The sequence below is a fragment of the Phoenix dactylifera genome, chromosome 10, assembly GCF_051530095.1.
Source record: "Phoenix dactylifera cultivar Ajwa chromosome 10, Ajwa_hap1_PhDact_Kaust_v1.1, whole genome shotgun sequence".
In the NCBI taxonomy this organism is placed as follows: Eukaryota; Viridiplantae; Streptophyta; class Magnoliopsida; order Arecales; family Arecaceae; genus Phoenix; species Phoenix dactylifera.
This window is the reverse complement of record NC_143199.1, coordinates 23,394,245-23,457,284: the sequence shown is the minus strand read 5'-3', so window position 1 is coordinate 23,457,284 and position 63,040 is coordinate 23,394,245. Positions and strand designations below refer to the sequence as shown.

Below are 63,040 nucleotides of genomic sequence, written 5' to 3'. Positions count from 1 at the left end.
ATTACTTTCATGTTTTTGGATGTAGGTGTTTTGTTCATAATAATGGAAAAGATAATCTAGGTAAATTTGACTCTAAATCGGATGAAGGAATATTCTTAGGTTACTCTACAACTAGTAAAGCCTATAGAGTCTTTAATAAAAGAACCTTAGTTATAGAAGAATCTATACATGTTGTATTTGATGACTCTAGTGACATCTCCTCTAGTAAGAAAGTTAATTTTGATGATGATGTTGAAATTCTTGAAGAAAAGATAGATGAGATGGCATTACAAGATGATAATCAAAAGTTGAGTGAAGGAGCACCATCAAGCCAAGAGGCTATTGTGGATCATGGGCTAACTAAAGCTTGGAGGTATGCTCACGGGCATCCTAAGGAACTAATTCTAGATGATCCATCTCAACCGGTTAGGACTAGAGCATCCCTTAGAAATTTAAATAACCATCTAGCTTTTGTCTCACACTTTGAGCCCAAACACATAGAAGAGGCCGAAAATGATGTAAATTGGATAAATGCAATGCAAGAAGAATTAAACCAATTTACTAGAAACAAGGTATGGAATCTAATAGAGAGACCTTCTGAATATCCTATTATAGGCACGAAATGGATTTATAAAAATAAACTTGATGAAAATGGAATTGTTATAAGGAATAAGGCTAGACTAGTAGCAAAGGGTTATAATCAAGAAGAAGGTATAGATTTTGATGAAACCTTTGCTCCTGTAGCTAGACTTGAGGCTATTAGACTATTATTAGCATATGCATGCTCTAAGGACTTCAAACTTTTTCAAATGGATGTAAAAAGTGCATTTTTAAATGGGTATATTAATGAGGAGGTATATGTAGAACAACCTCCTGGTTTTGAAAATCATCAATACCCTAATCATGTATATAAACTGAACAAAGCACTTTATGGTTTAAAACAAGCACCTAGAGCATGGTATGAGAGACTTAGCAAATTCCTATTAGAACATGAATTCTCTAGGGGAAATGTAGATACAACCCTATTTCTGAAAAAGCAAAACAAAGATATGTTATTAGTACAGATTTATGTTAATGATATCATTTTCGGTGCTACTAACAATCGCCTCTGCGAAGAATTTGCTGATTTGATGCAGAGTGAGTTTGAGATGAGCATGATGGGAGAGCTGAACTACTTCCTCGGGCTTCAAATCAAACAGTCTGAAGGAGGCATCTTCATCAATCAAGCCAAGTATATCAAAGAGATGCTCAAGAAGTTTGATATGGAGGGAAACAAGTCAATCAGCACCCCCATGAGCTCATCATGCAAATTAGATCAAGATGAATCAGGTAAATCTGTAGATCAAAAACTTTATAGAGGTATGATAGGATCCTTATTGTATCTTACTGCAAGTAGACCTGATATTATGTTTAGTGTTTGCATGTGTGCTATATATCAGGCTAATCCTAAAGAATCACATCTAGCTGCAGTTAAGAGAATTTTTAAATACTTAATAGGAACTAAGAACATAGGGCTATGGTACTCTAAAGAATCTAGCCTAAACTTAATAGGATACACAGATTCAGACTTCGCTGGATGTAAGCTTGATAGAAAAAGTACCAGTGGATCGTGTCAATTTCTAGGAGAAAATCTTATCTCATGGTTTAGCAAGAAACAAAACTCGGTTGCATTATCTACTGCTGAAGCTGAATATGTTGCAGCCGGGAGTTGTTGTGCTCAAATCTTGTGGATTAAACAACAATTAGAAGATTATGGCATTAAACAAGATAAAATTCTCATTAATTGTGATAATACAAGTGCCATTAATCTAACTAAAAATCCAATTCAACATTCAAGAACTAAACACATTGAGATAAGACATCACTTCATAAGAGATCATGTATTGAATGGTGATGTGACACTCCAATTTGTTTGTACTGATAATCAATTAGCAGACATTTTTACAAAACCCCTAAGTGAAGAGAGGTTTAGTGTGCTTAGGAGGGGATTAGGAGTGATTGATCCATCCTAGTGGTGGTTTCCACTAGATTCATTGATTTTGATGACTAGATTGTGGTTAAAATAGAGTTTCTTTTCAATAATCATCAAATCAGATCATACTTTAGTGTTTTTCCCTCATTTGGCATGATTATAGCATGATTTTTAGGTGCGTGCCAAGGTTAGAGACGACTCGAGTAAGTTTCAGAGTCGGCTCCTAAGGGGGAGTCGACTCGCGCATTTGCGGGAGTCGACTCGCAAAGATGGCAGCAGAGGGGGAGTCGACTCGCATATAGTCGGGAGTCGACTCGAAGTCTACAGGCGCATAAGGAGAGTCGACTCGCGCATATTCTGGAGTCGACTCGAGGTCGAGTCGACTCGCGACTCAGTGGAGTCGACTCGCAGTCGGGATCCGACTTTTTAACCCTAGATTTGTCGTTTCGAAAACACTTTTCTCTCAAGCCGCCACTGTTCAAAAGCCCTAGAGCCGACTCCTAGGTCGTCCCCGATCGTCTCCAACCCCTTTTCCGTCGATCTTTCACCGGTTCTTCGGTTTTTCATCCCTTCCTAGGTCGCCCCCGGTCGGTCCCAAGCCTCCTCCGTCGACCTTTCTCCGTCCTTTAGGTTTTTCATTCCGTCTAGGTCATAATGCCGCGTAAGACCGTTGTCCGGAAGAGGTCCCGACCCGAGGCCGGTCCCGAGCGGCGCTCCAAGGCACGGCACGATCCCGCGAGGCAACCACCTCCGGCTCGTTCTCCGCCTAGGGCGGTTCCCGCGAGGCCATTGGCCGGGAAGGCCGTCACCACCGGGAGATATGTCGACTTTGACTATCTCTCCCGGGAAGGGTTCACCATAGGTGATAGGCTTAGGACACAGGGATTAGAGTACTTCCTCACTTTAGATCTCCCCACTTACCCTGGCCTTGTTAGAGAGTTCTATGGTACCGTCCATCGGGGAGATGGGGGTATCGAGGGCACAATAGCCGGTGTCCCTCTATTTGTTACGGAGGATCTTATTGCCCACATCCTCCACCTTCCATTAGTAGGGGTGGCTCCCACACACCCTGAGGACAGGGTTGAGGCCCTTACGGCCGTTCTAGGGCATCCACCCCAGTCACCTCTAGACGAGGTTTCTGCTAGCTCACTTCCGATTGAGGTGAGAATCCTTTTGAGTATACTGTCTAGGTCCATCTTCCCTAAGACAGGGAGATTTGATTTTGTAAATGAGAGAGACCTAGCTCTTATGTTTTATATTCTTCAGGACACCCCGATCAACTTCCCCAAACTCATCTATAGGTATATGTGTGAGCCCCTAGATAGACCTAGGCTCACCCTCCCATACGGCATAATATTCACCCTTCTGTTTAGGGAGTACGAGATTCCCATTCCTGAGGGGGAGCCCTTTCGCGCATTGCGATGGACTGATCGCACGCGTGCAGGGACCCTACACAGGATGGGGTTTCGGAAGAGAGAGGGGATCTGGGTTAGAAAGTCGTCCCTCACCTCACAGACCACCAGACCTTCCCCCAGTCCTGAGCCCGATTCAGACTACGCAGACCTTCCAGACCATCCAGACCTTCCATCCACTCCTCCTGCTCCTACCACCTCCGCCGGACCCTCCTCCTCAGCTCCACCCACTCAGCCTATGGAGGTCCGGATCTCGTCTGAGCAGCTCCGGGAGCTGCGGCAGGAGATAGTCCGAGATCTGCTCCAGGAGCTCCGAGGTTCGGTGCCTGCTCCCACTCCTGCACCCGTATCTTCTCAGTTGGTCCCTTCCTTGACAGCCGTGACTGACATGACGGCTCATGTACGGGAAGAGATCTACAATGTCCGGAGTTTGGTCCAGGGTCAGTCCTCCAGTATGAGTGAGGTCACGGGCATCACTCGGAAGATGCGCGATGACATCCAGAAGGACATGAGCACCACCACCCAGGGGGCCGAGCGCTTGTCGAATGTGCTCATCGACAAGCTGGATACACTTCAGACGTCGGTGACTGAGCTCTCCACTACACACAGCAGGGCCACCTCATCCATCATCACTCAGCTCGGGCATCTTACAGATGCGGTCACCCTCCTCATGGAGGAGAACAGATTGAGAGGAGGAGACACATCCTCGAGAGGAGGAGCTACATCCTCGAGAAGACCGTAGCTACTTTTTGTATTTTGCTTTGACATGTATTGCTTTACGTTACTTATTGTATTCTGAAATGTACTTACATACAAATTAATACAATGAGTAGCCGCATTTTTCTTCAATACTGTGTCTTTTGATTTATGTTTGATTGTGTGTTTTGATTACCTCCTTTTTGATATGATGACAAAAAGGGGGAGAAATATGTATAAAATATGTAAAAGGGGGAGAAATATGCATAAAATATGTAAAAGGAATCAATGGAAATCAATAAAAAGATAAACTCTTAAAACACACAAATTTGTTCTTAGTGGATTCGGTACCTCGAGGCTCATTATCTCTCTTTTGGGGCTCCTAATGGAGTAATCTCCAGAATCTATTCAACGGATATTCGGAGATTAGCTGAATCCTACTCAAGAACAAATTGACAGATTTTCCCTCTAAAAACTAAAAATTTCAGTTCATAAACTTCAAAGCATTAAAAGAAAATTCAGAGAATCAAAACATAGTAGAATGCATATGTTGAGGGGGAGAATCTGAATTTTAAGCAAGCTAAATTATTAAACATATATAAGCCAAACAATTGATTGCATGATATGAAGGCTTATATAATTCCAAATGAAAGGGGGAGCTTTGACTCCGAAATTTATTGTTTCACTCCTTTCAAGCTTGGATAAATTGAATTACCAGACATTTGAATTCATTTATGGATTTTATTTCATTGTTTATTGTGCAATTCACTTTACATATACTCAATGTTTTGTCATCATCAAAAAGGGGGAGATTGTGGAGTGATTGATTAAAACCCCATTTGATTTTGATGAGCTCAAAGCATTTGAGTATAATTCTTGTTTACTAATGAATTCAATTAAGTGTTTCAGTGAAAATACTGTCTACGTGTCTCTAGACTTGGTTCATAGTATTTTGGATAAGTTAAGAAATCAGTCTGAACCAAAGTTTGAGACTCGAGTCGACTCCAGAGTATCACGAGTCGACTCCAAGCGTATCAAGTTCACTGGCACGAGCTCGAGTCGACTCCAGATCAGTACGAGTCGACTCCGACTGAGAACAGACAGAAGAACAGAAAGCTTCAACTCAGAACCTGTCAACGAGTCGACTCCCAAAGTGCGCGAGTCGACTCCGATGTTCACCGAGTCGACTCCAGGGTAGTAAGAGTCGACTCCAAGAGGAACACAAAGAAAAAGTCAGAGAGCAGTTTTCGGGTCTGAGATTCGAGTCGACTCCAGTGGAACGCGAGTCGACTCCGATGGTTGGCAGGTCGACTCCAAAGAAAGCAAGAGTCGACTCTCAGCGGTACACAAAGAAAAAGTCAGAGAGCATTTTATTGACTCTGAGATTCGAGTCGACTCCCGCAATACGCGAGTCGACTCCAAGACTCCGCGACCATCAACAGACAGAAGACCAAGTTACTGCCTCTGAGATTCGAGTCGACTCCCAGACAGCTCGAGTCGACTCCAAGACAGCTTCACATCAAAAAGGCAGAAGACCAAGTTTCGGAAACTGAGAGCCGAGTCGACTCCGAGGAAGCTCGAGTCGACTCCAAGACTGGACGAGCCAAAAGACAGAGGATCGGGAGTTCGGGCTCTGAGATTCAAGTCGACTCCCAGGACAGTCGAGTCGACTCGAGTGGATCAAATTCAAAATTGGATCCACGGACTTCAGTGGATGAGCCGACTCCGAAATTGCCAAGTCAGCTCCAGAAGTTGGCGAGTCGACTCCAGGTCAAGACGAGTCGACTCCCAGTCGTGAAGGCAACTTTAATTCAAATTTGGAACAGTTGCCGAGTCGACTCCGGAAAAGCTTGAGTCGACTCCCGCTACCGCCGAGTCGACTCCTGATCGCGCGAGTCGACTCTAACCCACCAACGGACACATTGTCAGGGTGCGCAGAGTGTGCAGAACGGGCAGAAAAAGCTCTCTAACGGCTAGTTTCCGTGGGGGTTGGTTTAAATAACCACAAAAGACTGTAGCAAGGCAGAGAAGAACTATTCCACTCCAACAAATCAAGCATTCAAGCTCTGCAACGTGTTCTTCAACGAAAAAGAGGAAGATCTGCATTTACTGCATCCACCTACATCTTCCCAGCAATTAAAGCCTTCTCCTCCTGCATTCAAGTCGACTACTCACTCAAGAGGAGACCAGAAGTTTAAGAAGCCATTCCTCTTCTCCAACCTAAAAGCGTTTGAGGCTTCTTAACTTCATTTATTGTTCATATTGTCTTTTATCTGCTTTTGAGAAGCTGTATTTTTCTGTTTCTTCTTTTTATTTACACATTGTATTTGCTTGGTTCAATCGGGGGACTGAATCAAGGGGTTTGAGGTTGGTTGGTGAGCCGAGTGTAAAACCAACGTGTGTAAGGGTTCGATTGTGATCCCGAGAAAACAATCGGGGTGGTTCTAGTCGGTGAGCCTGGAAAAACCGACCGAGTTCGTTGTGAGCTCGTAAAACAACAAGTTTGGTTGTGAGCTTGGAAAACAACCGGTTGTAATCCAAGCGGGTTATAGTGAATTCCCAAGTGAGACTTGGGGAGTGGACGTAGGAGCAAGGGTTAGCTCCGAACCACTATAAAACTTGGTGTTTGTGATTGCGTGTCTCTATTCTTCTTCCTTTCATATCACTCACAGCACATAGTAATTAATTAAATAACTTACACTAGTTTTAATTACTTATCCACATCGTTTTAAATACCCAAATTATTTTAAAACCCAATTCACCCCCCCTCTTGGGTTGTCTATCTGGGCAACACTATGTAATATCATGATAATTATTGTTTCATCATGTAAGAACTATTATTATAAGGATTATAATAATATCATGATATTTTTGAATTATTGTAATCATAGCAATGTTATTATCATATGAGTATTGGGAAGAAAAGGAGGTGATGGTTTAATGACTCTTGCAAAGAACCAAACACCTGCATCTGTCTACCTGCAACCGGAATGTAACATCGGAGGCCCAGATGCAGGTAACCAAACAACCTCTTAATTCTTTGATATCAGATATTACGCTGATAGTTAACGTATTAGTTGCTTCTATTTCAAGAATGAAACTTGGGGAAGCCTTTATGGTCATTGATTGTGAATATAATGGTAGGAACTCTTTTATTGGAAAGATGAGAGGCTATGAAATGGGAATTTTATGCATTTGCCATGTCACAACATAAACTTTTAGTTGGCTTATCAAATTTGTTTCCTGCAATATCTTAAGTAGATCTCATGGAGTTCTAGATATTTATGATTTCAATCTAATTAGATCTTATTAGGTCATTTGTATAATCTGAAAAATTTTATTGACTAACATATATTCTGGAAGTCTAACCTATCCTTTCTCAAAACATGCCGGTTTGTTTTCGATGTGTTGCTTAGCCTGCTTTTCATCATAAGTTAAACTTGTGATCGCAAATTCAAGCTAATTTCTTTTTTCATGACATATATTTGAAGTGTTTGAGATGGATTCTTCAGATACTTCAGCCATTAATGTCATCCGATTGCCTAAATACATATTGCCATACTATGAGATTTTGAAGTTATGAGCTATTTATTTAGTATATATCAACTTATTTGAGGCTATATGTCAGTTAATTTATGACTTATGTTGGTATCTTTAATTTCTTTCATTGAAGCTGGTTTATTCTATTGCTCTTATATTTGCTTCTTCAGTTGGTATCAACATTGTATTTGCCTTTTATGATCACTGTGTCAAAGCCTCTTCTATAACCAATTATACATGTTAAGGTCTCCTCTTATAGCTTCTATTTTGCACCAAGGTCTACTCTCAATTTTTCACAATATTAATCACAAAGAAACTCTCTTGCTCTTTTACAGCCCACCACCCCACCAAGTTGGGTTCCAAAAAGCATGATATTCTAGTTTCTTGCCATTTTTAGATGTGTAGATCATGATCCGTTGTGTGAAAATGAAAATTCAAACTATTGAATGTAATCAACTATCTCTAAGCTATCTATCAAACAAGAAAGCATTTACTGAGACTTGTTTTCTTAACAGATAATTCAAATAACAAATATACTGTTTTAATTTGATTTATGTCTTGAAAACATCCAAAATAGTTAAAATTTTCTAGCATTCAATCAAATACATGCAGATTGAGATTATTGATTTGGATCTTTGGGAACCTTATCTTCAAATTTGCTCTAATCAGATTCAACCTCAAAATTTGATTTTTGCTGCAACCTCTTTCTAATACATTTGCAAGCTCACCAAGTAGGATGTTAACATTTATCCCTCATATGGAGACATGTAAGGGCTTTTCATTTTACATAATTTAGCATATTAATAGGGTTTTACCTGGAATTCAATGTTTCACAATCTATTCTTTTTCCAACAATGTTTATCAGTCTAAATTTTATCCCTTGCATTGAAATGTCTGTATTGAGAATGAAAGCTTAAACCCTTGACAGCAGCAAGGGATACGTTCATCATCCTGCTTTAACCTGTTTCAATAATTCAATCATGCTTTCAACAAATGGCTTGTTATGCTTTTAAGTAAACTATCCGCAACTTGTACTGCACTAATTTTGTGGTCGTGCTGCTGAGATTGGGACACAAGTTTGAGGTGATTGGATGCATTCGGCCAATGTCATCGGAAGGGTAGATCAGAGTCTGCACATCATGTTCCTACATTTGCTTTGTCACGTTCTTCGCCCCCCCTGATCTTGCCTTATGTCGTCCACAGCGAAAGGGCTACCTGATATCCTCCATGGCTATCTGAATAAGGTCTGCTCAAGAAGGTTGCAGTTATGTTTCATTTTCCCTGGGTTACAAACGGAGGATGACAACCATACAGAGCATTGTTCCTGCTAACTCGCAAACAAAGGATGACAGCATAAAGAGGATTCTGATTGCTGACGTTGATTGCATCTATGTTGATGCGTCCAAGGAAACAAATCAGCAAGGAAGAAAGGATTCACAAGGGACCATTGAATCTGATCTACAGCCCCATCTTGCTGTGGCAGGCTGTTTGCAGCTTCACAGGCAGCGCACTGCAAACTAAACCACACATCTGCATACCCATACAAAACCTTATTCATGAAACTATATGGAATCTCATACCTTTGTATTCCAACAAAACCCTTCTACAATAATTTTAGAACATTAACCATTGGCAATCCAATTAAATAATAACAGTAAGGAATTGTTTAAAAAGCAAAACAAAAAGATGCCTAAAGCCTAATCTTAAACCAATTCTATGGAATGAATCTCTCCAAGGACAGTAGAATTCCTCCATGGAAAAGCTCTCAAAATTTTCAATCATACAAACTAAGATTATCCTTTTCAGAATGTCTTGCCAACAAAAACTGCATTACCACCTCTTGTTAAACCTGTTTCTGCCACCACCATTTCCCTTCCCATGAAGACCTCCATTTCTTCTGCCTGAGTTGCCATTGCCACCTCTCCCACCAGAGAATCTGCCACCACCAAACCTACCTCGTCTTGTGTCACCACCTCTGGACTGATCATTACCGTGCAAAGGAGGCAAGCTTTTCAAGACCTCAATGGTCACCATGTTAGCATTTTCTTGACCTAAAGTTCAAAAAAATTGATATTAGAAATTTTGTCTAGCATATTTTATTATTTTGGTATAGAACCACGTATAAAAAATGCTATGCATTGCCAATATCTTGCACTAGCCATATCCAAGCTCCAGATGTAGACAGTATCTTTATTAACAATGACAAAATCTGAATTGTAAATTGTCTTAGCATCCTAATAATTCATTTGTTGAGGTCTACTAGTTGAACAACATAATTCTTTGCCAGTTTACCAGAACAATGTATATACTGGGATTGACATTTCTGACAATCACCAACACCGAACTTAGACAATAGTTCATGTATTGGCACCCGAATACAGAAACACTAAATAAACTAAGGCACAATTAAAACACAGACCGGATAATTTCTAAATGGTATAATTCAACATACCTTCAACGAATGCATTCACATCATCAGCAGGCACATCAAACACCGCTCCCATTCCATCAGCGGTAAGAGAAAGGCCCTTCACCCCGCCAATATTTTCATTAGGCAAGACTCTTCTCAAGATACTAAAAGCAAACCTGAGATTGATATCAGAGAAACCAGAATCAGATAAGGATCACTATAAGACTAATTTTCTGGAAAAATGATTATGGGTCCACCATTCAATACAGAATGTCATCATGCCCTTTGTTAACGAGCAATTGATGTTTTTAGCAAGCATGGAAAAGAATGTTGTGTATTTTTTTCGAATGGTTATTTTAGAAAAAAAGTAAACTGCAATTGGTGGGAATCAAGTTCTATACTTACGCTGGTGAGTCGATTGTCTTTCCTGCCTGAAGAAGTAGGGTTACATAGTTCTCAATAGAAGAGAGCAGGGATCTTTGTTTTATGTCAGTGTATCCCTGCAAAAGGAAAAGGAACTTATCATAATGGTTGGAGGATTTTTAGCAATATTAAGAGCTCCGGAGAGAATAACAGTATTTCTTACTGCAGCCTTTGCCAGTGCTTTTGCAAGTAAATCCACAGCTGATAAACCAGAGGAACTCAAAAGTTGCTCTGCTTGTGACTGAAAAACTGGAATCACGCTGCATTATAAACCAAAATTTATGCACTGAGCTAACAATCAACATATATTTATTAAAGGCAATTCTACTTTTTCAAGTAACAGAAGCATTACCTGTCAGAGATGTTTGAGATAGCTTTAGCCGCATCAGAACCAGCAGATTCAGCAACATCAGCAGGTTGCGGAGGAGAGATGTGCTCAAATTTGACACCTGATTCTCTTTCTAATCTAGAAATGCTATATGAATATCTGGGCTCGTATAGCAATATAGCAACTCCAGTATTGCCTGAGAGTAACTTCGATCTGTTAGCAACTCATCAAACTCCAAAATCATTATTGAAATCAAAAGTGATAAAATACCAGCCCTCCCAGTTCGCCCTGAACGATGGATGTAGGCTTCAACATCACGTGGGGGCTCACACTGGGAAATGTAAACATAGTTATTACCACCCAAATACTTAATAAACCAACCTTTTATTACGAAGTCTGAAACTTATAGATCAATAACTAACATGACACAGTCCAGGATTTACATGAATACCTGAATAATCAATTGCACATCCTGGATGTCTAAGCCACGTGCAGCCACATTTGTGGCCACCAAAACCAAAAACCTGCCTGACCTAAATCCAGCAAGTATAACCTGCATAAAATCAACTCCTACAAATTATGAAGGATTATATTGCTGAAAAGTCACTGAGGCAGGTGGTAAAATTTATTAGGTGCCTCATGTGCATTCAGCGTAATTCCAGGTGAAGCATAATTTTAATATCATCATTACTACTTACTTCCCGTTGAGCTTGCACTATATCTCCATGCAAAGCCCTCGACCCAGGTAATGATCCAGCAAGTTCAGATGCAGATTCTTTTGTCTCAGTAAAAATAATGGTACGGCCTCCACTGAGCAAGGAAATTTTGACATAGAAAACATTTAGAAAATTTAGTGCAGAAAAGGAAAACAATAAAAATATGACCGATAAAAGCTACAAACCGGCTATAACAGTGAATAATATCTGGAATAAGTTGCACTCTTGCTTGACGCGTACAGGGAAGAACAAGATGTCTAACACTGGCACTAGCCTTCAGCTTCTCATTACCAACAAGATCGGCAGTTTTCTTATCATGTTTCAGAAACCTTGCAGAGATCTGGCAAAATTTGGTAACATATTAAATAGGCAGAATGAGACATAAATGCTTGTATGCCCTTAATTGGATATATCTGAAGCAACAGATTAAAATACCTTCTTCACCCAGTCAGGCAGGGTAGCACTAAAGAGAAGTGTTTGGACTTTACTGACATCCTCAACCTTACCTGCAAAATCAAGGATAGAAGGGGAAACCCTTCATTAATACTAGCTGTATATACATGTAATTTTACTCATGCAGTTACTTATCACCCACACCCAAGCTTCCCAAATTATAAGCAGGCACAAGCTATACTTATTATTAGAGGCATACAACTTATTGTAAGATACACAAACAATCCAACAAAGCAGGGCTTTAATTTAAACATCATCTTGAAGTGCAGAAAGCCTATCTTAGCATTAATTTATTAAATTTTATAGCATGCATATGGATAGGATCTATATGCGCAAAGTGACACTTTTCCACCAGATCCAATACATCATTTGCATTAAATTGTTTAGATGTACATAAGTTATGATGATATTTCATTTTACCATACAACAAGATGAATTTGAAGCAGGGCTTCAGTGCTTTAAAAACAAGGGAAGAAAAGAAAAATCAAATCATCCATCAACATTTCCTGTTCAATGCAGTACAGAGATTTCATGTTGCAGTAAGATAAATGTTAATAATACTTTACACATCTTATATACACTGGTAAATAAAAACATTCAAATGCACATAACCAGCAGCAAAAATGAAATTAGCGAACTCAAATTGCAAATCAAAATGTATAAGATAGTGAAAATGGTGAAAATTCTAGCGATTAACTCTTTTGTTTATAACCTGCGCAGTCTCAATAAAAAATACAAAAGGATCTTATGGACTAATGCCAATAAAATACACGGAACTGGAGTCTACTTGACAATCTGCTGTATCCATTGCAGTTACCTAATTTTTTGCTATGTCTCTCTCCCTATCCCCCTTCTACCTGTGTTTGCAGCAGAAACCTTATTTGTAGCACAGATCATCAAGGACTTTGAGAATCAGGTGTAGAAAATGATCCCATCTGACTTGTGCACCATTAAAGCCTCAGAGAATATATAATGTTTCGAGCACTATTCTCAAAGTTTTGTGTAAATTTTGTGCTTTGTCACGAGGGACGAAAAGCCCCCAGGCAATGCTAAGAGTGAATCCTATCACCTAGTGTTCTCACACTGTTTGATGTGGACATGTATTGATTTTTGTTGAGTCAGAAAATAGCAATAGAATTTGTTAAGGAAAATATTATATTGTTTCCACTTGGACTCAGCTCCTTTTGTAGCATACCCCTTTTGTAGCAAGGACAAAATAAATCCTAAGAAATATTAAAAAATTCAAATTCTATAAAAGAATCAGGGCAAGTATATGAAAGGGGCATTCAACAATTTATGATTAGAACCAATTTAGATTGCAATGTTGTGATAAGATCCAATTCCCTCTGTGTATTGCACCAATTTCCTGAACCATACCCAGAAGAGGCAGTTCATGAGGGCATTGGATCTTATTAGCACACCCTTATTAAGATAGATATTTGCAATTATACAATACTTGGTGATCTAAAATGTTTTCTTTGTCATTGCCTTCAGCATAAGCACATGAAATATATGACAAAAGAAGTATATTACTGTATAGGGGGAAAAAACTTACTCAGAAATGCTATAGGGCCTCCTTTTCAACTTTTCTGTCCTTTCCCCCCTCCTAAGTTTGTTTTGCTGTAATTGAATTTTTTAATGCAAATATCAAATTTCTTTTGTTTGTCCAGATTTTCTTTTCATGATGTTTTCATATTGGCTATTATGCAAACATGTATGGCCTATTTTCTATCTAATTTTACGTGGGACTATGATCGATAATACATGTCTATAGAAGGATAATTGTTTCCATCTTCAAGTTTTATCATAGATTGCATCAAAGGTAAAGGGTATTCATGGACTAGATGGATCATTAAGGACTTTAGTTGGTTAGAGTAAGCTAAGTCTCACCAATACCCAAAACCGAAGGAGAAATATACAAAAAATATAAGGGAGGGAAGAGAATCCTCAGGCCTCATAACTAAACAACTTGATTAGGTTAGGAACTTAGGGCTAGTCTAAAACTGACTTATTTTGAATTCAATGTATCATAGTTAGATGGAACTTAGAGACCGTTTTTAGGAAACTTACATAGGACCCTCTCGCTTTTGGATCATTGGAGTAAACCAGTGGTTAGGATGAACTGAAGCAAGTATAATGGCCACAAATGCTTCTGTACAGATATACTACATGTGATCTTATCTATAGTGCGGATCAACGATCAACAACATACCAGTCTTATTGATTCACTAGCATCTTCTATAATATTTTGGCAGCAATAGCTCAATTGTTAAGTATGATCAAGTCAGATTAACTTAACATAAATAAATTGAACTACAAGCAGAAAAGCAGAGACCTAAATAACAATTATACAAGCTTCAAAGAGAGAATTCATACCAAGAATTAGCTCAACATCATCAACAAAGCCCATATTCAACATTTCATCAGCTTCATCAAGGATGCGGAATTTCACAAATTTTAGATCAAGAGTTCCCCTCTCTATATGATCCTGCAACCAGTAAGCATTAAATACATGTACATGTTATTACTACTCAAAAAGTAGTTAGTGTTACAAGATAAATCATAGACCTAAAGGAGCCAAAGAAATCTATGAAAGAATGAAATAGATTACTTTAATCCGCCCAGGTGTTCCAACAACTATATCAATCCCCCGCTTCAGAGCAAGCTCTTGAGCACGGTAAGGAGATCCTCCATATAAACAGCATGCAGATAACCCCACTGCACCACCATAAACCTCAAAGTCTGCATACACCTGAAAATATAATAGTGTCAAATAATGCCTGACACTAAGAAAGACAATATGTTTGCAGTTTCAACAAAAATCTCTAAATTTGGTATCATTTTACCTGATTTGCAAGCTCTCTAGTGGGCAGAAGTACCAACACACTCGGAGGCCTTCCATAGCCAGTTTTCCTGGCTGCTTTGTACTTCCCATTTGTCAAAGATTCCAAAATTGGAAGCACAAAGGCCAAGGTTTTACCCTATCAAAATTAAATGAATATGTACAGCATCAGTATCAAGGATAGAGGAAACACAACGATAAATAAGAAAATTGAGACTACCAAAAAGAGAAATACATCAAAATGTGATAATAATTCACCACTGAACAATCAATCAACAAGCAACAGCAAGTCAGACAATAATTCAATGTAACAAAAACTCATTAACTTACACGATAGGCATCCAACCAGACAACTATACAAGCAACCTAGCAACCTGGGTGTCCAACCAGACAACTACACAAACAACCTTGCAAGTTCAGATTCAAAGATAAACATCATGTGAGATGTCCAAAGACAAATAATGGACTGACAATTGGATGATACTAAAGTAGATATAAAGCTGTGAAACCAATTCACGCATTGCCTAAAACAGAAGTTACAAGATAAAATATGAATGCGATCTAATTATTGACACAGGTAAGCAAATCTCATTTCATTAATTTCCAGATATGAATTAAGTAATGACAGCTTGCATTCAAAAACAGCAGAGATGAAATTCATAGCATTATAATGATAACAAGAAAATAGAGAGGGTTAGGAAGCAAGGGGCAAGTATCAGAATGACAGAATTCAGGTGAAGAACATAAAAAAGTTAAAGACCAGTTTGGCAGGAAAAACATATGGGTTTGACCAACAAGTTGAATAGTAGAAACTGAGTGTTATGAAGCATGAGTATTAAAAAAAGTTAAAAACTGATGCTAATATGACTGTGACAAATTTCAGACAGAAAGAATAGTAATTTTGGGTACAATCCTGTAAAGGGAGAAAATTTATAAGATAGCAAGGTTTAAATGAAAAGATTGAAGAAAGGGGGTCACAGTTTTGGATTAGAATATAACACATAAAGGGGGAACCTCTGGATTGGCTCATAAATGAGTAAACCGAGGACTGAAGATTGGAAAGAAATGAAAAGAAAGATGATGCTTAGTTTGCAATAAATAAAGGCATGGCATTAAATACAGATATGTCATGAAATTTTAATACTACCACACCATCAATACTATCCTCTTGAGTCTGTCCAGTCAGTCTCACACAATGCTTGAAAACCATATTTCAGTTCTTGCCTGGCTTGATGAATTTTTGTTTCAATTTGAAGGTTTGAGTGGGTGCCGGCTTTAATGTTAAATAGTTAATTCAATGGGCACAAAAAATAAAATATGTTGGTTAAAATTAGAAACAAAATAAAAAATACCAGAGAAAATTAAACTTAAAAACAAACATCATTTTGAAGAATTTTTGTTTTGAACTCCAGATATATCATTTCAATAGCTCAGTTTGAGATGTCAAAAAAATAATTTGGAAAATATAAAATAAAGAACACACACACACACACACACACATATATTATTTCAATGATTGGTGGTAATCTAGATTTCCACTGAAATTTGAGTTCTTAAATAGCCAAAACTATGTCAAAAAATTCATTTTCTTCTAAATCTCTTTCAAATGTAATGTCTGATAATTTTTAATCTTCTTAAAATGCATAAAATCCAAGTTTATATAAATAAAGTGCATATACAATGTTGGCCTTCTGGGCTTGTTTTGGTCAAAACTCCACAATCAGCCACAATTTTGGATTGTTTTAGGCAAAACCAAAATTTTCAAGTTTTCAACTTTCACACAAAACTCCAGGCCACTGCCTCACGAAATAATGGAGTTATCCCATGAAACATTTGACCGGCAACATCTACAGATGCGAAAATTGAAGCAGATATATGATGCCATGGTCATTTCAGAAAATCAGTATTATATGAATAATCCAATTTAATGTTGATTTAGACAGATTAAACTTTAAACATGTATTAACTATATGATGTTAAAAAATGATATGAATAAACTAATTTCAACTCGATTACTTATCGTATTTTCTTCCAACTATGTTTTTCAATATCCGACATTTTCACTCTTAATTATCTTCGAAAAGTTCCTCACAAATCCCAAGCGAGCAAATTAATTGACTGCTCACTTAAAAACAGGTCAGCATGAGCGTTCTACAACCACAGGCAAGATGTTTCGTAGAAATAACAATTGTCGTCCGGTTGCCTTTTAATATTTCAACAATTTGAGAACGGAAAATATAAAAAGGTGTCGATTTCTACCTGACCAGTCCGGGCCCGGCCGACCAAATCAGACCCATCAAGTACGGAATCGAAGGTCATCGCCTGAATGGGGAACAGCGACTCGATCCCCTTCAACTTCAGCTTCTCCCTCAGGACCTTCGATATCCTGAATTTGGACACCGCATTCGGGCTCGCAGCACCCTCGTCCTCTCCTCTCGCGATCACCTCCCCATCCTCATCCTTCTTCTTCAATTTCAGCTTCTTCAAAGCAGTACCGTTCACCGCCGCCGCGTCGATGATGGTGTTGCTCCCCTCCTCATCAGAAGCCTTTCTCTTCTTCTTGCTAATCTTCTTCTCCGAGCCTTCTCCGTCGCTGTCGTCGATCTCCCCGTCTTCAGCATCGAGGTTCTTGTGCTTCTTTTTCTTCTTGCTCTTCTTCTCGTCTTCTAAGGAGCCGTTCTGGTAGAGCTCGGCGGCCATGGATTCCTCCTTTTTGGACTTCTTTTGCGTCAACTTCTTGAGCTCATCGAGCTCCGAGGGGGAGGAGAGGAGGAGAGAAGGCATCAGGGATGGGGGAGGGATAGAGAGAGAGGAGGACGAGCTCAGTGAAGGCGAGAGGGAAGGGCGCTGTTTCCCCTGCGAAAGGGGGCGGCGCAGGAGGAAAGAGGGGGAAAGAAGGACTAGGGCCTGGCTTTTATAGGTTTGGTGAGATGAGAAACCTTAGGAAAATTGGCACGTGCCCAAGAAGGCAAGAAGGGACGAGACAAATTTCGGCCTTCGACTTGGAATCTGAGGCCCGACAATTTTCGCGCCATGTTTGGGCCCAAATCTGATACCCGGCCCAAAGGTTGATTAGGTGAGAATGAGATGAGTCCAACCCAAATCCCAATCTACTCAAGCCCTAATGGTAGAGCTAGCAAACGAGCAAGCTGTTCGCGAGCTAGCTCGAGATCAGTTGAAAATGGCTTAAAACTAAAATTGTACTTAACTTGCTCAAATTCAAAATATTAAAATAAATAATATATATTGTTTTAATTATTATTATAGAATAATAAATAATTATTTTATAATTATCTATTACAAATTAATATAGATTTGATAGATTTGAACATATTTCAACTATGAGATTAACATATAATTAGAATTATTGTTCCATACTATATAGAAGAAAGTCTTGAATGATCTTAAACTCTTACTAGATATCTTAAAAATACGATAACAGCTCGAGCTTAGCTCGATATAAAACAAACCAAGTTAGAGTTCAGCCCTAGCTAACTATTTTCCGAGACTTCCCAACTCCCCTCGGGCAAATATAACCTAATTTTTTCCTCCCTCTATTTCCCTTCTCCCTGTCGCCATCTAGATCTCAACGCCATCAGTCTTTCTTGTGCCGCCTACAATCTCGGCCGGCCAATCCATCCACGCCGCTTTCATTGTTAAATTTCTTCCATGGTTCTCCTTGAATGTTGCTTATAGTTGCCTTGCCATGATTATTCCATGCTTAGGTGTGAAAACTACATGCTTTGGGTTCAAGCCGTATAATATATGCATGAAACTTGTCAGTTTTTGTTTTATTTTCTATTGCTGGTTTCATGGCTTTCAATTTTATTTGCAAAATTATGTCTTGGCCATGCATCTTGTAGTGAATGATGCGCCATAGGGTTGTGAATTTACCACTTATCCAAGAAATTCATGGCTTTTATTTCTTTTTTTTGCATGTCATTGATCTCGTTTGCAAGCTCCACGAGGTGATGATATGATTTTTTTTTTTTACTAAAGTGGATGTATCATACACGATGGGTACGGATACACCCAAGAAAGTCAAAAGATAATGCATCCCGGAGTGCTCTGGGTAAGTCCTCCTCCCCCAGCCAAAGAGTATCCTAAGAATGATTAGCCACATAAGAGGCTACCCAATCTGCTGCTCTGTTGGCATCACGATACACATGCTTAGCCTGGACGGCCATCCCCCCGCACCATAGCTTGAATGTCCCTAAGCAACGGGTGGCTATCGCCCACACCCCTGCGCTCCTCTAGATCCAACTGATGACTGTCATCGAATTGCCCTCCAGTACCACAATACATGTAGGCAAGGAGCGTCGGATATAACTCAAGTGATGATGTGATTCACCTCCCTCTCAGCTTATCTGCAGGCAATGATTCGAGGGATCCCCTTGGGGTGGTTCTTCAAGATTTCTCCACAACATGGGAACTGGAAGTATTCTTGTCCATGGAGTTATGCATGACTCCGTTGGACTTTGTATCCTCCTGGGTTGCTACAACCGTGGGTCATGAAGTTGGAAGAGTCCAACCTTCTCGATTAGACACATATCCTGCTTTGGAAAAAAATTGAAATTTCATAATAAATCAATAAATAATAATAATAACAATAATAATAATAATAATATATTTTTATAATAATTATTGAAGCAAGAGAATAATTAAAGGTTAATCTAGAATAATTAAGTAGCAAAATCTAAACATGATAACTAAGTGGAGTCTTATTGATTGAATCTCTCCATCCCACAAAAGTTGAATCAATCATCAATCAAGCTACCTATATTTTCATTGATGTTGCACCAACTTTATTTAAAACCATCTAGAGTCACACCAGAAGATGAAAGGCTTTTAAGTCGCACAAAGATTATCATAAAGTTGCACTATAATGACAGTTCACGCTGAAAGCACATAGTTTGTTGAGAGTAAAATACTATAAGAATATTTTAGAAAAAAAGTTATATTTTAGTCATCATATGTGTACTTTACTACAATAAGACCGAAATTGCTACTTGAAAAGACACACATAGATCAGCTCTGATAACAAGTGGTTGTCATCTCTATAATTGTTCAGTACCATTAGCAAAGTTTAAGGGGAGTCTTGGAAGGCTCGGTATATTCTATTTCAATCTTCGGAAGACCTAACTTTATCTTGAAGCAGAATTCCGAAGCATTCATTACTTGGATTTTAAAACTATCAATGGCACGGGATGACATCAGAATAACCAATATCTATAGGAAAGCAAACAATGCTGCTGATCGGATAGCTTTACCTGTAGCGAACTACACCGGCTCAAAATAGGTCATGCAGCAAACTACTCATTTTTACACGACTTTACCCTGCTTTTGACACTCTTGGCGTGTTCTTTACTCGCATATCAACAAAAGAAAAACAGTGGCAGTAGGTCATGCTAATAGGAGGGAGGGAACAACCAACACCCAGAGTTGTTGCTGGTCATGCCAAAAAGACTATTTTAACAACAATTTGTTCTCTTTTGGAGACAATGGCACATGCTAAGCGGGCCTAATCCACTACCTTCTCTTTCACATACACATGCACCCCAATGTACATTATTGCATATTAGTGAAAGAAAACTATCCAAAATGCTGATTCTCATGAATATATTTACGCTCGATTGGTTTAATTTATCCAAATTACTGGGGAAAAAAAAGTCCAATTTGGAAGGACCACAGGCTTAGGAATCATGACTGATTTCTTATCACACAACCATGCATGTTATCTGAGAAAGTTTCTTATCAAACAACCAGGAAGATGTGAGTGGACTGAAACACTAAATATTTATGCTGAGTTTAAAACCGCAATAGGTTTTATAGTCTCCATCAGCAATGCAGTTAGGAAGTCCTCTGGCTACTAATTTACATGGACTAGTCATTTTGTCCCATTGTCATGGCTTCAAGTAGTACAAAGCCACAAATTTCCTTGTGCCTGTTCATCCCTATGCTCTGATTTACATCGTTAATGAAATCAGCATCTCAAGTATCCAAACATCTTTAGTTATGTGTTGTCTGTTGAAGATCTCACTACCATTGTTGAGCATGTTATGTTGCTGCATCTTCAATTTATGCAATATAGAAACTTTTATGAATCCATACCTGCAATACTTTATTGCACCCAAAACACATTATATATTCATCATGACATTATACAAGGCATTGCCTCTCCCTGGACATGACACTCCTATCAGATGCATACAAATTTTCATGTATTTTGATGATAGAATTACTCTTTTGTCATCAGATAGAAAAAGCTACAAAGGAAAACACTTGTTCTTCTTCAAAGCGCACAAATATTCCCCCACCCATAAGATCACGCACCAAGTCAAAGCCTCGATAGATACTCTTTTAAATCTACATTCTACAAAAGCGTTTCAAAGAATAGCTTGAAACAGTGTGAATATCTGCTAAAACAAGTTACAAAATATTCCCCATTGCTCAGAACTCCAGTAATTTGGTCAGGAGACATGGTACAGAGAGTTTTCATTATTTGATTAACCCATTAATATATACCATAAAAATATAGTTCAGATGTCAAGTAAATACATATTTCACAGCCATGGTAGATGCTCCAAGCAGTAAGTCCTCATGATTAGAGCTCCATATTTTAGAAATTAGTCTTTTAAAAGATTAAAGTACTTTAACTTTTGAAGTTAGCCTTTTAAATGGCATTTTTAATTCTTGTATTACCCATTGCACAGAAAGCTGCATCTTTGCCAAACTAGTCTGAGCATTAAAGCCAATGTTGAAATCTCCTAAATAAAAATGAACCGGATAATATCCATCTACATACATTCTTATATTCAAATCTATTCGGATATGAATACAAATTCTAATATCCATATTCATATTTATATCCATAAAAAAAATAGATATGATAACTATGTAATGTATGTCCAAATAGCTGATTTCATTTATAATCTTATTTAATCTTATATAGCAAATAAATGACTATATTAACATATTACTTAATTTACCTACTATGTAATGATATCTTTGATTTCATGATAACAAAGTGTAACCATCTGACTTACATCTGTATTTATGTTCATACTTTAAAAATCTCATATGCATCAATATCTGATATGTGTTTGTAATATGTACCATTCTAAAACAAATATGGATATAAACTTTTGCATCGGTTAATCCATATCCGTATCCGTATTTGTCAAATATAAGCAAATACGAATATGGATATACTGATATCCGATTTGTATTTAATCCGTTTTTAGTGCTACTAAATAGCTACACTTGCAAATTGTGGATACTCTTAATGTCAAATAAACATCATTGGAAAAAAAAAAAGACAGCAAGTTAAACATTTTTATTCTCCATACATGAACCAGAGTCCTAACTATGCCAAGGCATGCTCCAAAGCATTTGAATAGCACAAACCCTGCAGAAATTTTATTGAGTGAAACCATTATCATAGAGCCTATCTTCGACTTACATAATCATAGACTTGCTCTATCCTGCAACAATGAAACGGCAGCCTTGTCTGTAAACCAAGAGAATTTACCATCCTTAAGTGAAACCATCTCGACGGGCAGCATATCCGATAAACTTTGCCCACTCCCTAGAGCCTTATGTACTGCACTAGCTTTCCCAGCTCCAGTGACCACAAGTGCAACATATGCCGATGAGTTAATTACTGGGAAAGTGAAGGTTATTCTCTCCGGCGGTGGCTTTGGGGAGTCCTTTATGAAGGTAACCCATCGCTGGTTCTCATTAAGGAGAGGGTGCTCAGGAAAAAGAGAAGCTACATGACCATCAGGGCCCATCCCCAACAACATGAGATCAAATTTCGCAAACCCAGTTGCTGAGGATGCTGCAACCACCCCCGTCTTAACCAGTTGCTTCAGACAGATCTCGTAGTCGTCAGCAGCACCCTCAGCTGATAAGGAGTCATTGATAGCATAAACCTGACCTGGTGGAATTGGGACCTATCATTTGAAAAATAAAACAGTGATCTACAATGCAGTTCTCAACTACCATTACATAGAAACACGAAAAGTGAAAAGCACTAAGAAAAATTTAAAACTTGCAGCTGTGTCAATTGAATGTATCTCTCATCACTTTGGTGTTCTCCACATGATAGAAAACGACTTCAAATCACAACTAAAAAATACAGTAGGAAAAATGGAATTAAGAAGTTGAAACTATGTAAGCTAACTCAACTAAATTTTCACTAATAACCTACAAATAAGTTCCTGCAACTGGCTTGACTTAGGGTGAAACACCAAAAAGAAGGGATGGATATGGTGTCTGGGAGAGGAAGCATGAATTCTTGCACCCTAATCATTGACTTAATAACCTACTATGCCATCTCTCTCCTTCCCTTCTTCCTGGAAGGCTGATGAAAATCTTACATCTTCTTGATTACATTGGTGATTGTGAAACACACAAAGCCATTGGCCCTTGTCCAACAGCCGCACATTCCTCCTCTCCCATCTTTTAATGCCTCCACTACTCCTCACAGTGTATCCAACCCTGGTTGGAAGTAACTTAAGCAAGCACAAGCACAGTTTAACATGAAAGTTTGAGCATAAGAAAGCGAGCTTGAGTTGGCTCAGGATCAAATGAGCATAGTTCAAGCCAAGTATTTCTAGCTTGTCTCAATCTCAATCTGTGTATAGTTAAATTTTGAGCCAAACAGACCTAGGCCAACTAAAGGACTCGGGGACCTTTTTTGGGAGTTGATTCCCAATGGCCAAGGATGAGATCGAGAATGGGAAAAAGGGCTATAAATCTCTTGCTTGTCCAGAATGCCATAAGTTATTAGGCTACTAAAATGCTACAAGGAGAACAAGTTGACATGTTGGCAAAGACATAAAGTTGGGCCCTTCATACCTACAGTGTCAAGTGTAATTGCCACCAAATCTTCATATGAGGCCAATATATCAACAATATAGTAGTTGACACAAACAGTGATGATGCAATAACACAATCAGGTTATTTGCTACTACAGTCACTTGGAGCCTACACATTTGGTCATCATTGTAAGGAAGCAAGAGATCTTCAAGTTTGATGCTAAGTTGATGAAGCCTGAAAACATTGCCCTCTGGAAATGGAGAATTGTTCAAAGCCTATGCACTAAAATCTGTTCAAGATTTGATTGTATTGAAGAAATCAAGGATATGCTACACACGGGCTTGTGATTTCTTGACAGATTCAAAATGGATAGTCCAGTAGTAGCTAAAAGATCAAGATACATAATTTGCAGCCAAATGACATGGCAAGTCACACAGGACAAATGGTGCCAAGGTTATGATGAGGGCTACAGTATGTAGAGACCTCCATTGGCATTACTTTAGGACACCATTAAGGGCCTGTTAGGATGTCTAGAAATCTTATCTGGTGGTACGATCTCCTTCCAGCTGACTAAAGCTGATAAAGGAGGGCTGGCCCATTTGATGACAAGCCCAGACTGGGCTAAGTAGAACTGGTAGTTTCCCATAGGATATAGGCTGATGTGATGCAACGGTTCCCTAAAAAACAAGGATGTAATAGTTAGAGGAGGACAAAAACGGTCATTAGTTTTTGGTTTGAAAAGATATGACATTTGGTCAAACGGAGACCTATAAAGGGACTTAACAATGATAGAGGTGGTGAATACATGGAAACAAAGTTTAAAATTTGGCAAAGAAAATTGGATTCGCTATTTTAATACTATGCCATATGCTCGAGGACAAAATGGAGTGGCGGAAAGAAGAAATAGGACACTCAGGGATATGACTAGATCTATGATGGCTTATATGGATTTATCTCTTAATATTTGGGGAGAGGTTTTAAGTACTGCAAATTACTTCCTAAATAGGGTAATCACAAAAAGGTTTGAAGGGGTTGCTATTACTTTTGTCTTGTTTGACAAAAGTGATGGGCGGAATCTTTTGGAATGGAATACACCTGTGGCCCCATGCATGCTTTATATACGCAAGCATGCACCCCTTTGACCAAAGGTTATGTCTTTTCAAACCAAAAACTAATGACCATTCTTAGTATCAGAGATGCTATCTTTATAGAATATGTGCATCAAGTCACACCTTTGGAAAAGTTGATACCATCGAAGGAACAAGAATTGTCTAAAGGCACGACAAGTAATGGTGTTCCGAGAGTTACACTTCTTGAAAATTCAAAGGAAGGTGATGAAAATGCAAGAAATAGTGGGAGAAAAAGGAAAAGAGAGCCATCATGTATATTTAAAGATTATTATGTTCTCAATACTAATTGCATGGTTAACCAAGAGGACCTATGTACCTATGAAGAAGCTATGTCCTCAAGTGAATCAACTCATTGAAAGAATGTCATGGTTGAAGAGTTGGATTTATTTAAGAAAATAAGATCTAGGAGTTGGTGGAACTACCCCAAGGAAGAAAATCCACAGGATGCAAATGGGTTTTCAAGAAAAAAATTAAACCTGATAGAACTCTTGACTAGTATAAGGCCAGATTGTTGTAAAGGGGTATACTCAAAACCTGGAATAGATTATGAAGATATCTATTCCCCTGTTGCAAAATTTGTGTCCATCCGAAATATAATGGCCTTGGTTGCTAAGTTAGATCTTGAATTATTTCAACTTGATGTAAAGACAGCTTTCTTGAATGGGGAACTAAAGGAAAATATCTATATGGAACAACCAAAGAGTTTCAAAGAAAAAAGTTTAGAGGATAAAGTTTATAAGTTAAGTAAGCCTTTCTATGGTTTAAAACAATCCTCTAAATAGTCATACTTGACTTTCCACAAGGTTATGATGAAAATTAGATATGAGGTCAATCCTATGGATAATTGCATATATGTGTGGAAAGGTCAAAGTAGTTTGGTGATACTATCATTGTGTGACGGTGATGTGCTATCGACAGGCAATAATATGGAAGTAATAGAGAGAACAAAGTCATATCTTAAAGAGAAACTTGAAATGAAAGACATAGATCCAGCATCATGTGCTAGGCATCAGAATAACCAGGGATCGAAAATCCAAATTATTATATTTGGATCAAGAAAAATATTTAGAAGAGATATTAAAAAAATTCCACATTAATACAAGCCAATATCTATACAAATTTGTAAAGGTTTGATACTTAGAAAATCACAATATTCCAAAACAGAAAGTGCAATTAAGGTAATGAAAATGGTTCCTTATACACAAGCTATAGACAGCTTAATGTACGCTATAATTTGTATCAGGCCAAACATATGCTATGTTGTTGGAACAGTTAGTTACTATCAAGCTAATCCTAATAAAAAGCATTGGCAAGCAGTTAAAAAAAAAAATTAGACATATCCAAGATATTAGAAAAATGAAACTATGTTTTGGACATGGTGATTTAAAAATTTATGGTTATTCAAATGTGGATTTTGCCGGGGATCACGATGATCAAAACTCTGCTAGTGGTAATATATTTTTATTTGGAGGAGGTGCAGTCTCATAGTCAAGTAAAAAAGCAAACTTGTGTTGCTAGACATACAATCGAAGCTGAATATGTTGCCGGCAGCATGACAGCCACTCAAGTAGTTTGGATAAGTGCTTTTGAAAATTTGAAAATTAAAGAATCGATTGGGCCAATGAAAGTGTTTTGTGATAATAAGGTTGCAATATTACTAATAAGGAATGGTGCAATGAGTTCAAAAGGCCAACACATTGATGTAAGCTACCATTTTATATGAGATATGGTAGAGAAGAGGAAGATTAAAGTCAACTATATACCCACTGAAGAAATGACAGCAAATCCTATGACTAAAGCACTGTCATTGGAAGATTTTAGAAGCATGTTGAGAAAATGGGATTAATCTATAGCTATATAGGTTTTCGGGGACACCTGAAAGAAAGTAATGGTGGGTTAGCATGGTCACACTTAATTTAAGGGAATCAGAATAAAATAAGGGTTCGCATTGAACTATATAGTGTGACCAAACTCAGCATTATCCTTTGGAAACGGAATAATGTTATACATGTCTAAACATGATCAGGTGGGAGATGATAGAATAAACAATCATATTTAGACATTGGGTTGGCCCATTGGATGACAAATCCAAAATGGGCCAAGTAAAACCAGTAGTTTCCTGTAGGATATAGGCTGGTGTGAGGCAATGGCTCCCTCAAAAAACAAGGATGCAATGGTTAGAGGAAGCCAAGAAAAGTCATTAGTTTTTGGTTTATGATCAAAGGGGTGAATGCTTGCATGCATGGAGCCAGGGGTGTGTTCCGTTCAAAAGAAATAACAAACCCTTCAAACATTTTTTTCTGCTTCCTTGGTTACCATAAATTATTCAGAAAAAATTCCTTGTCATTTTGGCACCAGCCATAAACATATCCTACGTGATCACCAGCCTCACGGCGAGGTTTACTTCAAATACAACTGGGACCAACAAATTTTCCAAACACCAAGAACTACATTTATCACAGCAATTCAAAATACAGCCTTTGAAAAGAATAGAAAAGAAAATTAAAATTTAGGGTTTTATGTACCTTAGAAAGAAACCCATCGTAAGCTAGTTTATAGTTGCTATCAGCATGGTCCTTCGGAACCACCCTCTCATCCACCCAGAAGACATGCCACTTTGTCCAATCCACCGACTCCAGATACGGAGGCTCAACCAATTTCCTATAATTTCAGAGGCTTTTTCAAATACCTGATCGAAGAAAACTCCAAAAATTCCAAAGAAAACGATGGTCCAAGCTCGATACCTGAGGGATTTGATGAGAGACCCGCCGGAGAGGACGACGGTGAAGGCCCCCCTCTCCTGGGCGAACTTCTCCGACAGCTCCGCCGTGTACTTCGCCAGAGAGACGGAGAGCTCTTCCTCGCTCTCGAATACCAGAAGCTCCTTCTTCCCCTTCGCCGCCGCGGTGGAGGAGATCGCTTCGGAAGCCATGGCGGAGATCGGTCTCCGGCCGGATCGGACGGGGTTCCGAGCAACGCCGAGAGAAATCTTTCTCTCCGCAAGCAGGAAATTTGTCCGAACCGGCGACCCGGGGATCGCCGGAAGGCTACGGGCTGGCAGCGGGCGCAGCCGGCGGTGGGAGGGGACGACAGCGGGAGAGTGGGAGACGGCGTAAAAACGCATGTTGTAGGGTGCCTTCGGGTAGTGCGTTATTTATATCCGTTGAGATCTAGATCGACGGCAGATGACGTGGCTCTGACAGGAAATTGGCTGCCGATTTATTCGAACAGAGAATCTGAGGCATCAAAATCTCAGCTAATATAATAAAAAAAATAAAAACATCATTTAATTTTTAATATTTATTAATTAAAAATAATTTAAAATTCTTAAGTAATGACAGGAAAACCTTAGCAAGTAAATTGGGTTGTACCGATCAATATCCAAGGGTATATCATTTATTTAGGCCCCATTTGGCGGATTTTTGGGGGAACACTTTTAAATGAAATAAAAATTTTTGGTAAAAATTTTAAAAAATTGTGTTAGCTTTTTCGAGAAAGCTAAAAATAGCTTTTTAGAATAAGCTTCAATTTGGAATTTTCCAAAAGAACACTTTTAAGGCCTAGTCGGAAAATTTTTTTTTACGAAAATACCCGTGATAAAATATAACAATTACACAAAATGTCCCTTCAATAATTTTTTAACTAATTTTATCACATAGCTGCGAAATTTCTTATATTATATAAAATTAATTTACGTAAATAATTATAATATTTTATATCTTTATTATTATATTATACTATTAAATATAATATTATATTACATTATATCATAATATATTGATATATTATGTTAAATAATTTAATATTTTATTAAATTATTATGCTATAGTATACAATATTATATTACTATGTTATAATGATATAATATTATATTACAATAATACTATACTGTATCATATAATTATGTATTAATACATATTATATTTTATTATGCTCCGTTGTCCTTTATAATCATTTTCCCATACTAAAAGTACCTTGTTAGTTAGTTTACCGAGCATATGTTAAAGTGGCACAATACTTTAATAACTATAACTATACCTTGTCTCAACCAGCTAAAAAATTGGGCAGCCCACCCAACATGCTCAAGTCCATGTCGACCTAAAATTCAAGACCGGGCTCCGTTTTACATTGATGCGACCCAAGCTTGATATTTATATAACATATATACAATATCCATTAATTCCCCTTATAACACAAATAATATAAAATATATTATAAAAATATAATATAAAAAATATTTTTTATTTTTTTCTTCATCTCTGTCAGTCTCTCTCTCCCTTCCCTCCTCCTCGTCCTGCTCCTCCTCACCCTCTCCCTCCCCACCCGTCCGGCTACTCTCTGTCCCACCTCCCACTCCTCCTCCTCTTCTCCCCGCTTGTCTGACTATCCTCCATCCCACATCCTCCTCCTCCTCCTCCACATCCATTTGGCTGCTTCTCGTCCCACCTTTCCTTTCTCCTCCTCCTCCTCCTCCTCTTCCCTATCAGTTTCCTTTTTTTCAAATACATTTTTATTTTTTTTAAAGAGAGAATTTTGGGCAATGCTCAGTGCTTGCATCGGAAGCCAAAACCGATAAGTAGCAAGCTCGGGCCTGAAAAGTAAGCCCGAAAATCAAAGCCAGATTGGATCTGGGCCTGATAAAATTAAGGGGTATCTTAGGCTGAGCCCGGTCCAAACCCAACCCGGCCTGTTTGTTAGGCAAGTCTAACACTGTCATAGGAGAACCATCAAGGAAATACAAAATAGAAAAGAAACCCCCATGCAAAAGCTTCTGCTAACCTTTTAACTCCTCCTTGTCGCCACCTCAAGATGAAAAAGTAAAAGGAAAGGAAAAGGTTCATTTAAACATTAGCAGGCAATATGTCTCGTTATCCTTGTAACAAGTTTAGGGCGGTCAATGCTTTGAGCTGACCCGAACCGCCAACTTGAAAGCCCGATAAAATTGGAAAGGCCGTGCTTGGACTAGCTTGGACTGAGTCCTAATGAAGTTCCATAAATAGTGATCAATCAAAATTAAGTCCACTTTAAGACCACTTTTTGGATGCTGATCACCTTTCTCGTGCAAGCATTCCTGTCCATCGTAGAAAGACCTATTCTCCTTCTTCCCCTCATACTTTGCTTGTCCTGGATCAAGACCATAGACATTCAAAAGCATTTGAATGGTAACTAAGGAACAATACACTGCATAAGTTCTGAAAGGACCTATGGACCCAATCATGTAAATAGGTTGCTGTACCAAGCTAAACCAAGGTTTCCAACCAATCTTAGATGAGATAATAAAAAAAAATTAGAAAGAATCGACATGAACTGCAATCTTAATTGATACATAGAAACCCTTATCAAAATACCTGCTGAAATACTTCCATGAATTAATTTTTTTTTCATATCAATAATATTTAGCAATGTTTTCAAAATTACGAATGAAAGATTAATGGTCAATGCCAACTAAGATATCACCAAGGCCAAAGCTGAGCTAGCACCATCATCTACCGACACAAAAGTAATGTAAAATAACACCTTCCATTCCTAACTCTACACCGGAAGCAATCCATCATCCTACCGTTCGAATCCAACGGCGGGCTCTCCCTCATCTCTCCTGCTATCCCCCAGTCCGATCACGTCCGTCCTTTCCTCAGCCAGACAGAGCTACCCCAATCCTCCAGATCCGGTCGCCGACACTCCTCCCCTTTCTCCTCTCTCCTCTCCCCCTCTCCAGTTATAGAGAGAGAGAGAGAGAGAGTGAGAAAAGAGACAGGATGGTGGAAGGGCACGGGACGACGCGGCGCGGGAGCAACCCCCGGCTGGAGGCCGATCCGGTCATCGACATCCCTCCGACCCCTCCCGGCGACGCCCGCCCCGGCGTCAAGCTCCCCGGCGCCGGCCCCTCATCATTCGTCTCCCTCCTCCTCCCATTGTTCTCGCACACCTCCGATGCTGCCACGGCCGCGGCCGTCTCCTCCTCCACCGTTTCCACCGCCCTCATCATCGGCGCCTGGTACCTCTCCAACATCGGCGTCCTTCTCTTAAACAAATACCTCCTCAGCATCTACGGCTACCGCTACCCGATATTCCTCACGACGCTCCACATGCTCGCCTGCTCCGCCTACAGCGCCGCCGCCGTCCGGTGGCTCCGCCTCGTCCCCCTCCAGCCCGTCTCTTCCCGCCGCCAGCTCCTCAAGATCGCCGCCCTCAGCGCCATCTTCTGCTTCTCCGTCGTCTGCGGCAACACCTCCCTCCGCTACCTGCCGGTCTCCTTCAACCAGGCCATCGGCGCTACCACCCCCTTCTTCACCGCCGTCTTCTCCCTGCTCGTCACCTGCCGCCGCGAGTCCGCCACCGTCTACCTCGCCCTCCTCCCTGTCGTCCTCGGCATCGTCCTCGCCAGCAACAGCGAGCCCCTCTTCCACCTCTTCGGCTTCCTCGTCTGCGTCGGCTCCACCGCCGGCCGCGCCCTCAAGTCCGTCGTCCAGGGCCTCCTCCTCACCTCCGACGCCGAGCGCCTCAACTCCATGAACCTCCTCATGTACATGGCCCCCATGGCCGCCGCTATGCTCCTCCCCCTCTCCCTCTGGTCCGAGGGCGACGTCGCCGCCGCCACTGCCGCTAAGGCCGCCGACGACCCCCGCCTCCTCCTCTTCCTCTTCGCCAATGCCACCGTCGCCTACCTTGTCAACCTCACCAACTTCCTCGTCACCAAGCACACCAGCGCCCTTACCCTCCAGGTCCTCGGCAACGCCAAGGCCGCCGTCGCCGCCATCGTCTCCGTCCTCATCTTCCGCAACCCCGTCACCGTGATGGGCATCACCGGCTTCGCCATCACCATCATGGGCGTCGTCCTATACGGCGAGGCGAAGAAGAGGTCCAAGTCTCCTTCTTCCTCCTCGTAATTCTCTCATCCATCAATTACCTCCCATTCCGATCCCCAACAATTTTTTTCTTCCTTCAAATTTTATTTCTTACCCACATAATGCGTTGTTGTCGTTGTTTTCTTGCCAAAAAAAAAATTTAATTGGTCTCCAATTGCAATATATTTGACTGCATTTTTTTCCTTCATATGTTCTCTTCTCTTCTTCCATTGCCATGAGAGGTAGGAGATGAAAGAGAGGATGGAAAGGGACTTCTCCACTGCTTTTGCCCTTTAATTGATAATGTATCCCTTTAAGCCAAAGGTAGGAAAAAATAGACTGGCAATGGGAGCCTACTCAATTATTAGCCCTACCCTTTAGTGCTAGTTTTTTTTTTAGAAATAATATTTCTTTATAGATTTTTTTTTTCTTCTCTAACCCTGAGCTTATCCAGTGGTCTTTCTATTTCCTTTAATTTTTGTGCTACTGGGAGATGAAAGGATAACAAGACCTATACCTACAATCTTCTTGGCCACATGTGTACGCTAGGAGGATATGTGCTTAATTCCGCATCGATTATTTGCTAGGTAGATTTTGAATACTTATATATCAAGAAATTTAAATAATATTTTTCGACTAATTTTTTTGGGAGAGATTTTGGTTGTTACAAATGGTATCAGAACGGACGTGATTCAAAATCTATGTGGATCAGAAGATACTGTAATACAGATTTTAGCCGGACCAGAAAATACTGCAATATAGATTTTAGCCTAACGAAAATATCAGAATTTAAATAGAGGAAGTATGTGAAGATCTATATGGACGTGTGTTTAGTTTCACATCAATTATTCGTTGAATAAATTTTAAATATTTAAACTCAAATAATATTTTTGGTTTAGTTTTTTTTTTTGGATGAAATCATAAATTGGTACTACGATATAAAACTTCACTCCAAGCATCCAATTTCAGATCTACAAACAGATCTCATTATGCGCGGATGTTGGAACGTGTTTTGGATTGCCTTCAAAAAGTAATAATATATATACATATAGAATAATAAAAAAAGTTGAAAGCTGTGACATTTGGATCTAGTGTACTTGAAAGCCAACTCATGATCGAAAGTTTATAAAATATCATTTTATGAGTGGTCTTGCACGCAATTAGCCCTGTTCCCACACAAAAATCTAAGGGCTGTGAAAAAATAGACTGGCAATGGGAGCCTACTCAATTATTAGCCCTACCCTTTAGTGCTAGTTTTTTTTTTAGAAATAATATTTCTTTATAGATTTTTTTTTTCTTCTCTAACCCTGAGCTTATCCAGTGGTCTTTCTATTTCCTTTAATTTTTGTGCTACTGGGAGATGAAAGGATAACAAGACCTATACCTACAATCTTCTTGGCCACATGTGTACGCTAGGAGGATATGTGCTTAATTCCGCATCGATTATTTACTCGGTAGATTTTGAATACTTATATATCAAGAAATTTAAATAATATTTTTCGACTAATCTTTTTGGAAGAGATTTTGGTTGTTACAAATGGTATCAGAACAGCCATGATTCAAAATCTATGTGGATCCGAAGATACTGCAATACAGATTTTAGCCGAATCAGAAGTGTTATGGGGGAATTGAGCCGCCATGCCCCACGTGATCGGCACGCGTATCCAGGAAAGCTACAGCTGCCCTATGATCCAGCACTCCGACCCCGAGTCGGACCTCCTCGGCTCCGCAGCCCGACCCCGGGTCGGCTGCCCTATGATCCAGCACTCCGACCCCGAGTCGGACCTCCTCGGCTCCGCAGCCCGACCCCGGGTCGGCTGCCCTATGATCCAGCACTCCGACCCCGAGTCGGACCTCCTCGGCTCCGCAGCCCGACCCCGGGTCGGCTGCCCTATGATCCAGCACTCCGACCCCGAGTCGGACCTCCTCGGCTTCGCAGCCCGACCCCGGGTCGGCTGCCCTATGATCCAGCATTCCGACCCCGAGTCGGAGATCTTTTGATAACGACAGGCTATTCTCCAGAGGCACGCCGCGGCCTCCTGCTCCACTACTCCCTGCAACGGCTGTACCCGATGCTGCCCACGATCTCCTGTATCAACCGTACAAAGCGGAGCTCCACTACGCCCTGCCATGACCGTACCCAGCGCTGCTCCACGACGCCCCGTAACGGCCATGTCAGTGGCCATTCTATCGTGCCCCACGACGACAAACCCCCCTGAGAGACCTCCCAGCCAGGTATATATGCGGCTGGGGGGAGAAGGGGGGGGTAAGCAATACCTCCCAGAGCACTCTCTCCCACTTGTGATTATCATCTCTCCTCCTCCAATCTCCTCTGACTTGACCGTCGGAGGGCCATCACCACCCTGGTGGTGGTGCAAGGCTTGTTTGCAGGTTCCTTGGCGGAAGGTGGAGCGCAACCAGCACCAACCAAGACAACTCAGGCGGAACCCCGTTCACACCGTCGTGTCAATCGTTCTCGGTTTGGACCACCAGCAACAGTTGGCGCTAGAGGAAGGGACCGAATCTCAGAACGATCGTAATGGCACGGCGAGGTGGTCGCGGAGCTTCCAATGCTTCCGGTCGCGGAGCCTCTCGCGCCTCTGGCCGGGAGGCTGCTGCGTCCCCAACACACTCTCAGCAGCATTCCACCGCTTCTCCTCCCATTCAGACGGTCGAACCTGCTCAGTTCGACCAGCTAGCCCAGCAGGTTCGCACCCTCGCGGAGGCAGTGCAGAATCTGCAGGGTGTGATCTCTCGGGTGCCGCAGCGGGCTCAGGAGCCGCTGCTCCCCGAGCACTCGCCTCTTCCTCACAACCCGCGCTCCTTCCTCTCCCATGGAGAGGAGCGCCGGCGCGGGGAGGATTCTCGAGTGCGGTCCATTCTGCCAGGACCTTCTCATCGGAGCTGCGCGGGGTACGAGAGGCGGACCCGGGCGCGTTCTCAGACACCCCAGTCCTCGAGGGGCCCGCACTCCAGTCGGTCCCCCTCGCGCCGCTCCTTGTCTCCCACCCACCGGTCGCGCTCCCTGGACCGGCGGGTGGACGATCTCCACAGACAGCTCCAGGTCCTGAAGGGCCACTCCAAAGATCCCTTCGCCGACTTGGAAATCTCCTCCCAGCCGGCGCTTGCCTCAAGGATCCTGCGAACCCTAAACCCGCCAGGGTTCAAAATGCCGGCGATCGAACCCTACGACGGGGCGGCGGACCCACGGGACCACGTGGAGAGTTTCAGGACTCTTATGCTCCTCCATGGAGCATCGGATCCTCTCCTCTGCAAGGCCTTCCCGGCGACCCTCCGCGGCCCGGCAAGGGCGTGGTTCGCCGGCCTGGAGGCTAATTCCATCCAGTCCTTCCACCAGTTCACCCGTCTCTTCATCAGCCATTTCGCCGTCAGTAGCCGGCGAAAACTGGTCTCCGACTCCCTCTTCGATGTCCGGCAGAACGAGGGAGAGAGCCTGCGGGATTATCTCACCCGCTTCAACAAGGCAACACTGGAGGTCCGGAATTTGAGCCAGGAGGTGGCTCTCTCAGCCCTGAAGCGAGGCTTCCGGAAGGGCAGACTCACCTTCTCCCTGGACAAACGCCTGCCGCGGAGCTTCCCGGAGCTGTTGTCTCGGGCAAACCAGTATGCAGACGCCGAGGAGGCAGCCTCCCACCGGAACAAGGAGGCCGCCGAGGCCCCTCTAAAGCCCGGGAAGAAAAGGCGAAAAGAGGCACCCCAGAGGAGGAGCCCGACGCCTCAACGCCGGCGCAGAAGCCCGTCACCAGCAAGGAACCACGGCGCCACACGCCCTCGTTCTCCGCACCGACGCTTCAACCGGTACACCCCACTCCTGGCCCCCCGGGCCCAGATCCTCATGGAGGTCAAGGGGCGGGAGGACCTCCCGGTCCCGAGGCAGATGAAGAAGATCCCTGGGAGGAAGCCTTCTCGGGCGTACTGTGAGTACCACCGAGACCACGGCCACGATACCGAAGACTGCTTCCAGCTTCGGGACGAGATCGAGGCTCTCATTCGCCGAGGGCGTCTCGGTCGATATGTAAACGACCGACGTCCCCCCGCAGACCCGCGTCCAGCCGACCCGGCCCCTCAGGAGCCTCAGGAGCAGAATCGACCCGTTGCGGGAGTGATCCACACCATCACTGGGGGCTGCTCTCGGCCCGTGAGGAACGCAGGGGGCTCGGCGGAAGTATCAGGAGTGGCCGTCGCGAAGAGGCAGCGGGTCGGAAATGTAATCACTTTTTGTGATGAAGATGTAAAGGGGGTTCAGACTCCCCACGATGACGCCATGGTGATCTCTCTCACTATGGCGGACTATGATGTAAGGCGTGTTCTTGTGGATAGTGGAAGCTCAGCTGATATTTTGTATTACGAGGCCTTCCAAAAGATGGGCCTTTCCCGACAATTGTTGCACAAAACATCCACCCCCCTCATAGGATTCACTGGAGACGCTATCTCGGCCGAAGGTGTCATCGAGCTGCCTGTGACTGCGGGCATTGCACCCGCAGAAGCCACGGTGCGGCTCGGGTTCTTGGTCGTCCGTGTCCCCTCGGCCTACAACGCTATCCTCGGACGACCCGGACTGAACGCCCTTCGCGCGGTGGTTTCTACCTACCATTTGCTCATGCGGTTCCCCACAGCGGCCGGGATTGGAGAGGTCCGAGGTGACCAGCTGACCGCACGGCAGTGTTTCCTAGCAACTCTCAAAGGGAAGAAGCCCATGGAGGCCCTAAGCGTCGAGTCACTTGACGCCAGAGACGAAGTGGCCTTGCGGCACGGGGAGCCGGCCGAGGGCGTAATCGAAGTTCCCCTCGAAGAAGGCCGCCCGGACCGCACGGTCCGGGTCGGTGCCAACCTCGACTTGGAAGCTCGGCTCCGGTTAGTGGAATTCCTCCGAGCCAATGCAGATGTGTTTGCCTGGTCGGCGGCCGATGTACCCGGGATCGACCCGGAGGTCGTTTCTCACGCCCTCAACGTCGACCCGACCCACCGACCAGTAAAGCAAAAGAAGAGACACTGTGCCCCGGATCGGATCCGGGTGGTCGACCAGGAGGTAGACAAACTCTTGGAGGCAGGTTTCATAAGAGAGGTGAGCTACCCCGAGTGGCTGGCAAACGTCGTACTTGTCCGGAAGGCGAGCGGGAAGTGGAGGATGTGCGTCGACTACACCGACCTGAACAAGGCGTGCCCCAAGGATAGCTTTCCGCTTCCACGGATAGACCAACTGGTCGACGCGACTTCCGGATATCAGCTACTGTCTTTTATGGACGCCTTCTCCGGCTACAACCAAATAATGATGGCTCCACAGGACGAGGAGAAAACTGCCTTCATAACAGACCGGGGGCTGTACTGTTACAAGGTAATGCCCTTCGGTCTGAAGAACGCTGGCGCCACTTACCAGCGCCTCGTCAATAAAATCTTCAAGGAGCAGATCGGCCGGAATATGGAGGTGTACGTGGACGATATGCTGGTAAAAAGCCGCCATGCAGACCAGCACATTGCAGATCTGGAGGAGACTTTCACCACCTTGCGAAAGTTTCGCATGAAGCTAAACCCAGCGAAGTGCGCTTTTGGTGCTTCGGCCGGGAGGTTCCTCGGTTTCATTGTCAACCAGCGCGGGATCGAGGCCAACCCGGACAAGATCAAAGCCATCCAAGATATGTCCCCTCCGACCAAAGTGAAGGAGGTTCAGGAGCTCGCTGGAAGGGTCGCCGCGCTCGGACGATTTGTGGCAAAGTCGGCCGAACGCTGCCAACCATTCTTCAAGGTGTTGAAGCGCCCAAAAGACTTCCTCTGGACGGCCGAATGTCATGCGGCGTTCGACCAGCTCAAGGAGTACATGGCGTCTCCTCCCCTGCTGTCCAAGCCGCAAGAGGGGGAGATGCTCTACCTTTACCTGGCGGTCTCCCCAACCGCAGTCAGCGCAGTACTGGTTCGGGAAGAGGCAAGACTTCAGAAGCCTGTATACTACATCAGCCGAGTCCTCCGGGATGCCGAGACGCGGTACACGAAGGCTGAGAAGATCGCCTTCGCGCTACTGACTGCGACCAGGAGGCTTCGCCCCTATTTCCAGGCTCATTCTGTCACCCTTTTGACCGATCAACCACTGCGGCAGATTCTCAGCAATCCAGAGAATGCGGGACGGCTGGTGAAGTGGGCAGTAGAACTTGGTGAGTTCGACATCCGCTACCAGCCCCGACCAGCCATCAAGGCCCAGGTGCTCGCGGACTTTCTCGCTGAGTGCACTGTGCAGGAGGCGGAACCTAAGCCGCCGGAGACACCCAGCCTCGATCTCCCGATCTGGACGCTCCACATTGACGGGTCGTCGAACCCTGAAGGTGGAGGGGCTGGGCTGGTCCTCACCAATCCCGATGGAGTGATAGCCGAGTATGCCTTGAGGTTCGGATTTCCAGTGACCAACAATGAGGCGGAGTACGAGGCCCTAGTCGCGGGACTCAAACTCGCCAAGGAGCTCGGCATCCGGCGTCTGAAAGTCTTCACCGACTCCCAGCTGGTGGTCGGGCAGGTTCGAGGGGAGTTCGAGGCGCGGAGCCCGACCATGCAGAGCTACGTCCGGAAGGTGCAAACACTCATTCCCGACCTCGGCAGTGTTGACATTCAGCAGGTCCCGAGGAGCGAAAATGCCAGGGCCGACAGGTTGTCCCGCCTAGTGGACGCAGACGCGCACAACTTGTCGAGGGCAATCTACCTGGAGACCCTGGATGCCCCGAGCATTGACGGGGCTGGAGCGGTGATGGCAATTGATCCGGAGCCGTCTTGGATGGACCCGCTCGTCGCCTACCTCGCCGAAGGAATCCTCCCTGAAGACGAAGATCAGGCCCGGCGGCTTGTAAAGAAGTCCGCCCACTACGTACTTTATGAAGGGAGGCTGTATCGGACCTCGTTTACCGCCCCCCTCTTAAGGTGCCTCCGCCCCGCGGAAGCGGCCTACGCCCTCGGCGAAGTCCACGAAGGCATCTGCGGATCGCACTTGGGGGCTAGGTCCTTGGCGCATAAGATCATGAGGCAAGGCTACTATTGGCCGACCTTGTTGGAGGACTCGAAGGACCACGTGCGGAAATGCGACGCCTGCCAGCGCCACGCCAACGTCCAGAGAGTCCCCTCTGTCCCCTTGGCGCCAATCACCGCGCCCTGGCCCTTCGCACAGTGGGGAATGGATATCCTCGAACCATTCCCCGTCGCTTCGGCCCAGCGGAAATTTTTGATTGTCGCCATCGACTACTTCACCAAGTGGGTGGAGGCAGAGCCACTGGCAACCATCACGGAGGCACAAGTCCGGAAGTTCGTGAAGAAGAACATCATTGTCCGATTTGGAGTACCTCGGGTCCTCATCTCGGATAACGGTCGACAGTTTGATAACAAGCACTTCCGGGACTTCTGCGAGGAATTCGGGATCGAGCATCGGTTCACATCCGTGTCGCATCCCCAAACCAACGGCGAGGCCGAGGTCACAAATCGGACAATCCTCCAAGGTATCAAAGCGCGGATCGGCCGGACGGGGCAAGCTTGGGTCGAGGAACTCGAGAATGTCCTTTGGGCGTATCGGACCACACAACGGACTCCTACTGGAGAGACGCCTTTCAGCCTAACCTATGGCACGGAAGCCGTTGCCCCCGTGGAGCTCGGACTCCCCTCGCCTCGGGTGGCCGCGCACCGACCCGAGGCCAATTCAGAGCAACTCCGAGGGAACTTGGATCTCTTGGAAGAGGCAAGGGAAATGGCTCAGGTACGGATGGCAATGTATCAGCAGAGGGCGGCCCGATATTACAACTCCAAAGTCCGACCGAAGCTTTTCAGAATTGGAGATCTGGTGCTGAGGCGAGCTAAGGCATCTCAACCTACGGAAGGTGGGAAGCTAGCGCCAAATTGGGAAGGCCCGTATAAAGTTCGTTGGGTAAACCGACCTGGCTCCTACCAGTTGGAAGCCCTAGATGGCCGAGGAATTCCAAGGGGCTGGAATTCCGCTAACCTGCGGATGTATTACCAGTAGAACAACAAGGCCAGAAAGACAATTTAAAAAGGACGATCCGGGTGACGTATACCCCTAGGTCCACGTGTCTCCGCTCGCGCCCAGGCCGCATCCTCCTCGAAGAACCCGCGTATCGCGGCCGCTCAACTAACACTCCTCACCAGCAGCAACTGGCGATCCGATTTCCCAGGTAACGCATTAATTAGCGTTTAATACCCTTCTCGTGTTCCCCCCAGGCAACGCTTGGAGGAGAGGAGAAACACGGTCGCGGCTGGGCACAGAGAAACCCCGATGGGCGGCGAGCGACAAGTGGCCGACCAACGAGTGGAATGTCCCGAGGCTCGGCCCTCGGATGCCTGGCTAACCCGATGATCATCCCGGGAGCAGACTAGCCGGAAGCCCCGACCGGTCGCCTCGGCTTGCGCCAGCCTTGGCCGACCAACGAGCGGAATTTCCCTGAGGCTTGACAACCCTCAGATGCCTGGCTAACCCGATGATCATCCCGGGAGCAGACTAGCCGGAAGCCCCGACCGGTCGCCTCGGCTTGCGCCAGCCTAGGCCGACCAACGAGTGGAATCTCCCGAGGCTCGGCCCTCGGATGCCTGGCTAACCCGATGATCATCCCGGGAGCAGACTAGCCGGAAGCCCCGACCGGTCGCCTCGGCTTGCGCCAGCCTTGGCCGACCAACGAGCGGAATTTCCCTGAGGCTTGACAACCCTCAGATGCCTGGCTAACCCGATGATCATCCCGGGAGCAGACTAGCCGGAAGCCCCGACCGGTCGCCTCGGCTTGCGCCAGCCTAGGCCGACCAACGAGTGGAATCTCCCGAGGCTCGGCCCTCGGATGCCTGGCTAACCCGATGATCATCCCGGGAGCAGACTAGCCGGAAGCCCCGACCGGTCGCCTCGGCTTGCGCCAGCCTTGGCCGACCAACGAGCGGAATTTCCCTGAGGCTTGACAACCCTCAGATGCCTGGCTAACCCGATGATCATCCCGGGAGCAGACTAGCCGGAAGCCCCGACCGGTCGCCTCGGCTTGCGCCAGCCTTGGCCGACCAACGAGCGGAATTTCCCTGAGGCTTGACAACCCTCAGATGCCTGGCTAACCCGATGATCATCCCGGGAGCAGACTAGCCGGAAGCCCCGACCGGTCGCCTCGGCTTGCGCCAGCCTAGGCCGACCAACGAGTGGAATCTCCCGAGGCTCGGCCCTCGGATGCCTGGCTAACCCGATGATCATCCCGGGAGCAGACTAGCCGGAAGCCCCGACCGGTCGCCTCGGCTTGCGCCAGCCTTGGCCGACCAACGAGCGGAATTTCCCTGAGGCTTGACAACCCTCAGATGCCTGGCTAACCCGATGATCATCCCGGGAGCAGACTAGCCGGAAGCCCCGACCGGTCGCTTCGGCTTGCGCCAGCCTTGGCCGACCAGCGAGCGGAAGAATTTCCTGAGGCCTAACCCTCGGATGCCTGGCTTAGCGCCGGAAGAATTTCCTGAGGCCTAACCCTCGGATGCCTGGCTTAGTGCCGGAAGAATTTCCTGAGGCCTAACCCTCGGATGCCTGGCTTAGCGCCGGAAGAATTTCCTGAGGCCTAACCCTCGGATGCCTGGCCTAGCGCCGGAAGAATTTCCTGAGGCCTAACCCTCGGATGCCTGGCTTAGCGCCGGAAGAATTTCCTGAGGCCTAACCCTCGGATGCCTGGCTTAGCGCCGGAAGAATTTCCTGAGGACTAACCCTCGGATGCCTGGCTTAGCGCCGGAAGAATTTCCTGAGGCCTAACCCTCGGATGCCTGGCCTAGCGCCGGAAGAATTTCCTGAGGCCTAACCCTCGGATGCCTGGCTTAGCGCCGGAAGAATTTCCTGAGGACTAACCCTCGGATGCCTGGCCTAGCGCCGGAAGAGTTTCCTGAGGCCTAACCCTCGGATGCCTGGCTCAGCGCCGGAAGAGTTTCCTGAGGCCTAACCCTCGGATGCCTGGCTTAGCGCCGGAAGAGTTTCCTGAGGCCTAACCCTCGGATGCCTGGCTCAGCGCCGGAAGAGTTTCCTGAGGCCTAACCCTCGGATGCCTGGCTCAGCGCCGGAAGAATTTCCTGAGGCCTAACCCTCGGATGCCTGGCTTAGCGCCGGAAGAATTTCCTGAGGCCTAACCCTCGGATGCCTGGCTTAGCGCCGGAAGAGTTTCCTGAGGTTTAACCCTCGGATGCCTGGCCTAGCGCCGGAAGAACTTCGGGAATCAAAAGTCAGCAAGAAGCAACCAAGAGCTAAAAAAAAAAAAAAAAAAAAAAAAAAAAAAAAAAAAGAGGACGAGGGCGAGATGAAGAAATATTCAACGTGCATTAATTTTCAGGGCCGAGGCCCATACAATTGGGCAAAACGCCGACATACAAAAATAAAAAAGACAATGAAAGGTACAAGAGGTCAGCTTGGAGGAACTCCCGGGTCGGGAACGCCGGGCTCGTCCGCGGGAGGTAGGGAAGCAGCAGGAGAACCAGCAGGCGATGGCGCCGGAGAGGAGTCCAGGAGGGAGATCTCGCTCAGGTCAACTTCGGGATACTTAGCCGACACCCTTGCCAGGCCCTCCTCGAAGCCCAAGGTGAAGGCTTCGGCCCCCGCGTCCGACGCGTCATGGACAAACTCGTCAGACTGGCGATAGGTCCACACTGCCTCCGACATATCATGGGCGAACTCGGCGGACTGGCGATAAGCCTCTACCGCCTGACGCCCGATTTCCGCCCTCTTCTCGGCCAGCTCCGCCTCAGCTCGCTCCATAATCTGAGCCTTGGCCTCCAAGACCTTCGCCACAATCCGGCCTTCGGCCTCAGAGGAGACCCTCAGCAGATCAGCCTGAGCCTCTTTATGCTTCGCCTCGGTAGCAACCCGAGCGGCCTCGGCTTCCTTCAGGCGCGAACGGAGCTCTTGGACGTCCGTGCATGACTTCTCCAGGGCCGACTCCAGTTCGCCTAGTTTGGCTTCAAAAGAGCGGATTCGGTCGCAGGCGTTGTCGGCAGACCGCTGGGCCTTCTCCCACCGCTCTCGATAGTCCGCGATCTTCCGGGACTGCTTTTCAGTCCGTTCCTCCGCCTTCTTGACCCTGCTTTCGAGGCCCGAGGCGGCTTTGAGTTGCTCCCGAGCCTCTGACAGTTGCTCCTCCCGGGCGGCGAAGCCGAGTGCCCGCTCTTCGGCCTCCCGGAGCCTCGCCTCGAGGTCCCCGGTCGTCCTGCCTGCCGCAGCCCGGCCTCCCTCTTCCATTGCTTTCAGCCGGTCCTCGGCCTTCGCCAAAAGCCCCGCCTGTTCCTTGTAGCACTCCTCCAGACGGATCATGTACTGGGCGAGCTAAGAAATAGAAAAAATAAGGGAGTCAGGCGGAGAACAACAGAGCCAATAAATGGTGAAAGACGGCCAGAAGAACACTCACCGACATGAGACAGACGCAGCTGGCGGCCCCAACGTCAGAGACATCCAACTCCCGGACCCGCCGACGGTCCTTCTCCAGCAACACTGTTTCGATGAGATTTCGGGCGCCATCGGTAGTGAAGGCAGACCCCGATTTCTCCCCGGAGCCGGATGGTGGTTCTGCAGCCTTACCCTTATCCATCGCCTGGGGAAGAGTCCGGCTGATCGCGCTCGGGGCGGGGGTCGCCCCAGGAATTGATAGGGTCCCGCTCGGCCGGGGCCTCGGCGCGTCCCTCCTCGAGTCATCAGGAGCCGACCGAGTCGAAGGCCGGGTCGGGGACCGATCACGTCCGACCCGTCCGTCTTGAGCAGGCTCAGGTGGCACCTCCGGAGTAGCGGCAACCTTACCACCGGAGGGCTGATACAGCGTCAGCTGCCGGTCGGTGCCCACGACATCTCCCTGACCGGTGGGCCCGGACTCGTCGGTCGGCATCGGAGGTATCTCCTTACGGGACTTCTTCGCCGGTGGGGCCCCGCTCGGAAGAGCTCGTTTCCTCCTCCGGACTGCTTCCAGCAGGGACGCCCTACCAACAGCCTTCGACTTCACCGACCGCATGACGTCGTCGACCTCTGCAAGAAGGACGGGATGGTCAGGGACTGAGAAACCGAAAGGAAGAAGGAACGAAAGAGAAGAAAAGAGCTAAAGAAACGATGGCGGACTCACGGTCGGTGGGGACCGAGCTCAAACCGACGTTCACCAAGGTATCCTCAGAAATAAGGCGGCCCACCGGGGGAAGCTGGCCCTCGGCGACCAACCCCTTCAAGGCGGCGACGCCCTCGGATTCCTCCCTCGACAACTTCGACAGGCCAATTGGGGACTTCACCGGCGTCCCCCAGATTGCCCTGATTTCCCAGGAGGGGTCTGCATCAACGAAAAAGAAGCGCTCCTTCCAGTGGTGAATGGAGGTAGGACCCTCCTTGACAAGGCCGCACCCTCGCCGCGCTGCGAAGCACCACCACCCTTTGTCCTGGGGGTGGCCGCTCAGGCCGTAGAGCTCCCAGAAAACGTTCAAGGTGGCGGGAATCGCATGCAAGCGACAGAGAACCTGGAAGACCGTCAGAGCACGCCACGAGTTCGGCACCAGTTGCGTCGGTGCCATTCCTAAACCCCGGAGCACCTGTAAGACTAGGTCTGAAGGGGGAAAGCGGAACCCGGCCTGGAGGATGCCCTCATTGATGGCGATCTTCCCTCGAGGAGGATGAGACATCCTCTCCTCAGGCCCTGGGAGCGTGACATTGCAGGCCTCGGGAAGGTGGTACCGAGCCACAAATCCGTCTAAGTCCTCGGCGACCAGTTTTGACTTGATGCTATCTGCTCCCACTTCGCCCATCCCTAATGGCCAATTTACGGTCAGGACGGGGTCAAGAAGGAGGGAAAGGCCGGAACGACTGGGGTGCACTAGTACAAAAAGAAAAAGTATGAAGAGCTCAAAGTAGAAGAGTGGGAAACTCACTTGAAGAGGAGGAAGAACGGCTCCGAGAGCGTCAAAGGAAAAGCAAGCGAACGTTTCGGCGGCAACAATGGTAGCGCAAAGGAGAAACTCGAAAATGTCCGTAAAGAAGAAGACGGACGGGGGAGGGCCCCCGATTAAATAGGCGAAAGGGCAAGTGACACCTCGATGACGCCAGAAGACGCCTGGCCGCCGAAGGGTCGCTCGCACCCCAAAGGCGAATCGACACCATTAAGGAAGGATGTCCGCCGAAATCCTCAGGTTGCCAGGTCAGCAGCAACCGCCATACGCCATAAAGAAGGCGGGAAGCTTGAAGCGCGCGCGCCTCTCCGAAGGATGGCGGCAATCTCGAAACATCACTCCCTTCACCTGTTCCCCTTCTGGTTCCAGGCTCGGAAGCGGGGGGCTACTGTTATGGGGGAATTGAGCCGCCATGCCCCACGTGATCGGCACGCGTATCCAGGAAAGCTACAGCTGCCCTATGATCCAGCACTCCGACCCCGAGTCGGACCTCCTCGGCTCCGCAGCCCGACCCCGGGTCGGCTGCCCTATGATCCAGCACTCCGACCCCGAGTCGGACCTCCTCGGCTCCGCAGCCCGACCCCGGGTCGGCTGCCCTATGATCCAGCACTCCGACCCCGAGTCGGACCTCCTCGGCTTCGCAGCCCGACCCCGGGTCGGCTGCCCTATGATCCAGCATTCCGACCCCGAGTCGGAGATCTTTTGATAACGACAGGCTATTCTCCAGAGGCACGCCGCGGCCTCCTGCTCCACTACTCCCTGCAACGGCTGTACCCGATGCTGCCCACGATCTCCTGTATCAACCGTACAAAGCGGAGCTCCACTACGCCCTGCCATGACCGTACCCAGCGCTGCTCCACGACGCCCCGTAACGGCCATGTCAGTGGCCATTCTATCGTGCCCCACGACGACAAACCCCCCTGAGAGACCTCCCAGCCAGGTATATATGCGGCTGGGGGGAGAAGGGGGGGTAAGCAATACCTCCCAGAGCACTCTCTCCCACTTGTGATTATCATCTCTCCTCCTCCAATCTCCTCTGACTTGACCGTCGGAGGGCCATCACCACCCTGGTGGTGGTGCAAGGCTTGTTTGCAGGTTCCTTGGCGGAAGGTGGAGCGCAACCAGCACCAACCAAGACAACTCAGGCGGAACCCCGTTCACACCGTCGTGTCAATCGTTCTCGGTTTGGACCACCAGCAACAAGAAGGTACTGCAATATAGGTTTTAGCCTGACAAAAATATCAAAATTTAAATAGAGGGAGTATGTGAAGATCTATATGGGGCGTGTGTTTAGTTTCACATCAATTATTCGTTGAATAAATTTTATATATTTAAACTTAAATAATATTTTTGGTTTAGTTTTTTTTTTGGGATGAAATTATAAATTGGTACTACGATATAAAACTTCACTCCAAGCATCCAATTTCAGATCTACAAACAGATCTCATTATGCGCGGATGTTGGAACGTGTTTTGGATTGCCTTCAAAAAGTAATAATATATATACATATAGAATAATAAAAAAAGTTGAAAGCTGTGACATTTGGATCTAGTGTACTTGAAAGCCAACTCATGATCGAAAGTTTATAAAATATCATTTTATCAGTGGTCTTGCACGCAATTAGCCCTGTTCTCACACAAAAATCCAAGGGCTGTGAAAAAAATATCAACCAACGGGGATTAAACATAAAACGATTGTAGATTCAGGGGCTAAGAAAATTTTAGGGAAAGAAAGGGAGGTTAAGGTGGTTCTCCCGTCTCTGTTTGCTTGTTTTCTACCTTCTTCCCCTGTTTCAGTTTAGCTCGTTGGTCATACGTTGCCGTGGCTTTCTTTCTGTAATAGTTGTTTACAAGTAACGCACTGTAGCCATTGCATGTGGGGACGGCTGGATGCAGTGGCCGATGGTACGTGGAGGCCTGAATCGACCCAGTCCTCAATCTTCTGTTACAATGCCCTCTCTCTGCCCTTGGCTGGGTTCTGGCTCCTCGGCTTCTTTCTGGAATTCGGGGCCACCCACTTGAGGGTCTGCAAGCAGATGCCTTTTGTGGCTTTGAGCCCTCGCAGCGCATGCCACGTTGCTTTCGGCGAGCAGTTCACGCTGGTTAGGGTTTGGTAAAGCAGTGTTGGCAGGCCAGAGAGACAAAAAAAAAAAAAAAAAAAAGCGGATAGCTCAGGGCAACCTATATATAATATAGAAAGAGAGAGAGATTGGTTGACAATCTACTTACATTGCGAATTAGGGTTGAAATCAGATCGGATACTAATATATTTATATTTATATTTGTTTTGTCTGATGAATATAAATATAGATACAAATATTAGCTAGATGTAAACGGATACAGAGATAAATAAAAGTTGAAAATACGGATATAAGTTGAATAATTAAATTTTATGATCATAGAATCAAAGATCTTATATTACTAAGCGGATGATACATCAAAGATATATGTTAGTCGTATGCTCAAATTTTTATTTATATTTGGATAGATTTGGATATGAAGGATATTTTTCTGTCTATTTTCATCCCTACTAGATTGGAAAAAAATTTATCGAAGGATTTTGAGGCGAGGATCCTTTTTTTTCCTTAAGATACAAGTACCTAAATGGTCCCCTCTCTTTTCATGAAAAATACAGTCAGCCCTACTTTTTGGTGCAGTTGGTAGAAGAGCTTCAATGCGGACTATGTAATAAATTTTCATTAATACCCTTAAATATGGGGGTTCTGAGCAGCCAAAATTTTCTCATCCTACTTCTCGCCCCACTGATCCCATCAATTGTTGGTGACCTGCCTCCGTCGGCCTCCTCTCCACCTTATCACCTCTGTCGTCCGAGCTCTATGTGGCTTGTATGACTGCTTGGAAAACTTGGGACCAGTGTCTCTATGGTTTTGTTTGATGTGCTTCTCCATGCTAATCTTCTCTATATTATTCCAATGTTATTGAATACCTCCAAAAAGGCGCAACACAAATATCTTACAGTCACACGATCATCATTTAGGCTGATTATAATAAGGAGCGATCCAATATATTTGGAGGCCTAAAGCTGTTTTGTCTTTGAGACCTTTTCTACAGTGACTTTTTTCTTTCCATTTTATTTTGAGACATTTCCTGCTGTAGGAGTTGAACCGACCCTGATTACAAGATAACCATGCATTCATTTGCTTTGATCTCATCCAAATGGATGCAGATGAAGAAGATTGCAAGTTGGCAAATCTATAATATATACATTTCTTAGAAGATTTTACTCAGATGATGTTTTGCCAATGTAGGAATTTATTGCTGCTTTTCTTTTTGGAGTCTAATTCAGTCTTTCTCGTAAGAACTTATATTTTATTGGGCTTTCTCGTAACCCTACCTAGTTTTATGCTCATTGTGAGCTGTGTTCCACGAGATGGTGTTCTTTTGTCATCAAATCTCAAAGAATCCATGTCATAGTCGAAGATGCCACATTGCCATCCAGCTTGAACCGGACATCCTTTATTTCTCCACTTTGCATCCCAACTTCTAAAAGCTCGGAGTCAAGGAGCAGGTACTCTTCCAGGCATTTAATGAACAAATTCATTTCGATCTTGGTTTTAGCACCAAAATTCATGATTGCATTTCGGATAAAGCTATTGAAGGTCATTCATAATTTCCAATCTCCCAAACTCTTAATCTTTTGGAAAAAGAAATTTGGCCGTCTTAACATGGGCATCAATGTAAATGGCAGGGCTACCTAATAATGTGGCTAAAATAGAAAAATGGACGTATCAGGTCTCATGTTTTTTTTTTTTTTTTTGGTGAAAGCTCAAGGCAGCCAGATAATATCAGTTAATAGATTGTTACGGAACAACAAGATTAGTAGGCGACGCTAAGCATAAAGATAGCTACAGCGTAACAAAATGAATATAAAGACATAAGACTCGACATCGGCTGAATCCCATCCTAAGCAACATCAAGAGTAGGATAATAGACTGATGTGCCTCGGAGCCGACCACAGCCCATACAAAATGCCGGAGAAATAAAATGTTTGTTCATTGAAATTTCTTTGGCAGAAATTTAGGTATTTGGAATATTATGGTCAACATAAATTTCTTTTAACCAATCAGTCAGGGCTAATCTATCTACTAAGGGCAGATTGTATTTAATATAAAAATCTCATGAACTATTTTGAGATTTTCTCACAGGATTACTTCCATGTTTTGGGTTTCAATCCGTCCCTTGTAAGGACTCAGAATCCCATCTAAAAAAAAAGAGAGCTAACTAGTAGTTATTAATTGAGAACTTTAGCCTTGTTTGAATACTCAAGACTTTTCTAGTACACATAAATTATAATATGGAACTATACACAAGCTCATGTGGGTCCTCACAAAACCTCCTTCTCAAGATTTTTGAATAATTAATTTTTTTAGAAGCCTCGTTCAGTAATTTATGAAAAATTGATATATTATTAATCCATTTTTATTAATTATTCCTTATCTTTCACCAAAAAATAATTATAATCCCTTGTAATGCATTTAATTTAATTTATATCTCTAGTTTTTTATATCTTGATTGTCTTAGCTAGTTGATAGATTTCTCTCTTACCAGTTCAAGACAGAAAGAAATTTATGGGGATTCATTAATCCTACTCTCTATATGTATGTGTAGTATTGTGAACTCTGAAGGCCTCAGGCGCTATTCGTTGATCATCTACTATAACAAAGAGCTTTCAATTAAAGGATCTTGAAACTAAGGCATGGAAACGCACAGAGCAAAACCATTTTTGTTTAACATTTGTTAACATGGATGCACTCCTTTACGACGGTTATGAGATAAAGTTTTTATTTATTTAGGTAGATGATGGGGTTGTATCTTTTGCACAAAAGCAAGATTCACCTTCCTTCATGAGAATCAACCATTGGGATTATTTATGGTCACTTCGAGAGCTGTGTAGAATAATGAATGATAGAGTTTGGAGTGCTTTCAGATCTGTATGGTGGGCAATCCAATGGTTGATTCGTGAGAAAAAAGGCAAATCATTTTTTCGTGCAAAAGATACAACCCCCTTCCCTAATTTAAGGGATAAAGAATGAATTATTTACAAGTTTTCTCATTAAGTTCAATTATAAACCTTCATCTACATCAAGGTTACGAGGGGAATAACAATCAGATTTTATTTGTCAATCCAATAAATACTAATCAATAACTAAAGATAAAAACAATTAATTATCTTTCTTAATCTAAACTCATATTTCTTCATCTGTTTTTCTTATACTTTATCCACAACAATTGCTTTAACACTTGTTTCTTTGTCTTGAAAGTTGACCACATCAGCTTTAACTGGAGTTATTTTAAGTTCATCTCACACCTGAGTCCAAAAACAGAAATTTGGTCAAATTGCTCAGTGAATTTGAGAAAATGGTCAGGTTTCAAGTTGATTTATGTAACTAGACCAAGTCTTATAATTATATGTAAATTATTCTATAACTATAAAGTAATTGAATTACTTTTAGGTAGTTTTATTTTGTTATATATTTCACTACACCATGTTCTTGGACCCTGTCATCCCTTCATTATTGAGTTGTCAAGTTGATGAAGAAACGAATCAAATTTGTGTTTCCATCCTTGCAAGCAATATTAGGTTAATTACCAATGTTACTGATCTAGGGATGATTCTTCACCACATTTTTCCAATATTAGTTAGGCTCTTGCAGCTAGAATCTGTATTTAATTACTTATTTTTAATCTTGGTAGAATCCAACTAAACCAGTTTTTTTTGTCTGCACATGATTCCTTTTCAACTTGCACTCATCTTGGGGGATAAAATTCTCTATACACATCTTATACTTTTATCTATTGCTTCTTAGGAAGATAGGCTTTTGACATGATGTTCTAATTATCTTACACCTCATGAAACATTTTTAGATCCCTCCAATCCATCCCTTTGCTGAACTGAGTGGGAAAGAAAAAAAATTCAGTGAAGACCTGAAGCTCTACATTGGTGAAATTGCTAATGAACTCTAAATGAGTTATCTATGCTTCTCCTTCTTGCTTTCCACATCTATTTTCTGTACTATCATCTCTTCTGGAAATTTAGATGTTTGATGCTGAAACCAAACAAAAATGAAAACAAGAAAATAACTTTGATGTGAAGGATTACAATGAGCATGAAATACTGATCTTGTAAACCAAGATAATCCTCAATAAACTCTTTAATGGTCCGATCTGAGTTCCCCGGGACATCGGTAAGTTCGACTCTATCACCCATTTGGAAAAGCATTATACCATAAACAGTCCATGCTGCAGGATCAGCCAATAAAACTGTTTCCACCAAACAGGTATCATCTGCAATAACAAAGTCAATTTAGTATTTTTTTTCATCTATTTATGCATATGTTTTACGAAAAAAATATAAGTATTTGAAAGGCTTTTAGATAGCTATGTATTGCCCTCACGAGTGGATATAATAGTTGGTAATGACCCTCGTTAGCGGGTATAATAGTTGGTAATGGCTCTCGCCAGCGGCTATAATAGTTGGTAATGACCCTTGCTAGTGGGTATAATAGCTGGTAATGGCCCCGCAAGCTGGTATAATAGCTGGCAGACCGTGACATATAGTCGATACGGCCCTATCACGAGGATAAAGTAGTCGTAGCATGAATATCTATGAGCAGTGTTTTGATCCATGATAGGATTACATTACATGAAGAATGATTTACGACTTTATTTGTAATATAAACTTGGTACTATGTTTATGAAAGATGAATGATTTGTTCATGCATGATTTGCTTTATGATCTATTTTTAATATACTGTAATATGAAATGTGTATTTTGGAATATCTATTATTTTTCTTAAATGATGCATTGACATGAAAAATTTATGTTTGATCCAGTAAGGTAGTTAAAGGTTTACTTACTAAGCTGTGTCGCTCATATATCTTTATTTTTTTTTTAAGCAAATAGGATCGGTAGAGATAAAGGTTGGTCCGAGCTTGGAGTTCACACTAGCAAACTTGTCGATTTTGTAGAAGAATTTTATTATTGACTACAAATTGTAGCTAATGATCTTCTGAATATTGAGGGTGATGGGTTTGGTATTGATGTTGGATTTAGACGCTCTGAACCAATTTTGATTTTATTTAATGGATAATAAAATTAAATATTTAATTATTATATTTTGTTATGATGGAATTTGAAAGCTTAAAGTAACATTGGCTTTATGTTATCATGGATTGTACCCTTCGGTAGTAAGGCCATCCGAATCTAGGGGGCGACAAATCATTCTCTGGATCTGAGCCGTGGCAATATGAGACCAATACCCTAACACAATCTCTGATGTCAATAGTAATTGCCTCTAACCTTGTAATACTATTCAAGGTTTATATATTTTTGGCTAATTAAATTGGATTTGCTCAGTTGAGACGAAGCCAAAACATACCCTGGTTCTGGATTCCAGTCAATTTCTGGGCAACCACATAAATACTGGTCTAGTTTCAGCCATTCTGGATGATGCTATAAACAATTGCCTTCAAGTACCATTTTGGGATAATTTCCTAATTTCTTTAATATATTTGTACAATCACAGGTCTGACTATCATAGTAGCCTTTATGAGGTAATCTTTCAAATAACCGAAATATTCTCAATTTTATTCACAATATCTCTAACTAGAGAGAGTTCCATGGCCACCAAGAAAGAGTAGTAAACAATGAAAACTTCCCCATCAAAGACTGGATTGAATGCAAATATGCAACAACTCCATCATCGGCTCATGGGAATTCAGACTTCAGACAATATCAGCTATGTTGGCCTAACTAAATGTCGCAACGAGCATCGGATAATGACAGTCTGACTACTTTAATTCTCAATTGATCATAAAGTTATCCAATTAATATGACTTATTTCTTTCAGAGTTCATCTCATAAACTAACTAAAATAAACGGAAAACTTTTTGTAAAATGAAATAGAGACCACCCTTTTCCCTCCATTTGCTTTTACTCCCTCCTAATTAGAAATCCACACAAATTACATTAGAATAAATTCTAACATTGGAATGCTATATTATAAAAACATTAGAATAAATTCTAAGATTTTTTGGATGAAAAGCTTTCTAAAAATTCAAATTTGCATGAATACTATCTTAAAGTTATATTTATTTCTGTACTCTCATAAAATACTATTTTTACACAAATGTCCCTAATATAACGGTTCTTCTAACAACGTTAATAAAACCATAGTTATTTAAATTTTAAAAAAAACAAAATTTTAAAATTATTTTTTTTTGTTCTCCTTTGCGATCGCTTTATAAATGTTTCTTTTTGCACATCTACTCATTAAGGATATTTTAGTCATTTTAATTTGAAATCGTTAATTTTTTAATGACATTGATGGTGTGGGTACATCTACAAAAACAAAAATAAAAAAAAGAATAGAATAGCAAAACAAGTATTTTATGAAGATATACATATAAATATCAATTTTGAAAAGATATTTATACAAAATTCCATATTTAGAAGAATATTTATGTAAAAAAATTCTAAATTTCATTGTATACGTACGTTATAAAACAGATAATAGGAGGAGGTCTCTAAGAAGATAGTTCATGAATTACAATGTTTGCTATAACGTTTTAAGGATTGTTAGTGTAGACATTGGATGAGGTGCTTGGGAATTCAAATATCAAAGATCAATCATTACCAGTATTGCTTCACTTCTTCAAAAAGAAAAGAATGGATCAGATTCGCTTCTTTTTTAAGCATGTTGGTTCAGAAATTCACAGTGCTCATCATCAGAGACAAAAAGAAAATCAAAAATGAAGCTCGATCGTACTAAGGATTTCATGGATGACGGCTGTTGCCAAAAAAATCAACCTTGAGAGGTTGTCGCAGTCTTTAGCCATTGGCGATTCTCTTAATTCTTCTGCACAAATTATTCCCACTATGGAAGCAGAACCAATCACGTCTTCAGCTGCAGTAAAGTTTTTGGATGCAATGAAATCAGCCGACTGCTTGAGAACTGTTATGGTAGTATTCTCGTAAAGATGCGAGCAAGTCTCCATGGATTCCTTCGTGGTTGGATCCGAGACATTCTTCAAGAACTCCATTATTTTGGACTCAATGCTTGTGGCATTGGCTATGGATAGTTTCAGAGAAATGGCTGCAAGTCCGAGGACATCAGCAGCTTCGCTTTTAGGATCGGCCTCAAGAGCTTGGACGCAGAAGTTGTAGTCGACGGAGCCACCAGAGATTTTACTACAAACGTCTTTTATTGTGGGCGAGACACAGAACGAGGTTTGGACGAAGAGAAACAAAATGAGGACATTGAAAAGCATAGAGGGCCTCATTAGTCCTTTCCTTCTTACAATTTATTTTTCTCTGTTGAATAAGCTCCTATGAAGATGCATTGATACACCGAAGGTCTTCTATTTATAAAGTATGGGATGAACTGACCTAAAATTTGCTGACCAAAGTTGTTTTATTTAAGAAATAAATATTTTATATTTGTAAACTTCTGTAAGGCATGTATCAAAAAGTTTCTTGCCGAGTTTATAAATTCGAGATAGGAAATGAACGATTACTGAGCAAATATGATCAGCCTGCGTTGATCTTCTATTCCATATTATCATCTTTGAATAAATCGTATTGCAATGTATCAGTATCGGATCATCAATTGTTCTAATTATATTAGCAAATCATTTATAATGGCTGAGTAATTGATTTAATTAAAATCACTTTGCCAACTAATTTCCAAATATGTTGCAAATATTCTTGATGCTAAAATTGATTGTTGTAATTATTAAAAAGGAAAGCTTCCAAATTTATTCAAAATTAAATTAATCGAGTATATTTAATAATATATCAGTGGTTAACGCCACCAAATCTACTCACCAGCTACATATGCTCATCCCATTGAGATTTACTCCTATTCTAAAAGAAACAAATTATGGCATATATAACCTTATATGGTGAAGGAAATAAATAATGGTATACAAGGAAACAAATTATCGTATATAACTTCTAAGGCTGCAAATAGGTTGGATTGATCCGTGATCCGACCCGATCCGACCCACTTAGATCCTATCCAACCCATTTAGGAGGACCCATGGGGCCGGGTCGGGTTCTAAAATTGGACTTGTTTTATTTTTTGAATTAGGTCTAGGTTTAGTGAATTCGTACCTGATCCGACCCATTTAAATTTTGAATGATTTTGGGTTTCCAATTCTATGACCCGCTCCGATCCAACTCTAATCTGTAAAATTATTTAGGCTCGCAGGGCATAGAGGTTGCAAACCAAACAATTGAAGTTATTTGGGCCCGACACATTCTCCAACAATGGGAGGCCCTCGAAGGAGCTAAATAGAGGGACAGAACTCATCCTCCGGCAGGGGAATCCGATCTGCAAGATTGAATCTTGGGGTGAGATTTCAAAGGAGACTAGCTTGGAGTGCAGAATGAATTGGATTTAGCTAACGGTATCTCATGATTTGGGGTCTGGGATTTAGAGCCAAAGGAGGGAGGAATATTGGGACAGGTTGCAGGAAAGAGGAGGATGGGAGATGGGTTTAAATCAAGAAAAGCAACAATGAGAGTGAGAGCATAAGAGATTCTTCCATATCTACCGACACGGCTAAAATCACACAAGGAGATAAAGACAAGATTCGTAAGAAATTTAAAAGAGGATCCAAGCCGATGAAGTGTGGGTCATCGATTGTCCATCACCCACCGTGCCGTCAGTCTCGACGCTCGCTGCAAGCAAGCCAAGGTAAGAGGCCGTCGAGCTCATGAACCTACGCACGTCGCCGATTCCCCAACCTTCTCTCCGAGCACCTGAGGAAATCCAAGTGCTTTTGACACATGCTACATGTTTGACAAAATGGCTAAACGAAGAAGGTATCTATGATTTTAGTTTCGATGGACATAGATGTGTTTGAGCTGATGAGAGAATGTAGGCTGTTATCCAATGCCCCGAGAGAGCCGAGGCTATCAAAGGATCCATGTATAAAGACTAGAGTATTGACCAATGAGGTCATGTGGGCCTTTTGAAATTAATTATGGACCGTTGCCATGAGGAAAAAAGCACAAGTTGTTTATGTGGATCATATTGGTTTTGGGACTGACGAGTATTTATTTAATTGATAAGCCGGACCTGAACAAACAGATCCGACTCGGACCCAAATTGGACTCGATTTTTTTTGGATTGGGAGTGGATTATACATAGACTCGACCCAACCCGAATGACCCATTAGATCAAAAATTGTGGCCATAGACCCGACCCAACCCAACCCAATCTTCTATGGGGTTGGGTCTAGGTCCAAATTAGGACCCAAACAAAGAATCGGGTTGGGTCGAGTCCTCTCAAGACCTGGTCCAACCAGACCCATATGCACCCCTAATAACTCCTTGTGATTAGGAAAACAAATAATGACATACAAGAAAATAAATCATGGCATATAATCAAATAAATTAAATAATGATATAAAAGAAAACAAATCTTAGCCTATAAGAAAATAGATCCATGATGTTGTTTAGTTGACCAATCTCCATACTTATAGTGAATCTTTGTGAAGGAAACAAATTATGACATACATCTGAATGATCACATACAAGAAAATAAATCATGGTATTTCTATTTCTATAAGAAAATTGACTTTCAGTAGTAGTAGCCCTGCCACTAAAAGTTTCAAAGCCGCCACTATATGTATTTAATGGCAGCTAGTAATGACCGCCACACCAGTCAATAAAAGTCGCATCACTAAAACAACTAGTGACCCAAAATATGGCTGCCACTAAAAAGAGCTCTTTAATGGCGACTAGATCCTAGTCACTAAAACATTAAGGTTTCGTGGCAGCCTATAGTGGGTGCCACAAAAGAACTTTTCAGTGGCGGCTATGATGCGGTCACAGAGGATACTTTTTAGTAGGTGCCACTAAAAGTAACTTTTTTAGTGGCGGCTAAGTATTGTTGCTAAAGTATAATGTTTTAATGGTGGCCACATATCGGTCACTAAAAGATTATATTTTATGTGACAGTCGCTAGCAGCAGCCACTAATAATTTCTTTAGTGGCAGCCTCCTAGAGCCATTGAAAGAGCTACATATTGTGACAATCAGTGATGGCCACCACTGATATATTCTTAGTGGCGGTTGCATGTGGTCATTAAAAATGGTACATTCTATGATAAAGTGGCTGCTATTAAAAGTATCCTTAAGTGGCAAGAGTCACAAAATTATATTATAATGCACCTAAATTAATAAGAATTTAGTTCAATATCCAAAAGCCTTCAAATCTAACTCAAGCAAAGGCAATAGAGATTTCATTCCCACTCCAACAATGTTCCAATAGGACAAAAATAAATAACTCAAAAATATTCATAAAATATTCATAGTAAAATATCCATAAAATATTCATAGTAAAATATCCATATAGCCTACAATGATTGTTTCAAATTTCAAACATTTCACTTCAAGTTCAAGACATCTCATACAGCACACAACATTCAAATATACTTGTTTCAACTTCGTGTCTTCCAACATTTGAATGCACTCTCAATGATCTTGTCCCTCACCTAAGTATTTTTCTGATTCAAAAGTAAATTGGATAACAAAAATATTGCCATATAACTAGAAATAAAAGATAAAAGATGATATACATGACACACTATACAAAAAAGAATAGAAAAAATAAAATATGTTTTTTACAATGTTTTAATGATGTAAGTAATACTTTGTATCTTATTGTTTTCAACACATATACAAGTTCAATCAGCTATATATGAAAAAAAAATCAAGAAAGATAGAACTTACCATATTAAAAGTCCCATGACACATCATGCTACTCCTTATCTCCTCCATAAAAACAATGAACTTCAATCTATCATCTTCATTTTTCTTCCTTTCCTCTTCGTTCATCTTCTTTAACTGTCTTATTTCATCTTTCATTTTCTCATTATGCTTGTTTGTTTCTTTCATTTCACTAATGAGTTCTGCATGAGTTGGAGCTTTTCCAAATATAGAAGTGGGTATTGGTCCTAATCTGTATCCACGCACACGTCCATGCCTCTCATGCCCTATGACTTATGAAAAAATCTTATCTTCTACAATTGAGCTATAAGATTGTTCTCCAATTTAGGTTGACAAATTCTCAAAACGCTCCTAATTACATGCATATATGTGTTTATATAACCAATAAAAGAAATAAACAGCAATTACATCATTGTATTGAAAATTTGGTATGCCGCGTATAGAAAAAGTTCAATATGAATATAACTTAAGAATTTGACTATTCACCATTATATCTTGTGCCATTGTATCGACCACAGTCCCATCCTTTCATTTATGTGTCAAGCAAAATATCTCCCATTGAGTACACTTGCGTCCCTTCTTCGTAATCTACATACATGATCCATAATTTGTCACTATTTATTTGATATACTAAATAATTTTACATATGCCAACAAAGAAGGAAAAGAGAAAGAGATAGAAAGAAAAGGAGAATGAAATTAAACACATTCACTTATATTATTATAAATTTATACCTCCTTAGCTCTTATATGTGCATAACTCTTTGTGCCTGTAGTGTGACCCAAATTTTATTTTGATCGATTGTGCTTATTTCTATCAATATTTCATCTATATAAGAAACCAAGAAATTTACCATCATTATCAATACATATATTATTCTTTCAATATAATATTGATATACCTAAAATTCTGGCGTGCCCACCCACTAGACAAATTCTACGTACCCATTGATCTCGTATGATATATAGCGGACAATGCTCAATCCTCTCCTCGTCCGTGGTATATTTATCATAAAAGTCTGTCTTCAACTTATGCTTGTAGTTTGAAAATGTTCTCCCTATTTTCTGCATAATTTCGTATGTTGAGTTTCCACGAATTCAAATATATCCTAAAAAATTTAACTAGAAAACGAAAACATAAATCATAATAATCCATCTAAGAAAACAAATGATATCGGAATATCAAGGTTACGTAATATTTATTCACATTACCAATGCATGTTTATACATTTTTTCTCTCAACTCTTGTAGAATTTCCTTCCACCAATTATAAGTAATTGGCGCATCTCCACAATTTCTAACAATCTTCGCAAGATGATTGATGAAATTATTTGCATTTATATCTATTGCTTGCCCAAAATCATTGAATTCCAGAGGCAATTTTTTCACCGTGTCTTCCCCTAGTTCTTTTTTCCCCACTAGATGAACCTATTAAAAACCAAAGCAAATTATGTAAAAAAGAAGTACATGACATATATACTAAATGAGGGCACAACTCAACTCTTACAACATCTATAGTAATTCACACATCATTCAAAAGCTATATATAAGAAAGAATTATATTGGCATTAGACATCCACATCAATACAAAGTGTTGAAAACAACCTCCTTTTTTGAAAAGTAAATGATTTTAAATCTTACCAGCATTGCTAAGTTGAGTAGATAGTTAATATGATTCTAAGGGTTGTAATCAAGTAGGCTGTGCGGAAGCATTTTGGCTGTTGCTTGAACCTATAGCCATAGATAAATAAAATCCTACAATAATATTTTTTTACATATCAATAACAATTATAACAAATAAAAAAAAAGATAGAATCATACATATGTTTAAAATAAGACATCAAATCTATCCAGAATTAAATTTATTGAGTATATTTAATAGCATATCACTAGTTAACGCCACCAAATGTACTTCACCAACCACATATGCTGATCCCATTGAGATTTACCCCTATTCTAAAGTAAATTAATCATAATGACAAAAACAGATCGTATCAGATAATGGCATGTAAAGAAACGAATCATGGCATATATTTTAAGGAAACGAAAACAAATCCTTATCACATTGTATAGCAGTTCAATCTTTGTTATTATAGCCTAATAATTATGCCTATAATTATGTTACTTGTTCTCAATATTGTTGTGAAAAACCATGCAAAACCATCCTCCTCACCACTGAGGTGGTAGCTCAGTGGATTTGGACCTTTACTTCCACATGTACGGTCCGAGTTCGAAATGCGCGGGCGTCAATTAAATGCGGGAACCGAATGCCCTCGCTCAGACACGGAGGGTGGGAGGAGTTATTGGTCCGCTAATAGCTTTGGTGATGCCGGATGTGACGTACTCACACGAAGGTTCGGATCGAGGCCCAGAGGAATAATCGAGCCAGACCACGGATGGGGAGGGTATGAGTAAAAATGGCCGGCGTGCCTAACACACAGTCAGTTCTGCCCGCATCGAACATTCTCTTGGCGGGGCAGAAGCCAAGTGGAGGATGCTATGCGGGGTGGGCTTGTCCCCTCCTTCCCTCATTCCCTTTTTGCCTAACCTTCCCTTTTTGCCTAACCTTCCCTTTTTGCCTAAGCAAAAAAAAAAAAAAAAAAAAAAACCAACCAACCTCCTCAGTAGCGAGCCATTATAAGCATCTTATCTTTTTTTCATATAAACCACCATAATTGCCATACTAAAAATGAGGGCCTCCTCTCTCCTTCTTCCAAAGCTCCACCCTAGCTGCCATTACTCCTCTCCAACTAGTATGCAGTAGTCTTGGGGACCAGTATGTTGCTTTTGACTACTGCATCAACACTCTTAAGGCCGATCTTAGTAGCGGCTCCGTTGATGTCTACACAAAATTTAAAATAAATGACTTATGCGAGATACTTATTAGATTATTTTCTATAAAGCTGATTCTACAAAAACTAGCAGGTTAAGATTTATGAAAAACATATTTTTTCCTCTCTTATAAAATCTATATTATAAAAATTCAACTATTATAAACATAATTATTTAAAAATATACAAACAACTGAACAAAATAATCATACTGTATTATAGATAAAAAGATATACTAAAAGATTCCATGTATCAAAATTATTGACCAAAACATCATTGATTACGTTAGTTAAAAGTTACCACAAAATGTATTAGAAGAGTATAAAGGTTGGACAACCAAGACTGTATTTAGCATTGTTGCTACTTTTCTTTTTAAGAAATCGAAAAATAGAATTTTTGTTTCCATTTTTTTTTTTTTACGTTTTTGACAATAGAAACATGTTTGGTAGTCATAACTTTTTCTCTCTTTTTTTTCAACAATAGAACTAAGAAAATATATTTAGTAAACGAAGGAAGAAATACTCAAGAATATGCTCGGCCTTGGCGAAGCTGTCAACCATTGCATAGAGATGGTGAAGGAAGTCGCAAACTAGGGCATGAGAAGCAGCGAAGGATGTGGATGATGAAGGCCTCGGTGGTGGTGTCGAAGAGGAGTTATATTGAGGATAAGGAGGCTGACAATGGCGGATGAGAGTGTGAGAAGTAAGGAGGTTGGTGGTGAGGACATGCACGGCGTTAAAGAGGATGGCATTGAAGGAGTAGAAGACATAGTAGTGATGGGATGAGTGGTCATCGGGATATCGGAAGAAGTTGGTAAGGAAAACATATAGATAGGGACTTCGGATTAGGGGGTGGTGGTGTTGGGATGCATATGAGAAATCTAAAAAAGTCACTTTTTTTTAAAAAAAATGGGAGTAAAAGTTTTTTATTTTTATTTTTTAAATAATAAAAACTACTTTAAAGAAGAAAAATAGAAACATAATAACTATTTTTTTTGCATCGGATTCTATGCTTCTAGTTAAAAAAAAGAAATAGAAAAGGCAGTACTAAAACTTTTCTTTGGTTGAATGTCCCATGGGATGGCGTTTCTATTAACCTCCTTATTTCTCAAATAAGCTTAAATAAGCTTATTATTATTAAATTTTAATAATAAAATATCAATCTAATCTAGATGAAAAAATAAGAGATGAATCCAATCTAATCTAGATAAAAAAATAAGAGATGAATCCATAACAATACGACTAAGAGATTTGGGTTGACTTGGGTTTGAGCCGAGTTTACCTGATCCCGCCCAATTCCAGCCCTTGCAACTCCAAAAGAGAGACCGATGGTTGCCCTAAGCTGCCCCAAAATGCCCTGATCTCTCTCATTCTCTCGTCTTTCCTTTCCCTCCGGTTCTCTTATGGGATCACTCCGTTCCACGCTTCGCCTACTCCCTCTATTACTCTCTTGTTAGGGTTTTCCTCTCCCGTCTCGTTTCCTTTAGGATTCGATACACTCAAACCCAAACCCTACTCCTTTTTGCTCGCCCGTCTCCACATTTTCTCGGACTACTACACGCACACCGGTAGATACTAGTGTGCGAAACTATCAGCTTCTGTCGTGAAGAGATTAAGGAAATGGAGCAGCGATTAGCGAATACTTGGCGGATGACCGTCAACGAGAAGAAGTTCATAGAGACTGCTCTCCTTTCCGATCTCAGAGTCGACGGCCGCCGGCCTTTTGATTACCGTAAACTCACCATCAAGTTCGGCAGGCACGTATTGTTTTTCCCCTTTTTGTTTGATATTTCCTTCTAGGGCATTTTGTGCATCTTCTTCTCTTTATCGTTATATTATCGTTATTGTTGTTGTTATTACTATCGTTATTGTTGTTGTTGTTGGGATTTCACTTTGCTAGGGTAGCAGTTCAGTAATTGAGTGCTTTTCAAGCCATTTATGCGAGTGAGTGTAGATCCGTATTATCTTCACCGGATCATACTCGGTCTTGATTGATTTTGATATGTCTGGATGCATCTTGCGTGGGGAAGAAGACTGATTTAGTTTTGGATATTCTTATGGACATTCTTGAATAAAATGTGGAAAGCAAAGTAAATATTTGAGAACTGCGGAATGCTATGGTTGTGATGAATTTGCTCTATCTGCAGAGAGGATGGCTCATCAGAGGTGCAGCTTGGTGAGACACATGTCATGGGCTATGTGACTTCTCAACTGGTGCAACCTTATCGAGATAGGCCAAATGAAGGAACACTTGCCATATTTACCGAATTTTCTCCCATGGCTGATCCTTCATTTGAGGCAGGGCGTCCAGGGGAATCTGCAGTAGAACTAGGGCGTGTTATAGATCGTGGTCTGAGGTGGGTTTTTTATTCATATTTTGTTATGTCCGATATTGCGTTACCATCAAGCATTTCCATGTATTGAAATTCTTTGAACTAATAGGCATGCCGCCAGGGCATGAAAATTGTTGATGTCATTTACCATGCTGCTTAGGATCAGCCTAGGCGCATCTAAAAGAAAAAAATTAAATCGCATCACAGGGAAAGCAGAGCCGTGGATATGGAATCCTTATGTGTTGTTGCAGGGAAATCTGTATGGGCCATCCGTGTGGACCTTCACATTCTCGATAATGGAGGGTATGCCAGAGTATTTTAGTGAAAGGTCAATTATTTTCTTTTTTAAACTGATATATGCTGGACAATGCTTAATGTTCTGTTTCAAATGATTCAGCAATCTCATTGATGCTGCTAATATTGCTGCTTTGGCTGCTCTCTTGACATTTCAAAGGCCTGAATGTACACTAGGAGGAGAAAATGGTCAGGAAGTTATTGTTCATGATCCTGAGGTTGGTCGTCACTTCCATTTTTTTGTCCAACTAACTGTTGGTAAATGCATTAAATGAGATGAGTTTATAACCTGCTCACTTATCACTATGTAGAATTGGTCAATACTAGTATATCATCAACAAAAGG

General features: G+C 42.4%; 4 protein-coding genes across 6 annotated transcripts in view; 2 read left to right on the top strand and 2 right to left on the bottom strand.

The window, feature by feature from the left end:
* Positions 1–9,162: 9,162 nt before the first annotated feature.
* Positions 9,163–17,673, bottom strand: LOC120104435 (DEAD-box ATP-dependent RNA helicase 7-like). Its single transcript, XM_089925821.1, has 14 exons — positions 17,031–17,673; positions 14,776–14,910; positions 14,541–14,681; positions 14,306–14,417; positions 11,912–11,982; positions 11,662–11,816; positions 11,459–11,570; positions 11,212–11,313; positions 11,031–11,091; positions 10,785–10,956; positions 10,596–10,692; positions 10,415–10,509; positions 10,052–10,185; positions 9,163–9,650 (listed from the first exon to the last, which is right to left on the bottom strand). Exons 1-14 carry the CDS (start codon positions 17,553–17,555, stop codon positions 9,430–9,432), a joined length of 2,133 nt encoding a protein of 710 aa, XP_089781947.1. The 5' UTR covers positions 17,556–17,673; the 3' UTR covers positions 9,163–9,429.
* A 4,335-nt stretch (positions 17,674–22,008) lies between these two features.
* LOC120109039 (putative 6-phosphogluconolactonase 4, chloroplastic) lies at positions 22,009–27,853 on the bottom strand. Its single transcript, XM_039122775.3, has 3 exons — positions 27,469–27,853; positions 27,250–27,385; positions 22,009–22,726 (listed from the first exon to the last, which is right to left on the bottom strand). Exons 1-3 carry the CDS (start codon positions 27,846–27,848, stop codon positions 22,238–22,240), a joined length of 1,005 nt encoding a protein of 334 aa, XP_038978703.3. The 5' UTR covers positions 27,849–27,853; the 3' UTR covers positions 22,009–22,237.
* Positions 27,854–29,306: 1,453 nt separating this feature from the next.
* Positions 29,307–31,777, top strand: LOC103697131 (Nucleotide-sugar transporter family protein). Its single transcript, XM_008778929.6, has one exon. The coding sequence runs from the start codon at positions 30,481–30,483 to the stop codon at positions 31,609–31,611; it is 1,131 nt and encodes a 376-aa protein (XP_008777151.2). The 5' UTR covers positions 29,307–30,480; the 3' UTR covers positions 31,612–31,777.
* A 29,635-nt stretch (positions 31,778–61,412) lies between these two features.
* LOC103697132 (exosome complex component RRP45A-like) overlaps positions 61,413–63,040 on the top strand; it is a 13,026-nt gene continuing 11,398 nt past the window's right edge. For all 3 annotated transcript variants that reach the window (XM_039122778.3, XM_008778930.6, XM_039122777.3), the window contains exons 1-4: positions 61,413–61,825; positions 62,216–62,425; positions 62,609–62,704; positions 62,799–62,913. In XM_039122778.3, the coding sequence (XP_038978706.2) occupies positions 61,689–61,825; positions 62,216–62,425; positions 62,609–62,704; positions 62,799–62,913 (558 nt within the window). In that variant the 5' untranslated portion in view covers positions 61,413–61,688. The remainder of the gene's footprint in view (positions 61,826–62,215; positions 62,426–62,608; positions 62,705–62,798; positions 62,914–63,040) is intronic.

What these genes read in the sequence shown, in the direction of transcription:
- LOC120109039 (XM_039122775.3), bottom strand. Translation starts at nt 27,848, where the DNA reads ATGCGTTTTTACGCCGTCTCCCACTCTCCCGCTGTCGTCCCCTCCCAC. An exon ending in TCTCTCATCAAATCCCTCAG is followed by an intron (nt 27,386 to 27,468) that starts GTATCGAGCTTG and finishes CTGAAATTATAG; the next exon opens with GAAATTGGTTGAGCCTCCGT. An exon ending in ACGATGGGTTTCTTTCTAAG is followed by an intron (nt 22,727 to 27,249) that starts GTACATAAAACC and finishes TTCAAATGATAG; the next exon opens with GTCCCAATTCCACCAGGTCA.
- LOC120104435 (XM_089925821.1), bottom strand. Translation starts at nt 17,555, where the DNA reads ATGCCTTCTCTCCTCCTCTCCTCCCCCTCGGAGCTCGATGAGCTCAAG. An exon ending in CTAGAGAGCTTGCAAATCAG is followed by an intron (nt 14,682 to 14,775) that starts GTAAAATGATAC and finishes TTATATTTTCAG; the next exon opens with GTGTATGCAGACTTTGAGGT. An exon ending in ATTATTCACTGTTATAGCCG is followed by an intron (nt 11,571 to 11,661) that starts GTTTGTAGCTTT and finishes TTCCTTGCTCAG; the next exon opens with TGGAGGCCGTACCATTATTT.
- LOC103697131 (XM_008778929.6), top strand. Translation starts at nt 30,481, where the DNA reads ATGGTGGAAGGGCACGGGACGACGCGGCGCGGGAGCAACCCCCGGCTG.